Source organism: Ursus americanus, chromosome 6 (genome assembly GCF_024610735.1).
Source record: "Ursus americanus isolate L20-20 chromosome 6, mUrsAme1.1.p, whole genome shotgun sequence".
NCBI lineage: Eukaryota > Metazoa > Chordata > Mammalia > Carnivora > Ursidae > Ursus > Ursus americanus.
Genome location: NC_142132.1, coordinates 50,143,007 through 50,209,540, shown reverse-complemented (window position 1 = coordinate 50,209,540; position 66,534 = coordinate 50,143,007). Strand labels below are relative to the sequence as shown.

The window sequence follows — 66,534 nt, the reverse complement described above, 5'->3', positions numbered from 1 at the left end:
ATTGTCTAACACTATGGCCCCTATTATCTTTTTGGACCTTTTCTGCTGCTCATCTTCTCTTGTTTTCTCCAGCCATGTTGGTCTCCTAGCTGTGTGTTAAACACACAAGGCATACTTCTACCCCAGGGCCTTTGCATGTGGTGCTCCCTCTTCCTAGACATTCTTCCACCTGACTCACTCTCTCACATCTTCAGGTTCTTACACAAAGGTCAATGAGACATCCCCATTCAAAACAGCAAAACTCCCTCAATACTGCCTGTCCCCTCTCTACTTTAGCACTTGTCACTATCTGACATGTATTTCATTTATTCACTGCTTCTCTTACTCTATTGAAATATAGACTTCATGAGGACAGAGATTTTTGCCTGTTTTGTTCTCAACTATATCCCACAACAGTATTTAGCATGAAATATATGCTTGATATATTTTTGTTGAATGAGTGAATGTATGTATGCTTTACAGGCAGGTGAGACTAAACAGAGCAAATCCACTAGTGAAACCAATGATGAATTGATGCCAGCCATGGAAAAGGAGAGACAAAAGGTCCGGAGCACAGCTAGAATCTCTGAAGTTCCCTGCCAGGCCAAAGAAATGCCTAGGCTTTCCCCTGCCACCCCAGCCAGGCAGCTCCTTGAGGACCAGGGCTGTCTATTAGCTAAGTGTCCAGCCCAGTCCCTGGCATGTGGCAGGTACTTAATCGATGTTTGCTGAATGTACCAATGCCCCAGGGTGCTGGGAGCTGAGGGGAACTGGACTGCACCGCCGGGTACCTTTGGAGAAAAGGCATCTTCAAATGCTGACATATTCATTTGCCTCTTACCTCAGCCCTTGGCATTGGCCAATGTTTCCCAAAGTGTGTTCTCTAGAACCTTGGTGCTAATAGGTGTTAGAGATGCTAATAGATGGTAGGTGGAAGTAGGGTTCTATGGTCAAATAAATTTGGGAAATCCTGGATTAAATAAAGTTAAATAGGTTTCCTGACTTCCTGAAGAGTGTTTCATATGCAAATATAAATTATAAATCCAAGAGGGGGCTTTCGTTCTGAAAGCTTTTCCAACTTACCTGACCATGGAGCTCATTTTTCAAGGAGAACAAGGATTTAACAGACTGCTGTTTGGGAAACGCTGGCGTAACCTCACATGTATCAGAAATTGAAAAGATCAGGGGCGCCTGGGTGGCACAGCGGTTAAGCGTCTGCCTTCGGCTCAGGTGCTATGAGCCTGCTTCTTCCTCTCCCCCTCCCCCTGCTTGTGTTCCCTCTCTTGCTGGCTGTGTCTATGTCTGTCAAATAAATAAATAAAATCTTAAAAAAAAAAGAAATTGAAAAGATCAGAGAGGAAATCTAGAAACATTTTCTCTTCACAGAAGAAGCAAGAGAGGCGAAGAACAGAGAGGGAAAGGGGTTGACTGCGGGAAACACAGTAAGTCAGAGTTGGGGCTTGGCTAGAATCCAGCTGGCTCTGGCCTCTAGGACACTTGCTGCTTTCAGTTTTGACCTCTGGGGTTCTGAGCTCTGACTTGTCACGCCTGCTTTGCTCACTTGTATTCTCAGAGTTGCAGAAACAGAACAGGAAACCCCTCAGAGACTTGAACGTTCCACTCCTGACCTCACCTCCTGTTTCTGGCCCCAGCTGCCTGCCATGACCCAACCAGGGGCTTGTAATGTGCGCCTGGGAGCCCGATGCTCCGCATCTCCACCTCCACCCCTGCGCCCTTCACCCCTCCCTAGCATAGTGTTCCTGCCCCAAAGCCCTGGTTTTCAAAATGTGGTCCTAGGACCAGCAATATCAGTACAACACGAGAAATGGCTAGAAATGCAAATTCTCTGGCCTCACCTGAGACCTACTGAATAAGAAACTCAGGGTGAGGGGCAGCAATCTGTGTTTTAACAAGCCCCCAGGTGCTTCTGACTCATGCTAAGGTTTATGAACCATTGCCCTAAACCATACTAACTCAGACCACGCCGCTGTAGGGAAAGGACTTTCCTTGGCTTCCCTGGTGCCCAGAGAGCAGAGCACAACCTCCAAGGACCTCGGTAAGGAGCCTGGAAAACTCCAGACACAATATCTTTAGAGATTCTTATGGCTCAGCAGGTTCCGATCACTTGACCTCGGTGCCACCTAAACCCTGAAGTTCATTACACCGTATCATTTCATTAGTTGGCCTAATAGATGTTTTTATAAAACAGACCTGGGCTGGGCAGTTTTTCAGGCTCCTGTTGTATCTATCAAATACCCCACCTCTGAAATAAATCCCAGTAGGAGGAGGTCTATACGATGATGCATGGGGGAATCTGGAAAGGTCTGAGTCTTACCTCAGTCCACTTAAATCGAGGTGGGGTCTTTTCAGTGCATCAAAAGAAGTGCTTTAATTGAGTTAATAGCTTGATTCGAGTCCATGTTCTTCCAAAATGCATCTGTTGTTGGGATTTCTCATCCAGGGCGATGTGGGCCTGACTCAGCGGTGGCCTCATCGTCGCTGCCCTGAATAATTCCCGGGAATGCCATTAAGCAATGCAAGGTCGTCATGCCCCAAATAGGTGGCCCTAGGAGCCCCCCACCTTCACTCAGGAGGAGGAGGTTAACACCCTCTTTCCTGCCTGCCTCCCCCTACTGGCCCTACAGGTGGACAGGAAGCCCCTCAAATGTGCCCCTTGGAAGGCTGGCTGGGATGAGGCGGGTTGCTGTCTGCCTGCTGCTGAGAAGGGGAGCCCTGCAAATCTCCATGTTGCATCTTGTGTCACGGTCCCGGCTCCCACCACATCTGTGCTCCTCAGTGAGGGTGGAGATAATTCGGGCACCCACTCGCTCACTCACTCACCCACTCAGCCCAGGCGGCGGTGTCAGCTGCCTTGGCAGCTCTCCATCCATCCTCGTCATTCAGGGGCCTCTGAAAGTATGCCTGTCAATATAATGCACGGCCTGTTGAGGGGAAGTGACATTTTGAATAGTGGACACTTTTCCAGGAGCATTCATCCTAGGTCAGCCTCATGATAAATAAATACATTTGGCGTCTGAAGTCAGCAGGCAGGATACAATGACCGAAAGGCAAGCACAGGTGCACGTAAGGCTGACTTGACGGGGTGGAGGTAGGATGTGAGGGGAAAGGGGAGAAGGAAGGCTCTGTGAGCAGATTTGGGGGAGAATTGATTCCCCCTCTTCCTGGCACCTCTAGGGAAAACAGGAAGCAAATGATGCTGCGGTTTCCATTTGTCCCTGAACCACAAGAGGGTCCTTTCTTTCTATCACCCGTTCTGCTCCTCACCTGTCCCTCCTCCCCGCAAAAAACCCCCAGTCCCCATCTTAATTACCCCTAACAGTGCCCTAAACAAAGTATTTATAAGGCTTACTGCGTTTGTCTTCCCGTTCCTATTAATAAAGTCTGGGAATGTGGGGAAGAAATATGGGTGGGTGACAGGGTTTTTAATGGTGCCTCACCTTAAATGCATTTTAAAATATGTAAATCAATAAAAAAATTATTTGTAATAGCAGCCTAAGAGTGCTGGTTAGCCTGGCACGGAGTGAAATGCACGCTACAAGCCCTATTACCATACATCCTGGGAGCTGTAGTTAGGATTAATCTGTCAAAGGGGATGGTTTAGTGTTGATGAATATGACATGTGACCATTAACGATGTTGATTTTATCTCCCGAGATTAGCATGATTTACTTCGGATGGATAATAATGTCATTTGCTTGATGCAGGAGATCTGTTTACGAGCTGATTAAATTGTAAGGCCTTGCCTCATTTCATGCTATTTGGTTTACAGCTTCATTACCACAATCACAAAAGCTGGGGAAATGTCCCACATTCCATGTCACAATAAATCACTGCTTCACGTTGCTGGGATGGATTTTAGCAGTTCTGCCCAGCAAGGACCGTTCTTGGCTCTCCACTAATCTGTGATCCAGAATACATTAGGGGGATCTTCGGGAACACCGGAATGCGAGGGGGCAGGAATCCTCTCGGATCTTTTAATTGAGATTAAGGAAGTCCTTGAGTAATTAGCTGTAACAAATTGCCTTATTATTTAGACAGTGAAGTCACTGTTTTTGTTGCAAGGATGATTACCATAAATATGCAGAAAAGTGACACTCAGGGAACCAGGAGGGAAGCTGGGAAGCAAATTCCATTTTCACCCCATTATCCTTTGGTCTGGGAGAGGGGCGATGGGAGTGCAAGGTGTACAGGGGACATGCGTGGTAGGTCCTCAATCCCGCCGTGCTTCTTCGAAGTGGAGTGGGAGGAGGCGTGCACCATACACCCACAACATCGTGCCGGCCTCCTCAGCACCTCTGGGTGGGATGTGGCTGAAGGGGAGGAAAGAGAGGAGAACGCCTGGCACCTGGGTCAGAGGAGAAATGTGTAAACCCCAGACCTGTTCACTCCATGCCAACTCCGTGCCGGACTGAGCTGGTAGTACGATCCTCTACTCTGTGCCTAGGGGGGAGAGAGGAGGCATGTAAGATGGAAAAGACAGGGCTGTGTACCCCTCAAAAAAGCTGGGGAGGCAGAAAACACAGGCCTGAAATAATTGTCTACATTTCTAATAACACCTAAGAGATTTTGAGTTCTTAATTCCTGCCAGATCCTGGTCTCAGCACTGACACAACCCTAGGAGACTGGCAGTGTTGTTCTCACCCCATGTTACAGATGAGGAGACCACGGCTGGGGCTGGGGGTTGTTTAGCAATGTGCCCAAGGTCACAGAGCCAGCCAGGGACAGAGCTAGAACTTGAACCCAGGCAATGGGGCTCGGAATTTGGCACAGGACCTATGCACTGAGCTTGCCATTTGGCTCAAGGTGAGGCCATTTTAGCAAAGAGTCAAGGAGGGAGAATTTTCAGGCCTTCACCAATTCTTACTCCTGAATTGAAGCCTGTGACTGTGCGTAGGTGCTTCCTGCTTCCTGCAAAGAATTTAGGATGAGCAGTAACCAGGAGCACTGAGGCCAGGTCTCAGATGGGAACTTTAGTAAGATTTTGTGATGAGCACAACTAAAGAAGATATACGACTACATATACTTCCTCAGGGCAGGCCTTTGGAAATAGCAATAATTGCAAAGGGCAAAGGTAGCCTCTCTCTGTTTCTCAGCTCAACATCTCCCTAGGACACCAAAGAATAAAGGGTTGGGGGGGGGGTTGTGGCCTTCTAAAAAGCTCTGCAGAAGAGGTAACTCCAGAATTCCTAAACTCCATGCCGTTTCACTTCTGAACTGGAAATGGGGCCCTCAAGTGTCTGCATCCCTTAACCAGACTCATTATTGTGTCCTTATAGTAGAGAACCGTTGTGGCCTCCAATCTCCATTCCTCTGTTTTTCCTGTACTAGAACCCTGATTTGTAATTGATTCTAATAAAATAAAGACCACATTTCCCAGCATCGCTTGAGGCTAGGTGAGCCATACAACTAATATGGGAGCCATTTATTGAGTTCTGCTCTGAGCCAGGCCCTGTGCTAAGTGTTGGTTGGGATAAAGATACGTGAGATGCAAACCCTGTCACTAGCCAGCCAAGCTGCTGTTCTGTCCTTCAATCACTGATCTGGCAATCTGTCAGGTGGGATTGATCTATCAGTCAATCAGCATGCTAGCTATTTGGTCAATGGCCAGACACTTGCCCTGTAGGCATTGGTCCTAGTACTGAACTCTCAAGGTGCATAGATGGGGGTACTTTGGCCACAGTCCCAGACAGGTAGAATTTGATGCCAGGCCTAGGGATAAACCCCAAGAAATGTGCATACTCTTATCTTACAGCATACACAAAAATTAAAGACTTAAACATAAGGCCTGACACCATAAAACTCCTAGAAGAAAACATAAGGAAACATCTCCTTGACATTGGTATTGGCAATGATTTTTTGGGATATGACACCAAAAGCAACAAAAGGGAAGAAATGCAAAAAATAGACAAGTGGGATTACATCAAATGAGAAAGCTTTTGTACAGCAAAGGAAACAATCAGCAAAACGAAAAGGGAACTTACAGAATGGGAGAAAATATTTGCACACCATCTGTCTGATAAGAGGTTAATATGCAAAATATATAAGGAACGCATACAACTAAATAGCAAAAAAACAAATAACCTATTTAAAAATGGGCAAAACACCTGAGTGGACATTTTTCCAAAGAAGACATACAAATGACCAACAGGTACATGAAAAGTGCTCAACATCACTAATCATCAGGGAAATGCAAATCAAAACCACAACAAGATCTTACCTCCCAACTGTTAGAATGGCTATCAACAAAAAGATGAGATTACAAGTGTTGGCGAGGCTGTGGGGAAAGGAGAACCCTTGTGTACTCGAGCTGGGAATGTAAATTGGTACTGACATTAGGGAAAACAGTGTGGAGGTTCCTCAAAAAATTAAAAATAGAACCACCATATGATCCAGCAATCTTACTTCTGGGTTGAAGGAAATGTAATCGGTATCTCTAAAACAGATCTATACTTTATGTTCATTGCAGCATTATTCATAACAGCTAAGGTATGAAATCAGTCTACATGGATCCATGTGCTTATGGATGGATGAAGAGATAAGCACACACACGCCCATACACACATACACACAAAGAGGAATATCATTCAGCAATAGAGAAGAAGGAAATCCTGCCATCCTGCCATTTGCGACGATATGGTTGAACCTGGAGGACATTATGCTAAGTGAAATAAGTTAGACACAGAAAAACAAATACTATGTTATATGACACATATAATGAAATTTAAAATAGTTAAACTCACAGAGGCAAAGAATAGCATGATTATGGTGGTTGCCTGGGCTGGGGGAGTAGGGGAAATGGGGAGATGTTGGTGACAAAGGGAACAAGGTTATAAGATAAGTAAGTTCTGGGGTTCTAATGTACGGCATGGTGATTACGGTGAATAATACTGTATTGTATACTTGAAATTTGCCACAAGAATAGATCTTCAATGTTTTCACCATACGTACGCATACAAGGCAACCATGTGAGGTGAAGGACGCATTAATTAACTTGATGATGGTGAGCATTTCACGATGTATCCCAATAATGCTCTGGCATTGGAGCCATGCCCCCTCTGAGGTCTCTTGTCCACCCAGCATGTGGTACCTCTGACCGCCTCCCCATCCTTGGTCTCCTGTGTCTGCCTCTTGGTCACAGAAGCTTCCTCTGTGACCTTCATCTCTTTGCCTCTCCAGGTTTGACATTTGTTCCTTGTGCAGATATAATTAGGGGAAAAGAATATATACAAGGGAACACACACTTTTCTATCCCTTATGCTTGGAGACTCCTTCCTTTCCTCAGCTTCTCTGCCACCACACTGCCCTCTTGGCCTTCTGGGGACAGAGACAGAGAAGGTGTGCAGCCTGGGAACTTCCTTTGTGGGATGGACTATGAGGCCAAGCCAAGGGCCCAGTGTGAGGGGGTCAGAGAGGCAACCATCCTGGGGAGTCCAAAGCCTGGTCAAAGCTATGAGCTAGGGGCTAGGAATACAGATAAAGGATCATTTCTGTCTGGTTTGGGGCATTCTCTTACGATGGTAAAAGGGATTCTGGCCTGTATTAGTCACGTATGGTTATGAAAAATGGACTCTAAGATTTAGTGGCTTAAAGCAATAATGACATTTATTTTGTTCATGTATCAGCAATTTGGGCGGGGCTTTGTGGGGAGGGCTCATCTCTGCTCCACTCACTGTCAGCTGGGACACCCCAAGGCTGGAGGCTGGAATCTTCTGAGTCTTGTCACTCCATGTGGCAGTTGATGCCACTGTTGGCTGGGATTTTAGCCGGGGCTGTCACTGGAACACCTGTATGTGGCCTGTGTGACCATTTGGCTTCCGCAGAGCACGGGGATTCAAGGGTGAGCCTTCCTAGGGGAGGCAGTATTACCTGTCCTGACAGTCTTGGAAGTCACATGCGTCACTTCTGCTCTGATCACAGCCCTGCCCAGATTCAAGGGAGGGGAATGTAGACCTCACCTGTTGAGGGATGAGTGTCAACTTCATAATATAAGAGGAGCACATGGGATGGGATATTTTGGTGCCGCCATCTTTGGAAAATACATAGGCAAAATGACTGTTCCTCAGAAGCCTTCATCAAGAGTTTCAGGCTCCACCCTAATCCAGTTTTGTTCTTTGGTTTTCTCTCCCTGGGTGCATATCCCTGATACACCAAATTTCAACTCTCTTTTCTGTGCTTACAGCTCACAAATTTATATCTCCAGCCCTGATCTGCTGCAGGCATTGGAAACTCAACCCATATAAAACCCACACTCTATTTTTCTGCCAAAGTCTGCTGTTCCTCAGAATTCCTCCCAGATGCCCAGATGTGGCAGACTCCTGGTTAGCTTACCATTCCCAAATCTATTCTCCCCTTCTTCCTTGCACATGGCCGCTGGGCAGAAACTACATGCCACAGCTGTGTGTGGCCAGGTGACTATGAATAACTTCTACCTTACTTGTTCAGAAGGACATCACGTGCCCTGGACTTTGTCCCTTCCCCCTGGGACTAGTTTGATCACACTGATGAGTACAATAACCTAGGGGATGAAGGAGTACCAAGATGGAAGAAACTTGGGTCTCTAAATGACATCACATAGCAGAGCAGCCTCACCAACATTGACAGCAGAGACCTGAGAGAAACTTCGGTCTGATTTAAGTCACTGTATTTGAAGGTTTATTGTTCCAGCAGTGTAGCTTAATGACATAAGCTAAAGACCTTGGGACTATATTTGCCTTCCCTTTCTCCTTTCTAGTCCCTGCCCATCACTGAGTCCAGTCCATCATACTTTCTTGCTGTCCCTTGGAACTGTCTTTGCTTTGCCTGTCCTGCAACTTCTCCTCTGCTTCCAGCTCTCCCCTTCTCTTGTCTAAACCATCTGACCTCTGAGCCGTCCCTTTCTCCAGTAGCTTGTTATTTCATGCTGTAATGGTATTCCTCTGCTCAAAGACCTTTGATGGCTCCCCATTGCTTATCAAGACCCCATCTATTCCCACCATATTCTCACCTCCTCCCTCTGCTACAGCCACATCCCTGCCAAGCACCCTCATGGGCTGTCCCCACTCCATGCCTTTGGTCCTTCTGGTCCCTCCTCCGTATTTCCAAATTCCCCATTTTCACCCACCAAATGCATATTTATTGCCAAGCCCAGATCAAGTGTTCCCTCCTCCTCAGTGATTTCCACATCCTTTTATGGGAATTAATCCTCTGCCCCCACTGTGATAGCTCTTATCACAACCCACCTTAAGGCAACAGTTGTTTCCATGACCCACTAGACTGGACAGTGTGTTGAAGGCAGACACAATTTCCTGGTCGTCTTTCCACTGCCTTCGTGACAAAGAGAATGCTGTGTGTGCAGCAAGAGCTCGTTACACGCTTGCCAGTGAAAACACTCACTTTCCCTGTCTGGAGGATCACAACTCTGACTGGGCAGTGGTCTTGCTGTAGATGACAAGGTTGTCTTCGTTCTTGCCTGAGGGACCTCCCCAGGGAACTCTAAGGGAGGCAAGAGGGGCTGCCCTTCTCACACTTCCCTGGGGATTGGGGAAGGAGCAGCTCTGAGAGTAGTACCTGTGAACTGAAGTGCATGGAGTGTGGAGCGAAACAGCTCTGGCCTTGGATTTCAGCCCACCACTTACTAGCTGTGTGACTTCAGGCATGACACTAACCTCTCTGAATCTGTTTTTCTTTTATTAACATGAGATTAACATAGTACTTATCTCCTAGAGATATTACAGGATGAAAAAACATAAAGAAATATAAAGGTCCTGGCATAAGGAAAATGCTTAAAAAATGGTAATAATAACAATCATCAGCATCATCTAATTTCTTTCCTATGGCTGAGACTCTGCCTGGTGAGAGAGGGCCAGGGCAGCCTCCCCTCTAGGCCTGGCCCACTGGAATCCTTGTTGTCGGATGGGGTTTCCCTATGGACAAAAGTTAGAAAATGTGCGGTATCATGACTGGCTTGGCCCCAGCTGGGCAGTTTGGTGGGTACCTGTAGGACGTAGTGCCGGGTGGGGCTGGGGGGAGGGGCCCGCTGCCTGTGGCTGACCGCAGAGGGGTTAGGGTTGGATGAGATCTGACTGGCCGGCCTCAACACCCAAAGCTCCAAAGTCAGGAGCAGAGATCTGAGCAGGCTGCCGAAGCGGCTAGGCAGCCGAGGCTCGCCACATCAGGTGGGCTGCCAACATCATTCCACACGGACCTGCTTTGGTGTAAAGGGACCCAAGCCCCCAGATAACCAGGCTTTGGTTCTAGCAGATGGAACATCCTGAGGACAGTCGAAAGGTGGCCTGCTTGCAGTGGGGACAGAGAGGGAGGCTATGCTCTCCCTAAATACCCCACAGACTAACTATGGGGGCAGCAGAGCTTATCCACGTCCTCCTCACTGGCCCTGTCAGCAAGGAAGCTCCCTGCTTCCCACTGATCCAGGGCCCGAGCTGCTGGATCTGTGGGTTTCAGCTGGCTAAGCGGGACGAGAATAGGTGGGTCCTGTGGTGTGCTGGGGAGTATTTAACAAACAGCTCTCTGGTGCAGGAAGCCTTCATTTGTAGTGTTTGCCAATGGCTTTTGTGTGAATACTCCCACCATGGCTGATTTGAAGCTATCAACATCATGCCACAGAATGAGAATCTGGGAAGAGGTGTGCCTAATTTTGTGAGCCAGTATGAACTGATTCCAGCACACCACCGGGTGGGGTCTGACACCTGTGTTAGGGGAGGAAGGTAGATGTGTGTGTGTGTTCTGTATACAGACAGGTAGAGATCACTATGCAGTGGCTAAAAAGCACAAAAATAATGGCTCTGGAGTCTTAACAGGCTCTAACAGAATCCCAGCTCTGGGGCGCCTGGGTGGCACAGTCGTTAAGCGTCTGCCTTCGGCTCAGGGCGTGATCCCAGCGTTCTGGGATCGAGCCCCGCATCAGGCTCCTCGGCTGGGAGCCTGCTTCTTCCTCTCCCACTCCCCCTGCTTGTGTTCCCTCTCTTGCTGGCTGTCTCTCTCTGTCAAATAAATAAATAAAATCTTAAAAAAAAAAAAAAAAAGAATCCCAGCTCTGCCATTTGCTGGCTGTGTGACCTTGGGCAAGTCACTTTACCTCTCTGTGCCTCAGTTTCCTCATCTATAAAATGGGGCTAATTATAGTGCCCACTTCATAGAGTTCTTCTGAAGACTGCATATTGGCTTGTGGTAGATTGACATAAATGTTATTTATTACAGTTAATCACACAGAGTCGTTGAAATGTTGCCTTGGTCAGAATAGTTTAGAACTGAAAACCCAGAATCCCTCATGGCATTTCCCAAAGGCATGGTCTTTTTATATTTAATCTTGGATTTCCTTCAAGATTGAGGAGTTTAAATCCACAGGTCCATGAACTACCTGAAATTTTTCCAGTGTTGAGTATATATGCTTATTTCTATAAAGAGGGGCCATAGCTTTTATCGGCTTCTAAAAAAAAAAAAAAAAAAAAAGCCTGTGGTTTCTGCATCCTTCCCTCAACCACAAAAGGCTTAAGAACTAGTCATGTGGAGGGTGTAGAATTCCCACACCACAGGAACTGCCCCCAGAGGATGTGGGGGAGAGGAGATGTTCATAGAGCGTGTGGAAGGAAAAGGGCAGAGTCACAGAGAGATCCGCAGAGGTTGGTGAGAACTCCTTCGTTGAGACCTAAGGCTGAGAAAGCTTCCAGCAACAGGGCAACAGAAAAGCTCACGTTCACGCATCCATTCCTGATTTCTTGTTACCCCTCCAGTTCCAAGACCGTCCTCTTCCCTTCTCCAGTGTCCCCCCTGTGGCCCATGCCCTCCTCGGTCCAGCAGAGGCATGGCCAGAGAGTTACTGCTTTTCAGGAGGCGTGAGTCAAACTCCCTTGGCTGTTGCTCTGATTTGCTGATGCCATTTGTGTTCTTTTTGGTTGTGTTTTGTTTCTTTTAGGTTTCTGGAGTTCCACTATAGTTATTTAAGGTCAGGTTAGTGCAAAGTTGATTTAGCATCCGTCTACCTCTGTTTTGAGTTGGAGGCTGTATTCAGTGTTTTATTTACATGGAAGGGGTGGTGGGTCAGTTTACAATGCTTCTCCCTTTCCACCCACTTGTTTTTTGTTTTTGTTTTTGTTTTAAATTTAAAAGACCACCCCTTCCTCTTCCTGGCTTGCTGTTGTGCATGGAGTTTAGGGCCAAAGTGAAGAGGTCTCTCAGCAAAATTTTTTATAGGGGGAAAAATTACTCTTGACAGGTTTCACCCTAAATCATTGCAGCATACAACTCCAGGGGCACTTAAAAGGAACAAAACCCACCAACCTTGAAGTACAACTTCTGAGGGCTTATGAAGTACCACCCCTGCCCACTCTATCAACAAGAATCCGTGGTTTAGAGGTAGAAATCACCATCCAGTGACCCCCTGAAAGGCCACCAACAAAAGAACTCTCTTAAGACCCTGGTTCTGATTGACCCCATCTGTGGATTGCAGGGGAGTCTGCTAATGTTCTATCCCAGCTCCCACCCCTCCAACTCCCTTAAGTACAGAACCCTGAATTTATTTGAGGCAGCAGCGTGCCCAGCTAAACATTACAATTCCCAGCCTCCCCTGCAGCTAAGCATGCCATATGACTAAGTTCTACCCAATAAAGTAGAAGCTGAAGATTTGTGTGTGGATTCCAGAAAGACTCGTTAAAGCAGAGGGGACGCTTTTACCTTCCTCATTTCACTCCTCCTTCCTGTTGCTCAGGATAAGGTAATGGGAGCTGAGCTCAAGCAGCCATCTTGGACTCAGAGCTGCTGTGAGGACAAAGCTTCCAGGTTGTGGTGGCACAGCCCAAGACAGAACCATCTGGGTCCCTGATGACAGAGGGCCATTCTTAGCCTGGACTGCCCACCTCCAGATGGAGAGAACATTTATCTTCTTCAAGGCACTATTTAAGGGTCTAACGGATTCATAGAAGCTTACTCAGCCCTGAGTTTTGTGCCATGGACAAAGACATTCATGGTTCCTCTAGGGCCACTGTTACTTTTCCTCCTACTCTTTGAAAGAATCACCTCACCCAAGATGGTCCAGTTCTTTTGCATCTCTCTCCCCTTCTGCCTTTTGGGTTTTTTGTTTTGTTTTGTTTTCCTCTGTCTTCCCCTCTCTCCCTCCTGCTCTTCTTTCCTTCCCCTTCGCTCCTTCCCTCTAACATTTATTGAACATTTACTATGTTCTAGGTACCATGCTAGCTGCCAGGACTAGAAACAGGTACAGAAGACGGCCCCTCTTCCCCAGTGCCTCAGAGTCCAGGCTGTCAGGAAAATGTAAAGAGAAATGATGGCAGGATGGACAAGTACTACAGGAGCAAAGAGAAGGACAATGATTCCAATGGAAAGGACCTGTGGGCGTCCAGGAGGAGACGACGCAGGCTTGAGATTTGAAGCAGGAGTTTTGAGTTGCTGGTAATTAGGAAAATACAGAGGACCAAGATTCCAGGCATAGGGTAGCACAGTACAGTGCAGAGATTAAGTATTTGAGCTCTGGAGTGCAGTTACTTCTCTCTCGTCTTCACCTCCCCTACTTGTAAAATGAGACTAGTAATGGTAATAGGACTAGATGAGTGCCTGGACAGTAAGTGCGCCATACATGCTCCTTACTAACATTGTTTTTATTGCTAAGTGTGCTGCTTACCCAAGGTATGCACAGTCTGATAGCAGTTTTGGAGACAAGTGTCACTGAGGTTATAAGTGTCACTTGTCCATGGTCACACAATTATGAAGAGGCACCACTCAAACCCAAGTGTCCTCATCCCTAGTCCAGTGGGATGGACTTCTATCTTCTTATACTTCTATCTTCTGCCTTTGCAGTAAGTGTGGAGGGAATGCAGCTTGAGGGAAAGATCAGTGTGTGGTGGGGGGAAAACTTGGAGGGCTTCCCGGAAGAGATGAGTCTTGAGGGAAGGGGACCTTGGAAGGCATTTCAGGGAATGAGTGTATGATGAGCACAACAGACCAAGGTGTTGGAGACTAGCTGGCTGGCAGAGGGTCTGAATTGTGAGGACTGTTGAGACACGGATTGGGACAGGCAAAGAGGGGCCAGATTAGAAGATGAGCCATGATGACAGGCACTCTGATGGCCAGGTAATGGAGAGAGAATTTGAGCTGGTGGGCCACAGGGAGCCCCGATTAGTTCTTGAGCAAGAAGGCTGGTCATAATAAAACAAAACGTTGGGAAGAAGGAAAGAAATCTGTCTTTACGGAGAGTCAGTATGGGCCAGGAAGTAGGTTAGGCATTTTCACGTTATTTTATTTGAGCCTCACAACAACCCCATTGGGTTAGTATTAATGTCCCCATTTAACAGATGAGAAAACCGAGGCCCAGAGAAACCGAGTCACAGAGTTGAGCCAGTGGTGGAGCTGAAAGTTCAATTTAGATCAGCCTGACCCCACATCTGGGCTCTTTCCACTGCACCATGTGGCTTTCAGTTGTTCTCACTCTCAGAAAGCCCCTTGTGCTGTGGGTTTTCCCATGAGGTGTGCAGGGGTTTGAGTCTTTTTTTGCAGGCCAGACACCCCCAGGGCAAAACCTGGAGTCACATAGGGCTGAAAGGGCTCCGTGTCCCTGGGACTTTGGGGAATCCCCAGCATAGGGTAGGGTAAAGTACTTGGGCTCTGGGCTACAGAGAAATGGGTTTAGATCCTCGCTTTGCTTGAACTGGAGCACTATCCCTAAGTCCCACTGAGCCTCAGCTGAAGCAGGGCAACAGGGTGAGCCCTGGATTAGGAGCCAGGCTGGGCATAGGTCCAAACCCCAGCCGGAAGTGACAAATACCTGAAGAGGTGAAATGATAAGATACATGTGTTCACTTCAGAATAATGGGGTTGTGGGGGAAGGTGAGTTGGAGGGGGCAGAGGGGAAACAAGATCGGCCATAAGTTCATAACTGAGGCTGGGTGATGGGTTTAGGGGGTCTATTTTTTTTTTTTTTAAAGATTTTATTTATTTATTTGACAGAGATAGAGACAGCCAGCGAGAGAGGGAACACAAGCAGGGGGAGTGGGAGAGGAAGAAGCAGGCTCATAGCTGAAGAGCCTGATGTGGGGCTCGATCCCATAACGCCGAGATCACGCCCTGAGCCGAAGGCAGGCGCTTAACCGCTGTGCCACCCAGGCGCCCTAGGGGGTCTATTATACCGTTCTTTCTACCTCTGTGTATGTATGCGAACCCATAATAAAAAGTAAAATAATAATAACAACACTGAGAACTTTAAAAAAAAGAAACGACAACCCACAAACAACAAACATGTCCACCACACTGTCCCCCAGCTGAATCAGACTCTCTGGTTCCCGCCATGGTCATGCTCTGTAACATCCTGAGTGAGAGCAGGCCAGCCTGAGCTTTGTAGTCATTCTGAACACAGCCAGGCCTCTAGCCTTAGTGGATGAGGAACCCTAAGCTGATATGTGCAGAAGAGGACATCGGATGGTCTCCCAGGGACAAGTCTCACCTTCTTGGCACCTCGCACAGGTTTTCCAAAGCACAGGGAGTTCATCAACTAGAGGGGCTTTTTTCATCTGCCTGTCTGTACTGCTTACAGACGACTGGGCACGAAGACACCAGGATCACTGTGTCAGGAGTTGAGTGGAGGGAGTCTTGTGCTTTCTCTGCAGATCTCGCCACTGACTGCCAGGACTTAGCCTCAGTTTCTCTATCTCTGTCAGGAGCGAGTAAAGAGATGGACGGCCCTTGACAAGAGGTAGGCCCTGGGGGCCACTTTAGGATGACAGACAGGGTGACCTGTCACAGCCTTGAGGGTGGCGGTGGGAGCCTGTAGTTGGGGAGGAGCCCACGACATCTGGGCCAACTCCTCTGGGACAGGGAAACAGAGCAAGAGGAACACAACAGCGGAAGCTAGAGCAGGTGGAGAGCCGCAGAGGACATGATTCACAGCAGGAGCGGAGCGAGAAAGTACAAAGAGAGGACTCCCAGACACCGCTCCGCCAGCGAAAGTGGAGGCGCGGGGTGGCGGGATGACCACCCCCCCGTGGCCTGCTCCAGGGCCTGGGTTCTCTTTCTCCTTCGCGGTCTGCTGGGCTCCGCAGCGCCGCCTGGCGGACACGCCGCTGTTTGCTCCGGCTTCGGCAGCAGCCGGCCGAGGCTCCGGGATCCCGCCGCAGATCCGGAGAAAGCTGGAGAGAGCCGCCGAGGGCGCCGTAGGGGTGGGCGTTTGTTCCGCGAGGCGGACTCGCACCCGGGCCTGGATGCGTAGCACAGACAGGCATCCTCTCTTCACTAACTCCGCGCCCGGCTGACTCGGTTCCATCCAACACGTCGGGGAACCCTTTCTCCCTCTAATCCCCAGGCCCCTAGCTCCGGCATTTTGCTGCCTCTGAGCACCTTCTCTGGGAAGGAGGTCTCATTAAAATTTCAAGGCGTTTGGTTTTGATTTTTGTTAATAAAATACCAAGAGTGGGCGTGAAGGCACGAACTTGTCCAATTTGTCTCCCTGCGGGTCTCAGACCTGAAATTCCAGGGCGGGGTAACTTCTAGGTCCTTTCGCGCCCAAGCGGGTCCTGGCGGGCGAGACGTGGTGGCGCAAGGACCCCTGTCCGAAGCCACGAGGCTAAATGGGAGAAGCGTGTGGCTCAGAGTGGCCAGGGGCGTGTGGCTGGTGCCGGTGAGAGGGTGAGCAGGGGCCTGGCTCTCATGTCGCAAGCCGTGGGCCCTGGAGCGGTGGGGACTCGGACCTCACCACCTCCTGGAACGTCCGCCCCTCCCACTTGCAGGGGTGCCCTGTGGCGGGGGTCTGTCCCGGGGATGATAATCCCCGATCGGCCGGGGTTCTTGAGCAGCCAGGCCCAGCCAGGCCCAGCCCAGCTTCTCTTAGCCGCAACAGAGGGGGATAGGTGCTGCGGCGTCCCAGGACACAGCCCGCTGGGGTCCTCCTCCGGCGCCAACTCCTGTTCCCGGAGTCGGGGAGCGCGGGCCTAAGGGTCGGAGGCGACCGAGGCTGAGTCTCCATTAAGTTGTCTCCGGGCGGAGGCCTGAGAGCTCCCGCAGCGTCCCGTTGGTCGCCGGGGCTGCTTTGCGTGCAACCCGGGAAAAGGCCCCGCAGACGCGAGGCTGACGCAGGGAGGAGAGTGGAAAATCTCAAAGTCGCCAGCCCCCGAGCTAATGGCGGCGGGAACGGCGCGGTTGACCGACCGAGGCCAGAGGCTGAGGGCGGCCTCTGCGCGGCGGTGAGCCTCCCGAGGCAGCAGGGGGAGCTTGACGCCGAGGGAGGCCGGCGGTTTGGAGAACTCAGAACCGCCTGACCCCAGGGAGAGGGGAATTAGGGGTGCGCACACAGCGCCGCGACTCCGTGGTCCCAGGATCCCAGGAAAGTGGCGCACTGGGCCCAGAGCTCCCGTGGACCCGGGAGGGCGAGCGCCCAGGGCTGGAGCACGAGTGTGTGTGTGTGTGTGTGTGTGTGTGTGTGTGTGTGTGTGGTGGGGGTGGACGAGGGGGCTTCGGCGCCCTCCTCCCCCCGAAAAAGATTAGGGCTCTTCTTTGCGTGGTTCCATCGGAGCTTTTCGCAGCTCAGTCCCGCCGCTCAAGTTGGCGAGAAGGGAGCTGTGCGCGCCGCAGGGATGCGCGTCCGGACGGAGGGTCCCGCCGCGCCTTTACCGATCCGAGCTTGCAGCCCAGAACAAGCGCTCAGCGCCCACCTGGTTGCCTCGGCAAGACCGAGAATGGGCTCCGGGACCCTCTCGGGGCCGAATCTGAAGGGGCTTGCAGGTCTCGGCCCCGGCGCGCTCTCCCGCGGCGCAGACCCGGGTACAGCCCGGGCTGCAGAGAAATCTGGACGCGGAAAAGCGGCCGCGGCGCGGGCCAGCCGCGAGCCGGGACTCCGGAGAGAGGAAGGAGCCCCGGTGTGGGGTGTTGAGGGGTGGGTCCCAGCAGCCAGAGGGAGAAAAGGAGAGCTAACTTACTTTCCCCCGAGGGGCAAGAAGGATCTGGTGCACTCAGCCCAGGCCTGGGAAACAGGTTCCCAAGCGCTCACCGTCCCCCGGTCTATCCCGGCTGCCCGCCCGGGACTGGGGATGCTTGGAAAGCAAAGACAGGGACAGCGGGCAGTGGCACCTCCCGGGGGCTAAGGCCTCGGGGAGAGTCTGGGACCGCGCTGCTCTCTGTACAAAACAAAAGCCAAATTCTCAAAAATCTCAAGAGGGAAATAATGATTTTTAAAAATCACTTTTTTCTTTCACTTTTAACAAACCGTGTGCTGGGAGAAAAATTAAAAACTAAATGAGTGATTGCTCAGGACACTGTCTACAAATTGTGAAATCCCCTGTTTTAAAAATATTTTCCCCAAGGCCAACCCCACGACTGGCCAGCCCTTTGCTTCTTCCTGAAAATCACAACAAAAACAATAGGAAATGCAGCCACGGTCCTGGAAAGTAGGAGCAGCCGTGAGGCCCAGGGAACCCACTGCGGCCGAAACTGCCATGCTCTTCCTTTCTCTTTAACCAAAAAATAAAAAAGATAAGAAGAAGAAGTAAAACCTTTTAATACATCAAATATACGGAATTTTAATCTTTAAAGCGATACATTGTCTATTATTTTAGTACATGACGTAAACCTTACTTGTCCCCTTCTCAGCGGGTGGACTTAAAAATTAAAAATAGTTGTGTTCCTTTTAAAGAACAAAATAAGGCAAATGAGGTTTTGGAATAGAATTGTTTTTCCTTTTTTTTTTTTGTTTTCTTCCAGAATACATACAAAAAAATACCCATTCTCTTTCGATGGTATACACCTTAAAAATAATTGCAATTTGAAATCAGAGCTGACAAATTGTGACTTGTTTTGTTTTGCTTTTTCATTTTTTGTAACAAACATGCATGTAAATTTGTGTTTCAATCAGACATTAAATAAGAACGTACAATACAATAATAGCAATTTTAAAGTAACATTAAAGAGAAGACCTCTAGTTCTGTGGCGGTTTTGTATTTATTTATAATCTACAAGGGACGGGAGGGTTTGTTTTCCACATTTTTACCCTCAAGATTTAATTTTTTTTTTTTTACCCCTCCTCCTTTTTACCTACGGAGCTCAAACTAAATAATGCACTTTTGAACCACGGGTCCGCTTGGAGCTAACATAAATAAATACTAGTGTCCACCGATGCAGTTCTCAGATGAACACTTTCTCAATTAATTTTTCCTTCTTTTTCTATAAAAAGTCAAATGATATTTTTTCAACTTTTATAAAGTTTGGGTGGGTGGGGAGGTAAGAGGTGGGGGAAAGGGGAGTTTCCCACCGGGTCTCCGTCGCTGTTTTGGGTAGATAGATACGGTATATATATTTTTCCTTTCCTGGCCCGGGTCATCCCCACGCGCGGGTGACAGTAGCCTCTGCCCTGTTCCCACCCCTCCCTCGGCTCCTCCCTCCCCCCTGCTCCTTTCTCTACCTCGCTAACCCTCCCCACCGCCCTCACTGATACCCCAGTGCCGAGGCCGTGGTCAGTCTCTGTCCGTAGAGGGCGTAGGGGGAGTAGTAGGGTCCGGTGGCGGCGGGCACGGGCACAGGAGCGCCGGGTGTGGGGAGCGGGCTCTTGGAGTAGGGGTGGTAGCGGCTGCTGAGTCCCAGCGCGTGGTGGGGGCTGCGCAGCGCCAGCGTCCCGGGACTGCCCGGAGCGCCCGACGTGGGGATGTGCATGTGGCAAGCCATGGCGGCCGCTGCGGCGCTGGCCAGAGACGATGAGCTAGGGTAGCCCGACAGCAGTTTGTCTGTCCCGGGGAAGGCCGTATGGGTCCGCAAGTGGCTCAGCAGCTCTTCGGACGTGGCGAAGCGCTTGTCGCAGGGCCCGTTGGCCGACACCCAGTTGCAGATGTGGGGGAGCGGGTCGTTAGGGAGCATGAAGCCGTAGGGGTAGAGGGGGTGGCCGGCCAGGGAGGGCGGTGTGGCGCCGGCAGCGGCGGCAGCTGTTAGCGATGAGTGCACGCCGTGCAGCGGGTGCGTGGGGTACACCAGCGGGTATCCTGACTTGAGCGCCGCGGCCGCCGCGGCCGGATCGTGAGCGCAGGAAGCGCTGGCTGCCGCTGCCCCTGCCAGGTGGCTGGCGCAGTGGTAGCTGAGGCAGTACGGGTCCCGGCACAAACTGGCTGTCATCACGGATGGCGGCGACGCCCCGGCCAAGGGGCTGGAACCAGCCGGCTTACTGCAGCCCAGAGAGCCGGCCGCGGCCGCCGCCAGTTGCGCCCCCACCAGGCTGCCCGGCTTGGTGGGGTCAAGTGCCACGCCGTGTGGCAGGAATTGAGGCGGGTAGCCAGCGTAGGCCCCAGCCAGGCTGCCTGGATAGGTCATGCCCGCGGGAGGCAGAGGGAACACTGTCTGGCCCGGCTTGTAGGGCGATACCGGAGCCACCAGCCCAGAGCCCAGTACTGAGGAGGAGGTGGGCGCGCTGGGGCCTGAACCGGAGCTGGAGCCCGATGAGCCGCCGCAGTCTGAGCCTAGAGCCTTGCCCCCGGGGCCCCCATCTGGGTGCTGGTTTACGTCCACATTAATCCCTCCGCCGCAGCTAATCCGGCCGTGCGCCAACCCCGCGGGTCCCCCTTCGGCCGAGGTACCCCCGGAACCCTTGCTGTTGCCACCGCCGCCGCCCACGTCGGGGTCCTTCTTGTCGTCCTTGCCCTCTGGGCCGCCCCCGGCCGAAGGCAGCATGCCTCCTGGCGAGCAGGCCGAGGCGCTGGAGCTTGGGCTGCCTGTCCTGGGCGTGAATGGCTGGCAGGTGGCGCTCGGTACCCGGAATCCGGACTTCTCTGCTGAAACCCCCCCGCCGCCGCCCCCGCCACCACCGCCTCCGCCGCCGCCGCCTCCCGGCTCCTTCTTATCCGAGCCGGGTTTGGAGTACGGCTTGAAACTCGACTTGTCCTCCACGCCGATGTCGCTCAGCTTGAGGGGGCCCGACTTTGCGTCCTTGTCGCCCCCGGTGCCGCTCCCGGCACCGCCCGCACCGCCCCCATTGGAGGCGACAGAAGAGAGTTTGGAAGAGGGCGAGGGGTCGGGCTTCCCGATCTGTGAGCATGTTTGCGCCAACAGCGCCAGCGGGCTCTTCTTGGCATCAAGCTGCGGGGTCAGACGTGGGGTTGGGGGTAGCACAAAGAGAAAGAAGGGGAAACCCTTTAGAATCCTGGCTTCTAGGGTTCAAACGCCCTTCCGCAACCGTCATTGAAGATCCTCCCAGTTCTAGGCGCAATTCTAGGCAGCACCACTTCACCTCCCCCCAAACGGACAGACAGACAGACAGACACTCGCCCTTGAGAAAGGCGGCAGCCTCCCCCCCCCCCCCCGCCTGCCAAATCAGGATATTTCCTGCCCTGTCTAAGCGCTAACTGTATATTTTAAAATACCCACTAAATGTTTTGGTTTCTGACTTCTAAACCCAGAGCTATACCTTACCCCCCCATACACACACACACACACACACACACACACACACACACACACACACACACACATTCTTCAGAGTAAGGGCTTCGGCAGTTGGCGCCTTAGAGGCTGTGTACAAATACCAGCTTCTGGGGAACCTTAAGACTGAGACTTTGGAACCGCATTTCGGACTTCCGCCCGTCTCCCGGGCCGAAAGTGAGGGGGCCTGGGTCGGGGTTGGGGCTTTAATACCAAAGAGAGAAATAAGTTTTGGCTGCTTTGTCCCCTAGCATTCATACTCCATCCTACCTCCTCCCCCCTTTCCGCCCTAGTTTTACGGTTCGGGAGCACTATGCTCTCCCCCATCCCGGAGCTGAATCACTCTGACCCCCCCCCACTCCCACCCCCAGATCCCGAGAGAAAGAAATCTGGTGGAGCGGCAGCCAGGGTGGTGGTCCCAGCGCGAACCGGGGAGAGGGTCCTTACCTCGATGGGGCTGACGGGAGTGGAAGGCAGGGGCTGCAGGTACTCGGGGTGCAAAATGTGGCCAGTCCGTGCCGTCAGCATCTTCAGCACCTTGATGGGCAGGCGGTTTGCCTGGCGGAGAGGATCAGAGGGGGGCACAGCGTGCACAAAAGGCTTGGTGCTGCCGGCCGGGGACGAGCCTTGGCCGGGGACGGAGCTATTTCCAGAGAGAGCGCTGGTCCAGGCAGGGTCCGCACTGCTGCCGCCGCCGCCGCCGCTGTGCTTACTGCTTCTTAGGGCAGAAAGCGAGGGCGCTGTGCTCATGACCCACCCGCACGCATGGGAGCAGCGGGGGGAGGGCTCCGGGAGGCGCGGGGCGGGCTCCGGGCTGCGCGCTCGCCCGGGGAGCAGAAGCAGTAGGAGGAGGAGGAGCTGGCGCGGCGGCCACGGGCACCCAGCGCGCCTTCTCGGCGCCTGGAGCCAGAAGCGAATAATCCTGGGTGGCCCGCAGCGGTGCCGTGGCCGAGCGGGAGGAGCCGGCCGGACTGTGGGAGTGCCGGGTGGCTCGCCGTGTCCGCCTCGGGCTGTGCCCCTGCGCTGCGCACTCGCGACCCGGCGCTGGCGCTGCGCTTGGCGATGTGAGCCGCTGCCTGTCCAGCCGGGGCTCTGGCGAGGAAACTCACTTCAAAAGCAGCTGCACAGAGGGGGAGATTAAAGCCTTTGCCGCCTTCCAATCAAATGGGAGCCCGAGGTGATTGGAGGGTCAAGGGGATGTGACGCGTCCCGCGCCGCCGCCGCCGCCGCCGCCGCCGCCGCCGCCGCCAGGACTCTCAGCGCTGGTTTTAATGGGCAGCTCCTTCTTCACCGCCCCCCTCCCGCGTGTCCCCTCCCTCGATTTCGCTCCGAGGACGAGCTGGACATTTATTCTGCGTTTCCTATCTGCCGCCTCCCTCTTTTTTCTTCCTCGTCGTCCTTCCTTTCCCTGGCTCGAAAATAAACTGAAGCCTTCTTTTTGCAGGAGGGTGCGTATGAGAAACAGATTGAGGGGGTGACCAGAAGGAGCAACGGCGGGAGTCTGGACAACGGCCGGACTATCAACTCCAGGGGCGCACAGGGGACCCACACACCAAATATTCTGTCTCGCTCAGTAATTGAAATCTCTCGCGGCGCGGCCGCCAGGGTAAGGAAAGGTGCGGAGCGGGTGACGGAGGAAGTCCGCCCGCCCGCTTAGATTTCCCGGAGATTTGGTAGCGGAGAAACCAGAAGCTAGGTGGGCAGCGGAGGCGGCGGCAGCTCTTCTCCCGGCTTTGCGCGGGGCTCCCAGCCCTTCCCAGCCACGTGACTCTCGGGGACGCGCAGATTGGGGCTGGAGCGGGGGTCACATGTTTCCTCTGTTTCACACTCAGTCTTCTGCCCCCCCCCTTTCTTACTCTCCCCTGCTACCCTCTCTTCTCCTCTCTCCCCCTCTCCTCAGTTCTTTGGGCATCTCCACCCCTCCATCAATTGTCAATGTTCCTCGACCGCAATCAATCAGTTATTTGTCAGCTCTTGTCAATCCGCCCGTGATTTATGTCAGCTTTTGTTGCTGATTACAAGGCGGGTGCGACTTGAAGGGAAAAAGAGAGAGAGAGAGATGGAGAGTAAGGAAGAGACCAAGGGGGAGCCAGCGGAGGGGGAAAGAGGAGCAGCCTCTTGAGATGGGGTGGGGGTGGCTCTAAGAAAAAGAATGAAAGAGAGGAAAAGAGGCTCTCTGTGTTAGGAAAATGAATAGTGAGAGTAAAGTGCGCAGGTGTGCCCAGGGCGCTGAGAGGGTTGCACAGGCCAGAGGTGTGCGCCTCGCCTCTCTCGATGTGGAAGAAAGATACACCTTTCTACCTCTGGGACTTCAGTCTGTTGGGGCCGCGGAGGGAGGAGCTGCCCCGGGTACCCGAGACGGGCGACGGCGACGTCTAAGATGGGAGATATTTTTGTCCGCAGGGTAGTCCCTCGGGAGCATGAGGATGTCAGGCTGCTAGCCTGCCGCGGACCCCACCCTTCGTAGTGCCCCGGCCCCAAACTCACTTCTTTCTAAGAGCCACACCACAACGTAATTTTGAGTCCTGGAGGTCAGTGGTGGGGTACCTCCTCCCCGACTTAATTCTTTGATCTCCCTTCGGATCGTGCCTAGGGCTGAGAGGCTGCGAAGAGGCCTGGCCATGGGTGTACGGTGGAGACGTCTCAAGCTGACTCAGGTCCCCTCTCCAGTCCTCTCCCACCCTGCGGTATCCCCGCAGGTTTGGCAGCCGGGGTTGCTCTGGGCTGCTCACTCGAATTTATAGGAACGCCAAGCCGGGACTGACCTGCGTTGGGAAAGCAAAGGGAAGGAGCGAGAGAGGGAGGGGGCAGCTGCCTGTAGGAACTTGGGTCTTTCAGGGAAGCGGAGCGGGACTGCCGTGTTCCCCTTGACTTGCACCGTCACTCGGGCGGTTTGGAAGGAAGAGGGGAGGCGCTGTGCGTGCCTCTGTGTACCTGGAGCTGGGTGCACAAGTGTCTATGTACGTCTGTGCCGCTGTGTGTGTTGTCAGTGCTTGGTAGCGTTCGGAGCGAGTTCGGAGGTTGCCTCCAGAAACTCGCAGAAACTGGAAGGGGGCAATAGGAGGACACAACCCCTTCCTCGGAAGGACTTGGAAGACTTTGAATCTCCCCTCCCCCACTTTTCCGCCCCGGCTCTTCTTTTGTTGTCAAGTCCTTTGATAAATGGTAGGGCAGGGAGTGCGGGGAGCCAGGAGCCAGTCTGTACCCGCGAGGGGGGCAGGGGCCGGGTCTAGCGACCCGATTTCCTTCGGCGCTGAGCCCCGTACCGCGGGGGTCGAGTCTGGGACCTGCCCTCCGCAGGCTCGCCTTCTCCTCTCTCACCCCCCCCTTTGTCTCTCTTCCACTCCACACAGGTACCGAGAACTTTCTGGGGTGAGTTTTAGAATTTTCTCATAGGCATTCTTTTCCTGTGTTTTAATCTTATCCCTTGACTCTTTAGGTTGGTAAACTTGATGAGACTGTAACTTGACTAAAGATAATTTGGAGAAGAGGGAAGTGTGTATTTTGGGCTGCTGTTTGTCGGTGTGCGTGTGTATAGGTGTAAGAACACACCTTCGTTCAAGGGGATTTGGTGTCTGTGCGGAGGTGAGGCAGGTGAGTCCGTGAGACGGTGGTGAGGCCACACGCGACGTTGTGAAGATTGAATAATCTTTGGGGAGCGAGTCCCAGATGCCTGTTTCTGAGGGCAGGACAGTCCTGAGCTGTCTCTGCAGGGCAGCGTGTGGTGGAGGCCGCTTGTGTCCTGCGGGTGTGTTAGTGTCTGTGTCATTGAGTGCGCGGCTGTCGAGGTGCCGGCAGGGATCAACTGTGGAGTTCCCAGCTTCGCGAGCCCAGCCGTGAGTCGCGCGTCCCCGCAGCCTCCTCGCGAGGCCCGGACACTGCATGCTGGGGGCGGCATCCGAAGCTAGAGGTGCCAGCGGGCGTCTCCTCTCGCCCCCCACCCCGACAGACCCCCAGTCTCCAGACTCAGTTCTTTCCCTCTCCTGGAATTCCAGCAGCTTTTTCTTTACACCGGGCGGCTCAGGGGCGGCAACTCCAGCACCTAAAGCCTGGGGGAACCAGAGAGTGAGCCCCGCGTGCCCCAGAATGGGCGTGCCTCGGTGTGCGGCACACGCTCGCAGGCCTGCGCCGTGCGGTGCGCGCGCGGGTCGCGGTCCGCATGCGTTCACTCTTCGCAAACCCCAACTCGGAAGGTCCGAGCGCACGGGGGCGCCTGGGGGCCTGCGCGTCCCGGCTTTCCGCAGGCGTCAGCATCCGAGCCTGCGCACCTCTCCCGGGAGGCCAAATCCCTGAAGGCCTTGCAGGCCTTGAGGGTGGGGGAGTTATTAATTACTCCACACTAGGCCTAAAGCCTCCAACCCCAGCGGCGGTTGGCGTGGATGTCCTGCGGATTTTATTTGCACACAGTGTAAATGATTTGTTTTCTCTAAAAAAGGAGTGGGCATGGCAGATATTTGAGGAGGGGGTGGGAGGAGAAGGAAGGCGAGAGAGCTGAGGAAAAAAGTTTGAAAATGCCTTGAACTATTCACTGTCGAGATGGCTAATCAGTATTGAGGCCGGAGGGCAGGCGGGCCGCCTTTCACCGCCGCTTCCCTTTCATCTCGGGCTCGGCGGAGGCGCTCAATTAAAAGCCTATCAGTTTGTAAGTAAATCAACGCCTATCAGAGTTGTCACATCAAACAAAACGATTATTATTGCAGCCCGCCTCCCCTATTAATCTCCCTCGAAGATAATCCGCCTGACAGGTCAGGCCCGGCGAGCTGGAAAGCCTGGCCCAGAGCGCCCAAACAGTCCGGGACTGGCGCGCGCCCCTGGGGGCCTCCCCACCACGGTCCCGCCCCGCCTTGTGGTCTCCCGGGAGGGGGGAGTAAGAACTGGCCGAGGCCGCTGGACCTAGGCCCGCCTCTCCGGACTGGGAGCGGGGCCCAGATTCGCAGGGCTGGTGGGGGACGGTCTCGGGCGGCCCTCAGCTCTTCTCCGGCCTGCGGTGGCACCGGGCCTGCTGGAGCCACGGTCTGGCCTGGTCCCAGGGCCTCGCCGTGGCCTGTACTCTTTTCGGCTCGCCTCTCCTGGCTTTTTCTCACCCCCGCTTCTCTTTTTTGTTTCCTCACCCGCTTCTTTCTAGACTCCCTAACCATTTTATTCTTTTTTCCTCCTCTTCATTTCCCCCTTTTCCTGTTTGACAGGGAGTATTTCCTATTCCCTCTCCCTCCACTCGGTATACCGTATATATCACTTCGGCGCAGTCACACTCTCTGAAGCAGGGCATTCTCAGGGTCCGGGTTATTTTTCTGCGGCAGGGCTGCCTCAGGAGTGTGTGCAATTCCCAGGAACTCCTGACAAAGTCCTGCCTAATTTCTCCCCAAGCAGGGGCTCTCAGAAGCTCTGCGACTGTGACAGGGTTGGGTGCGTTTGGAGGGGTGAGAAGAAAGGACCAGGGCAGTGTGATGGTTGGACGTTTGCAAGCACCCTATTCTAGAATAAGTATTTGGCCTTGGAATTTCACAGCTGCAACTTCGCTGACCTCTCTCTCTCTCTCTCTCTCTCTCTCTCTCCCTCTCTCTCTCTCGGTGTTGCCTGAGCTTTGCAAATATGTGGTGGGGACCCTCGGGGCATCTGGGCTTCAACACTGAGGATGTGAGGGGGTGCCTAACAATAAGTAAATGCAGTCAGATAATCACTTCTACGGCTTCAAACTGGCGCTCCCCGGGTCGGGTGGGGCCCAGATTCCGCACAGCCGCGAAATCGTGGCCTTCTCCGGTGTCCTCCAGCTTTGCGCTTTGAGACACCTTGGAACCAAGCGCGACCCGATCTTTTCCGAGCTCTTGCTCCAGATTGATAGGCCCAAATGGCCGCTGCCCGAGCCCAGTGGAGCTAGGACTGTGGGATCGTCGAAGTAGCTAAGGGGGAAGGTTTGCCGGCATGACCCCAGGTCCTATTACCCCAAATGCCAGGTTCAGCGCCTGGTGAAGTCGCCCCCTCCGAGCGTGTATCCGGGAGAACCCTGAGGGAAGGCAGTGTTGGCCGTCCGGGCCGAGCCTCTCCCAGCTGTCACGGCGTGGTCCGAGGTCGAGGGTATCGAATAGAGCCTATTCTATCCCAGAGCTGCAGGACCCGTGGCTCCCACCCCGGGTTCTTAAAAGCCCTCCTATTTGTGCACACCTTCCACAGCCGACCTGGTAGTAATATTTATTTCCATACCCGGAAATATTGTAGCAATGCAGTTCAATTATCTGTGTGACTGCTCTTCTTAAATGTATTTATTTCACCTCTGCGACAGCGCAGATATTTAAAGTGGTACACATAGTGCACCCTTCAACGTAGCAAAACTCACTGGTTATAGGAAATATTCGCTGGGTGGTTATTTGGACATAAGGCTATCTCGAGCCCGAATTGCACTCAAGCAGGAGCTGTAAAACAAAACAAAACAAAACAAAACAAAAAAACAAAACACTTGCTCTAGAATTTTTCCAACTTAGCTGTATGTGCACACACCAAGAATTTAATGTTTTATATCCCTTTATAGATCTAAATATTCAAATGTTACGTTACATGCCCTTGAAACCGGAAGCGATCTTCCGTTCACACTGGACGTGGAGCTGTTTGTATAATGTTCATCTCCCTGCACTTACACATGAATCTTGATCTAATAAATTCAACCTTGTCATTTTTAGAATCGACGGGATTTCTCTGCGGTTTGCGCTGCCTGTTTCCGAATAAATTCAGCTCTCAGGCATCCGGCAGGAAACGGCTCCCGGTTCGAGTGTACGAAGACGCATCGGCCCAGCACGGGATGGGAGGTGGCTGCTGGTGCTCGTGAGGCTTGTAGGTCCGGCCTCCGAAGGAGGCTGGACTATCAGCGCCCTCAGGCCGGGAGCGGCTCCTTGCTGCCCCACAGTGCCCGGCAGCCCCCACCTCTGGTGGTGCTTCGGAAGCCAGCCGGGCCGAGTCCGCCCGCGGCGAAAACTGAAAGCAAATTCCGCGGCAAATGAAGCCCAAACTTTCTTCGACGCAACTTTGCCACAACGATTCGGTGGCGACTTAGGACGGAGCGCTAGTGTGTGCGCGCGCAAGGTGGGGCGGTGGGCGAAGAAGGCTTGGGCGGCTGATCCTGGCCCTAGGCGAAAGGCTAGGGAAGGCGCCTCCCCTTCCTTATTTCTTGCCAACTCCTCGGCCCCAGTCCGTAAAAATAGTTTCCAATGTGTAGCGGACTCCCAGGATGTGTTTGTGGGGATCGCACCAGGGAGAAGGAAGCGTTGTAAAAGTTGCAGAAAAAGCTTTGCCCAGAAGCGTCCGCCCGGCAGGGTTCAAGAAAGCTGGGAACCAGCTCGGCATTCCCGGGGCGGAATGCCTAGAAATCGGCTTGGGGAGTCCCCAGCCCAGTCCTCTCCCCTCACCTCGAACCCGCGCGTAAATAACCTCCCGCAGTCTGCGCTGGAAACCCACAAGCGCAGCGCAGCGGTTGGCTGGCGAGGCCCGGACGCTGAGCCGGCCCGCAAGGCCGCTCCTTGGCGCGCTCAGCCCCAGTCCTAAGAGAGGCTTGAACCGAGGTGAGAGGAAGAGTTTGGTTTCAGCTCCTGCTTGGCTGCCTAGACCATCACCGCCGACCTCCCAACTCCTTGGAGCGGGCGCTTCCCCCCTGGGAGCGGCAGTCTTGGGGGGCTGGCCAGGGCGCAAAGTGCGCGCGCGGGCCAGCGCGGGGGTGGGGGGGCGGCTGCCGGTCTCTCCGCGGGGCCTGTCGCCGGGCCGGCCGCGGCGGGTGAGTGATGAGGGCAGAGAAGGGCGCCCATAAATCGCGGGTGTCAGGGCGAAAAACTCTCTTTATTGTCTGCGTGATGGATGGGCCCGGGGACGAGACACCAAATACTTCGTATCGCCTTTAAATGGGAACACATTTTCCGCGGCCATAATTCATGTTTTTTAAATAGAAAGTTTGAAATGTTGCCTATATTTCACCGGCCCTGACATATTTATGAATCGCTCCCTGCATGCAAATATCATTATTTAAAGCGCCGGGGAGAGCTCGGGGGGGAGGGGAGGAGGCACGGCCCCCGTGGCGTGGAGGTGGTGAACCGGGGAAATGCGGATGGAGGGGGTGGTGCATCTCCTTAAAGTGAGGACAATAAGGCTAGGGGGAAAGCCTTATCCGGAAGCCCAGCGCTCCAGGGGCTCCACTCCCGCCGCTGGACCGAGCACTGTCGCTCCGGGAAGTTTGAGCGGCTTGGGGCCGAGGACAGGCCCCCCCACCCCGTCCCCTGCGGGGAGATCCGGGGGCTTTTGCGTCCCTCTCCGAGGCCCTGATCCGAGCCAAAGCTACCTTTTCCAAGAAGAAAATGTTTTTTTTTTTAATAAAAGAATTTAACAAACGCAAATAATTACAACCCAACATGTTTCGTGTTCTTTGCATTTGCATTGATTTTATTGATTTTCATTCTGCAAACCTCAGATTGTGCGCGCCCGGGAAGAGCGACTGTCAGACCCCAGTCACCGCGGGGAGTGGGTGGGAGATAACCCTCCAGAGCTGCAGCCCGGACCCAACCAGTTCACCACCTCCCAAGCACAACAGAGCCTGCGCAAAACGCGGGGACACAAATGATCCGGCTCTCAGGCTCTGGGGGCTTCAGTCCCGCCCCCTCTGCTTCCCCAATGCAATGCAGCGCTCCTGGGGTCCGCGTCCGCCCACCCCGAGCCCCACTGTGAATACAATCGCTTTGGAAAAAAGCTGGGCACGTGCCATCAGCCTCTCCCTTGCCCGTCCAGCCAGGCAGGCACCCACACCTGCGTCCTCAGTAGCCGAGTCTTTACCTGAGCGGTTCCCCGCGGCGCCTGCGGCCGCGCTGCTAACAGAGGAATGAAAAGGAGGACTGGGGAGTGGGAGGGACAGAGCACTGCCCGACACAGCCAGATACGCAGACCCGGGTCCTCCTCTTCGGACCAGGCGTTGGGGCCCTGACCGAACTCCCTCTAGGAGCCGAATTGCGCCGAGGAGAACCGGCCTGGGAACCGGCCAGGGGAACCGGCATCGCAAGGGAGGGGCGGGCCCGGAGGCACTTCCGCTGGGGGCGGGGCCGCGAGCTACGGGGCCGCGAGCTACGGCGCCGGCCCCGCCCCTCCGCGGCGCCGGCCCGCCCCCAGCTCGTCAGGCTCCGCCTCCGCTGGCAGGGCAGCTAGATCTAAGGTCCGCATCTTCGCGGGAGTCCAGTGGCTGCTCCTTTTTCCCCGCTTCGGCGTTCTGTTTTACGACTTTTAAATCACAGGAACTAAGTACATGCACACTAACAACCTCGGCCCAAACTCGCACGTAAAGACTTTGTCAAACTTTGGTCTCTTGATAGTCCCGAGACTTGCCTGGCCCAGGGGCTCTCAAACATTTTCTGGAATCCGACCGGTCGTCCTCCTCAGACAGTAGGGAATACGTATCCGTGATCATGGGGTCCCACCCATCTTTCAGGAAGAACAAGAACAAAAGTTAACACTTTTTGAGTGTTTGGTTTATGCCAGAAACTATCTAAGAACTGTGTATGAATTATGTCCTCACAGCAAGCAAGTCTCTGAAGTAAGTACCATGAATGCCCTGTTTCATAGACAAAGAGATTGAGGTATGTACGGAGCCAAGAGATTGGCCTTGTCTCACTCCCATTTCATCCATATCCTTATCCCTTCTTTTCTTTAGATCCTCAGCGTCTCCAATCCATCACTCTGGGGGAATCTGGCTGGGATTTTACTGACCTATGGGGGAAGTTCCCATGGGGGAAGTTCCCAATTAGATTTTAAGATCCTTGCACCTTTCCTTATCTTGGCGGCTGCCGGGAGAGATTTCAATTACTGAGCAGCTGAGGTCTTGCTGAGCTGGACATGCACAGAGGTGGCAAAAAGTATACACGTGATGGGTTCAGCTCAGCCCCCAGCAGCTCCCAGACTGATGGGGAAACCAGACTAGTGAGCAACCCCTCTTGCTTCCCTGTAGTCCCTGCCCAAACCAGAACGATCTTTTAAAAAACATATCACTCTATGTTTCTCTTCTGCTCAAAAGCCAAGGTTCTCATTGTTCTTAGGATCAAGTTGAGCCCATGGCTGGCAGGTCTCTGAGGCTTGATTTGCCTCAGCTTGCCTTTCTGCCTCTGTGTCTCCTACTTCCCCTCACCCTGAGCTCCTGGAATCAATGTCTGCCTTCTGGTTACTCAAATGTGCCATTTTACTCCCTCCCTCAGGACTTCGCTAATGCCTTTCTTACTATCTGGAATGGCCTACTTTTTTTTTTTAATCTCAGCTTACACACCACTTCCCTGCACCCTCCCACTTGGTACTGAGTTAGTAACCCTGTAACCTTCTCTCAGAGCACTTACCACACTGTCATGTTGAGAGACTGTCCCCTTCACTGGAAGGTAACTCCAAGGGGGCACAGACAGGCCATTTCTTCAAGGAATGAATGAAGAAACGAATATTTGTATGTACCATCAACTGTGCTAAATGGATGAATAATAACTTTTGGGGTTCATTGCACTTTGGGGGGCCACCAGTAAGTATTCTCTATGGTCTCATATCCTAAGATGTTTTCAGTTTAATAAGGGGGATTAAAAAAAAAGCTCATGAAAGTATTATTTTGAAACTATATGTTGTAAATATCAAATAAGTGAATGCTCGAGGAGGTTGGAGAAGAGAAATATCTATGGTTTTCCAGCCATTTATTCAGGTTTTCAAAGTACAAGATGTGCTAGTTGACACGGGTGAATGGAAAACACCGCCCCTCCCATGACCACCCCTCCCACCATTCAGGCATGTATATCCTAAGGCTGCAGCTAGCGCTCCCTTTCATCTTCCTCACTTCACATATTATAGCTATTATAGTTAGTACCTTATTAGCTCTTGACTGAGCTGCTGCTACAAGAACCTTCTAATTGTTCATTCTCAGCCTCTCTTGCCTCCAATCCATTATACATACTCCTGCTAGGTTAATTTTCTTGATCACATCATTCTGTTGCCTCCATCTTCATGAAATCTTCAGTGGCTCCGCATTGTCCACATGAAACGCTTGCTTCTTCATAATCTGGTTCTAAGCTACTTCTAAAAAATTTTAAGTTGCATCACAAAATTATGAAAGAAACATGTTCACTTCAAACAGTAAAGCACTCAAAGATATATAAAGACAAACTTTATGATCTCACCCATCATCTCCCTATTTCCCACCCAGTTTCCTGAGATATCCAGAACGTACAGCTGGGATGTAACTTCTATCCCTTTCTCCGCACTCACCATGCTCATATAAACTATGCTCACATATGTTATTGCTTGTTTGTACAAACAATGAATATATTGGAGTCATCTGTTCCTCATTCTTTCTCGATAACAAATGGGTCTATAGATATAGAGATTATTTATTTATTTATTTATTTATTTATTTTTAGCTGCATAGTATTCCTTAGAATGAAGATACCCACTTATTCAACCATTCCTCTATTGATCGTCATAAAGGTTGTTATCAGGTTTTTTTTTCACTAACCAAATTTCTTGAGTTTATATCCTTGTGATCAGTGATTTTATTTCCATAGGATAGATTACAAAAGTGCAGCTGCCTATACCCAGCCTAGTCTAATTTCTTTGTTCTCACGACTTGCCCTGTGTTGTCCCGTTCCTTGTGTCATCTCTTCCTGGAAGTCCCTTGTCCCCGTGCTTGTGTATCCACCTTCCAATCCTGCAATGCCCAAGTCTGAGCCCAGAATTGAGATTTGTGGCTCAATATCCACTTTCCTCCTTTTTCCTAAGCTTTCCATTGTAGCAATGTGCCGGGCCCAGTGTCTACACCAATCATGACAATCCTATTTTCATTTCTCCTAATCCTTGTAGCTAGGGATGGTCAAATGACCCAGTTTTGCAAAGGAGACACAAGTAGAAGTATGGAGGTGGCAAAGCTGGAGGGGAAGCCTTGGGAAACACTCTGGTTTTCCTGATCAAAGGAGATGATGCAGATGTTTCGATACGTCCCCGTCCCCTCTTTCTCTTTTATTCCTTCTATGAACTTGGATATAATATCTACAACTGTAGCAGCCACCTGTGATCATGAGGAAAAGTCCAGGAGAATGGCAGAGAGACACTTAATCGTGACATCACTGGGACACTGAGCCATCTCCAGTAATCAGCCACCTCCAAATTTTTGTTATAGTAGAAAAATTAAATACCTATTTGTTCAGGTCAGTGACATTGGGGATTTTTATATTTGCAGCCAAGCATATCTTTTACCCACCCCCTTTGGCAACCACAGGGGTCCAAAAAAGTTAGAGAAAGCTATTAGAGACTTGCCTTCAAACATTTTTGGAGGATAGTACTGTAGAATAGCCAAGTAGCCAAGAGTCTCTTGGAGGTAGGTCTGGTCATAACTTTAACCCTCAGTGTGGCTGTAAACTATTGTACAGTGGACACATGCTTTTGTTTGTTTGTTTTTACCTTTTTTGTCTGCCTATTATCTGAATCTCCTTCCTGTTTGTTGTAATGTAGGGCCTGCTTCCAAACACAAAAGCTGAAGGGGCCACATCCTCCCTCTTCTACCATCAGCTCAGGGCTCAGCTTCCTCTCCCTTATTGCCATTTGAGTAGATCATAGTGCCTTCAGCGCATGGTGGGCTCTGGGGTCCAACTGCTTGGTTCCAAAGAGCAATACTGGCACATTTCCTAGATGTGTGACTTGGGGCAAGGTTCTTAACCCCTCTGAAGTCTCACTTTCCTCCTGTGCAAAATGGATGTAATAATGGTACTTATCTCTTGGGTCAATGGGTAAGTTAAATGAGACAATACATGTGTCTGGCATATAGAAAGTGCTCAAAGTGATGACGATAATGATCCCCCTGTGTTCTTTCTTACCTCTGAACCCCTGGGGTGTTGTCGGTGCCACTCATCTGACACTTAATTATTTACTAATTGATATCTTTCATTAGCTATTTAAATTCATATTGCTTTACTTTGTGTGTGTGTGTGTGTGTGTGTGCGTGTGTGTGTGTGTGTGTAAGTTCCCAATTAGATTTTAAGAGCCTCCAGGCCTAACCAGATGCTTTCTTTATATTCCTAACTCAGACTAGCAGAGGGCTAAGTTAAAGTAAGCATGAGTGAACACTTATTAAAATGAGTAATAAAATATCCAATGCCTCCAAGGACTGTATAGTCCTTTCCATGATTTCTTTTAATCCTCACAACAGTCCTAGAAGGCATGGGCTATTATTCCCATTTTACAGATGAGGAAACAGGTTTGTGGAGAGGAAGTCATTTGCCCAAGTCCCAAAGGTCAGTGCTCTTGTCTGCCTCACAATGGCCTCCTTCAGGTTTCCGAAATTCTGGCAATGCCTTCCTCTCATGCTCTCATGTCCAAGCTCACCTTTCTGTCAGCCCAGTTCAGCATCCCTGCCAGCCCTAACATTCTTTCCATGTGTCCATGGGGAGAGGTATTGGAGATGTATCATTAAATGAATAAAACTGGTTATGAAAGAGTAAGGACATGCACACACCCCCAGTTAATGCATGTCACCTAGAATGCAGGCTGCAAGGGTGTCTGTGTAACCAACCACTGGTCACCTGAGGAATGAGATGGTGGGTGATTTTAACTTTCTTCTTGTTCACCTGTAGGTTCTACTGCAAGCATTTGTTGCCTTTATAAATGGGGAAAAGACGATACTTTTGTTTGTTTGCTTGCTTAATGGAGACAATACTGCAGTGCCTCCAGAACTCTCCTTGCTTCCTTGCTCCTCCCAGTTCTCTTTTACTGAAAAATGCTCCCAATCAAAGCAACTTCTTTTTTCTCCTTCCTTCTCTGAGCCAGGTGGGCAGAGGCCCATCCCTGGCACTTATTAGTCACAGGTTTGAAATGCAGGGGAGGGTTGGGGAGGGAGAAATGATTGGTGTGGGGTGGGAATTTGGGGATTCTTTTATCCCCTTCATCTCAAAGGCTGACAGGCTCTTGAGGGGTGGAAATGACTGGTAATTAGTGAACCTTCTCTGCTGCACACGCTAAAGACACACTTCACAGTCTCTGTGACCTCTGCAGCCCGGTGAGGCTTTGTTATGTAGATGCTCTTAATTGGGTGAGTCACTTACTGCAAACAGCTTCAGGAGAGAGCACCGTAGGCTGTTCAGGGAGGCTTCTTACCAGGGGTTCTAACTCAGGAACTGGGGGGCTTGAAAGCAATGGCCTCTAAGTAACTCCACTCCAACCTATAGGAGTGAGAAGTGATCCCATGGCGTGGAGTCAAACATGGTGAGCTTTTAGGGGGAGTGTGAAGCTGTGGCCTTCATCTTCCTCCTTCCTCTCTTCCCCTGTTCTTCAGTTTATAGATCACCTATTCTGGGCAAAGCTGAGACTATTTTAAGATATAAACTGGGTTCTCTACTACAAGGAGTTGTCCCCCTAGTTAGGACAGATATAAACGTACATAACAACACCCTATAGCAAGAATCAATGCCCGGCATGTGTGAGAGTCTTTGCAATGATGTTTCAGACCCTGGAGCAGTCGCTGAGGGCTGGAGCACTGGAGAAAGCTTGTCAACGAGGGCAAGCAGGAGTTGGAATGGGTTATGGGGAGAGGGATTCCCAGGGTGAGACTTTATGAACAGAGGCACCACCAGGCCACTGTCACACCCAAAGTCAAGGCTCCCAGCACATTGAACTTGGCTCAGATGTCAGATACACTGAGTGCGGTGAGAGAATGACTCAGCAGGTCCTCAAATGTGCTGCATTTACATTGTCACATGCTGCTGTTGGTCCTAGAGCATCCTATCGGCTGCTGCTTCTATAGGAGGGCACAGTGCATATGGACTTTTTAATTGTATCAGGTCTCCCACCCCGCAATGTGGTATTTTGGTGAGTGGTACCATCTTGGCTTCTCCATCCTTGTCTCGCAAACAGACATCAAGTCCTGACAGTTGGGCTGCAATCTCTTTGTAGTCTCTCTCTTCAGGCTGTGAAGGGGGTCAGGTGTACTTTCAGAGTCTATGAGGACATTTTTCTGACCCTACTCTCCTCTTCTTTTTTTTTTTTTAATATTTTATTTATTTATTAGACAGAGATAGAGACAGCCAGCGAGAGAGGGAACACAAGCAGGGGGAGTGGGAGAGGAAGAAGCAGGCTCATAGCAGAGGAGCCTGATGTGGGGCTCGATCCCATAATGCCGGGATCACGCCCTGAGCCGAAGGCAGACGCTTAACCGCTGTGCCACCCAGGCGCCCCCCTATTCTCCTCTTCTGATCGATCTTCCTACAATTGTCAGGTCTGTTGCCCTAAAACACGAATGTAACCACTTTACTCCCATTGTGCTCAAAGTGCGGCCTATGTAGGTCTTTATGGTCTGGCCCCGGCCTGCCTCTTTTGCTCTCTTCCTGTCTTCAATGTCACCAATGACTTCCCTGCTATTAAATCCAGTGGTTAATTCTTTGTCCTCAATTTACTTGACCTTGAATAGCACTGGACAAATTGGTCACTCTTTTTTCCTCTTATTCCTTAGTATTTTATTTATAGAATTTTTCAAACTTATAAAAAAAATTAAAGAACAAGATAATGAATGCCCTTTCCCTTCACTTAGACTTTTCAGCTGTTAACGTGTTACCGTGTTGGCATGCTCACTCTCTCTCTTCCATACACACATTATTTTTTTCTGAACCATTTGAAAGCTGTAGGCAACTTGATGTTTACCCCTAATTTCTTCATCTTGCATCTCCTAAGGAAAAGAACATTCCCTTATTAAACCACAATACAATTAGTGCACCTACGAAAAGTAATATTAATTTAATATCATCAGTAACATCACCAGATGGTTCAAATGTAAATAATTTCTGATTGTCCCTAAAATGTCTTTTTAGCTGTTTTTCTTTTCCCTAGTTTCAGTATCCAATAAAAACTCATGCACTGCTCTTGGTTGTCATGTTTCTTCAGTCCATTTTTATCTAACACATTCCTTCCTGGTTTTTTTTTCCCCCATGACATTGACATTTTGGACAGTGTAGCTCAGTTGTCTTGAAGAATGTTTCACTTTCTAGATTTGTCTTTTTCCTCAGGAGTAGATTCTGGTTAAACTTTTTGGCAAGAATAGCATGTAAGTAGTGTGCACTTCCCATTGCATCACATCAAAGGCCCATATTATCAGATTTTCTTACCCTTGGAGATGCTAAGTTTGGGTTCTTGGGTAGGGTTGTGACCACCAGATCGCTCCACTCTAAAGGTACATTTTCCCCTTTGTAATTTATAGATAATCTGTGAATTTCCATGCGACTTTCCTGTTCACCCCATTCTTTCAGCATCCCCTGGTGGTCCTTGGCTGAATTGGTCATTATGTTAGAACCCCATTTTTTTTTTTTTAATCACTTTTTTCTTGGCTTCCAGAGTCTGACTTGCTTTTGGTTCTTCCTTACCACTGCAGCTGCTCATTCTCAGCCTCTGTGGTTCCTCCCCTTCTCCTGGACCTCTCACTGTCAGTGCTTAGGACCCAATCGTCAGATCTTTTTCATCCTGTCTTGTGGCTTTAAATGCCATCTAAGAACTGAGGACTCCTAAATTTTCAACTCTTGTTCTTATCTGCTTCCTTAGGTCTACATTCATATGTGGACTGCCTCCTTGACCTTTCTGCTTGTACATCTTAAAGTCATTCCAAACTTCTTAGGTCCAAAAGCGATTCCCTGATCCCTCAGTCCCCTAACTTGCTCATCCATTTCCGTGTGACAACTTCATTCTTCCAGTTGCTCAGGTCAGAGCCTTGGAGTTACTCTTGTCTCCTGTGTTTCTCATACTCTCCATGTCCAATCCAACAGGAAATTCTGTTGATATCATCTCCAAAATATAGGTAGGCACTCTTCACTGTCTCCAGGAGTCCTATAATAGTCTGCTGTTTACTTTCCCTGTTTCTGCTCTTCCTTCTCCATGGTCCATTCTCAATACAGTAGCCACAGCGGTCTTTACAAAATATGGGTCTTTTGCTTAAGACTCCTCATCTCACCTGGGAGTACAAGCCAACTCCTAGTCTTAGTCTATCGGGCCTTAGATGACCTGCTTCTCCTCCTCACACCATACCCTGCCTCCTGATTTCACTTGCATTATTCTCCTTCTCATTCACTCCACTCCAGCCACTGTGACATCCTTCCTGTTTCCCAAACCTGCCAGGCACTCTCCTGTCTCAGGGCCTTTGCACTTGATGTTCTGGCCACCCCGAACGTTTTCCCCCTAGATGTGCATCTGGCTCTCCCTTGCTTCCTGCAGGACTTGGCTTAAATATCACTTTCTTAGTGGGGCCTTCCCTGATCACTCCATCTACCCCCTGGGACTTCTTATCCCTTTTCTGTGCTCTATTGTTCTCCACAGCACTTATCACCACCTAACATATTTGGTGTTTACTTGCTTATTATCTCTCCCCACACTGAAAGTAAGCTCCACAAGGATAGAAACTTTGTTTTCTCTACTGCTATGTCCCCAGAATTTAGATTAGTGTCAAGTATACAGCAGACACTCAATAAATATTTTTTGAATAAATGAATTGAATTAATGAATTTCCAGTACCTCAGCACAAGCTATAAACCCTCCGGGTTCTAAGTACTGACAGTGTAAAATTTCTGCATTCTTTACTGGCCGCTGGTAGCTAGTGCAGTAGATGGGAAACCAGAGTGTGTTCCAGATTGGGGTTCAGAGTTCAGACTGTAGCAATGAGATGGAATCCATGAGTCCAAAATTGTCCTGTGTTTTGTGTGTCTATACACTTACGCATGTTTATGTGCTTTTGTGAGTCTGTGAGTCTGTGCCAGTGAGGTCATGTATAAAGGTCAGTGATCCTTTCCTGTTTTCTTCTCCAAGAAAACCACAGATGCTTTACTGGGCTGAAGAACCTGTGTGTGCCCATGAATGCGTCTGCTTGCAGCTGCAGCATCTCAAGGCTTCAGCCCACCTCTGCTTTGGAGCTCAGTAGCAATCCAAAGCCTGGCATGGCTATACCAGCGATACTCATCTTTCTGGCTGGAGTAACACTATGCCCTGGGAAGCACTGGAGCTCAAGTTCACCATTCAAGTATGAGCAAAGTGGCAACACAACAACAGGAAACTCAGAGAACACTCATTGCTTTTGGCTTTGCTGTTCCGTCTACTTGGAATATCCTTCTCCCAAGTCTCATGGTTGGCACCATGTTATTATTCAGATTTCAGCCCAAATGTTGCTCCTCTTAGAGAAGCCTTCCCAGAATACTCTGTAGCTGTCCAAGGCCCGTGGTTTGTGTATCTGTGAGAAGGGCTAAAGTCCGGCTCATGCTCTGCTAATCAGGGATTTCACAGGTGAAATGCTCTGAACAGCTGGCAGAGAACTTGGGCATTGTATACAAATTAGCCCCCCCCCCACCTCACAGTGTCTGCTTTTATCTTCATAGCATGTGTCAGTGCTACCTGAAATTGTGCATTTCACATGCTTGAAATTATTTATTTACTTGTTACCTGTGTCCTCCCACCAGAATATAAGCCCCAGGGGAATAAGGATTGTATCTGTCTTGTTCCTTATTGTCTGTGCCTGACACCTAGTAGGTATCCAGAAGTCTTTATTAATGAGCACATTCTCTCTCCTTATTTGGGGGGAGATGAACATACTTACTTGTGTTTTTATCTTAAATTGCTCCTTAGATCAGTTAGTTTTCATGTAAGGAAACCGAGGACCTCAGGAGTGAAAGGATTCAGCCATGCGCACCTGGCAAATAATAGCAAAACTAGGTCTTGAACCCAGGACTTGCAGGCCAGGGCACTGACCACGACAGGACTTGCCCAGCACTTCACCTGACCCTCAGCCTTTTTGTACTGGGGGTACAGGTGCAGCTGAGACTTACTTTGCCCCTGACTCAGAGCTGCAGAGAGAGCTGGGGCTCCTTTCGGAGAGGTGGGAAGAGACTCTGAATTAATACTGGTAAATCATGCCAGAACCCTCTTGTGTGCATTATTATTATTGCCCCCCATATATTCTAAAATAATCCCTGTAAATAATTATAAAAATAAATCTCAGTGACAAATTTTGTATTTTATTTTATTTTATTTTATTTCCAGGAACACATTTATTCATCATAATCTCTTCAGGGGTAGGACAAATTGGAGCACTGGGTAGTGAATACAATTTGCAAATAGGCAATATAAGTAGAGAGAAAATTAATATGTATTCCTCAGCACTCTAAAAGCAGAGGAAGAACATTAATAGCCATTTCCTTGAAGATATAACTTTGAAAATGTTATTTCTGATCCATCAGTGTGGGGCTCCGTATGAGGAAAATGGTTACAACGTGACAAGAAGTGATTAGATGTGAAAAGGCATCTTTCTGGCATTCTTCCCCAGTCTCTTCACCCTCTTCTTACTGGGATGTAGGATGAGTCCCGATTTATTTTCTTCAGAAGATCAGAGTTCTGGCCTGGGGCCACTGCTCATTTGCTGGGTGGCCTTGGGCAAGTCCTTCCATGCCTTAGGCCTCAGTTTCCTCAATCAGTAGTTGGAGTAAATGATTTCTAAAGCAGCAAGCCTGGATGGTCACAGTCCAAACTACCTGAGGGTACTTGAGAAAATATTCATGCTAGGGCTGCATCTGTGGAATCAGAATCTCATTTGCTGAGTCCTGTACATTTTAATGGGGGAGGGGGGTGTTTCTTCAACCTCTAAATGGCAGAACGTCTCCAAGCCAAGTTGGGATTCTGGAAAAGTACCTGGGGCTTAGACACTGCTTCCTTCTCTCCCAGTGGACAGTATAAAGTTGAAGAGTTTCTTTTGGTTGATGTTCCCTTTCCGTCTCAAAAGTACACTATGAGCCCTTGTCCTCAAGTCAGAGATAACCTCCCTTCTGGGCCCAGCTAAGGACTTGGGGCACCCAGCTAGTTCCAGGTAAATGGGGGAATAAGACTTGTTTTTCAGGGGCGCCTGGGTGGCTCAGTCGTTGGGTGTCTGCCTTCGGCTCAGGGCGTGATCCCTGAGTTCTGGGATCGAGCCCCACGTCAGGCTCTTCCGCTGGGAGCCTGCTTCTTCCTCTCCCACTCCCCCTGCGTGTGTTCCCTCTCTCGCTGTCTGTCTCTCTCTCTGTCAAATGAATAAATAAAATCTTAAAAAAAAAAAAGATTTGTTTTTCATTGCTGTTTTCAGGATTTGTAAAAATAATGCTAAGAGATTAGCAGGTAACAGTTCCAGTTATAAATTCTCTATTCCTGATCCTTCCATCCAATCTCCTCCATTAGTTTCTAATTACAAAGGCAGGGTATGCATGTTGCAAAAATCACGGAAGATACCCAGTGAAAAGCAGAAGCTCCTCTCCCACTCACCTTTCACAAACCTACACCCTTCCCCACTCCCTGCTAATGTTTGCATTTTAATAGAGACAACAACCACAGTATCTTTAAAGATCCTAAGAGAAGGGAACTCAGAGGCACTGAGAATTAATGGTAATGATAATTATAATAGTATACAGTAATAATAAAATAACATTTATGCAATGAATAATCATGCCAAACATTATAATTGCATTTAATATATATATTTTAAAATGTAATTTGTTCTGGTTGGGAGATCAGGAAGGTGTTTTGGAGCCTAGATCATCCTTAATCCCTCACATACGTGCAAATATTGCAGAGAGGGCCCTGGAAACCTTTCCTCTTTCCTAAACTCCCTCCTTTAGAATGAAAGGAGGCTGCTTCAGCAACAAAGAGCATTTTGTATGCAGACATCCAGATTTTTTTTTTTTAATTGAAATCTGAATGTGGTGAGTCTGAACTAGGGGCTGGGGCATGATTAATTACAGCAATCATCTTAACCTGCCCAGGGGTTGGGCCTGAAAGAAATGAGGCCAAGCTGAATAGAAATTCGACTAAGGATAGGTAGGAAGGCTAATAAAACTTTGTTAGCTGGCGCTGTCCTCTCAGCGGATGATACACAGAGCTGGCGGGTTTTAAGGAATCACTTCCTGTTTCACTGGTTCTGGTCGACCCCAGAATCAACTCTGTTGATTGCAAATAAACAGGATTTTCCTTTTTGTCCGCAGGAATGTGATGGAGGAAGAACTCTAGGGGAAAGGGCCTTTTCTGCCAAAGAATAATAATAACAAAGATGACAGTAGGAATAAAATATTGCCCTCTTCATCAAGGGTGATAAGGAAACATCTAGCAGTAAGTGTCTAACCTTCTCACTCCCCATTTGCAAGTGTTAGAGCTCCAGAATTCCTAGGCTCAGGATTAGCTGCCCAGGCCTGATTTAAACTTTCTGTTCTGTAGTCCTCGTGAGTATGCTATACAAATGGGGCTATCCGTCTCAATTTTGGGTACAGGAAATAGAATCACAATCACAGGGCTTCTTGTTGACATAGTACTGCAAGTGTCTGAGAGCAAATCTTTCCTGAAGTGTATGTCTTAGATATGTGTACGTGGAGTGCCTAGCATAGTGCCTGGTCCTTGGAAGCTGGGGCAGAGGAGCTGTGGGATAAAATGGGGTAAGGCAGGGGTCCCCTGCAGCTCACTCTCAGTTGCCCACTGGAATGGAAGGAGGGAACTGAAGAAGAATCTGGATAACTGCATGAGCCTTCTCTTCCCCTCTGTGCTTCTGGAGCTGAGGCAGAAAGAGCTGTATTCAAGATGAAGCCCCAACAAGATTTGTCCCCTCTGTTCACTCTTGTCAACTCCCTGTGTTCCAAAGGAATCATTTGTTCACCTCTTGGGCCAGCCTCATCTCAGCGTTCCTTTGCTCTCTCCCTTCTGAAGGGAGGGCTATATGACCTGAAGAACTTAACCTCTGATATTTAGATTTAATTTTCCTTTTTGCTCAAGAAAGTGATGTCCTTCACCTGCCTCTTCTGATTTTCTCTTGTCCAGAGATACAGATCCTTCTTCTCCTTCTCCTTTCCCCTCCTTTCCTTCTCCTCTACCTCCTTCTTGTTCTCTCTTCTGAAGATAACTTCCAAAGGGAGTAAGGAGAGGTGAATCCAGTCTGGTTTTAGAGGAGTCCTCCCCCACTAAATTCAACAAATTTCTACTCTGCTCAAGAACTTTCAGTAGCTCCGTATTGTCATCAGCTTCCATGTCAAACACTAAAACCCACGTCAATCTGAGCTATCCTTATTTTTTATGATTTCCCCAATTATCTGTCCCTTGCAGTCAGCTAGCCTCCTGGATGTGTTCCCCTAGTGGAGACAAGAGTGAGTGGGGAGGAAAGCAGCTAAAAGCCAGGCAGAGGAGGGGAGGAGTGGGAGAGGAGGCAGGAGAGGTAGGGGATGATGGGATTTTAAGAGCTCTTGGGGGATATATTGGAGATTTTGGACTGTGTTATTAGTTGATTGGGAGCATTGAAAGATTTCAGGTAGGGTCCAATCAGGCTTTTAGAATGATCAGCCTAGAGCTGCGTGGAGGAAGGCAAAATAGTGAGGGAGTCCTGGGAAGGTAGAAAGGATCCCTGCTTACTTTGGCATCATTGGCAGATAGTGTCTGCAGAGCAGTCTATGCTCAGAAGACACAGCTGTGTATGGATGCACGGGCGTGGATGGGAGGACCTCAACCCTCCTGCTGGGGTGAGAGTGTGTGCATTCCAGTTTCATCTGTGAGTAGGTTTAAGCCTGTGTTCACATGTCCTCTTCTGTCAGTCAGAGCCCTTCTAGGAAGGCCAAGGTGAAAGGGGGAGAGGGCAGTGTATCATGACTGTCAGGGCCTGGGCGCACTTCCTCCTTTTTGGGCAGGAAAGGCAGACAAAAGTGGACAATGGACCAGAGAGGCTGCATCCAGTAGAGAAGGAGGGAAGAGCAGGAGGAGCTGGTCTGTGGGGCAGTAGGCCTTGGAAGATTCCCTTTGATCCCCCTTATCTCTGGAGGGCAAGCCTTCTTTTTTTGGCCTGTGGGACCTTTTTGTTGCAGCATTTCCTGAAACCCCCCAAAGTAAACACAGCCAAGTCTCTGTTCTTACAGCTCCACTCTGCTATGTCTGCTCCTCCCAGCAGAAAGAGGGGCGGGTGGGTCAGTCCTCAGAGGTCAACACCACCACTCATCAGGATGCTGACAAGGAGGGCCCGCATTACAATGTGCTGGCACCAGGCCTGAGAGACAATGATGATAGCCACAATATGCTTAACCATGATCATAATTATCATCAGCTGCACAAACAGGAGTTTCTAAGGGCTGTTTAGACACACGGAATAATGAAAACAAAAGCCCTGGGAACACCCCGTCAACAGAGGTGGGAGCTACCATTATCAGTAGGTCTACTGAGTTGCGGTAACTGCAGTGCAATGCGTCAGACCTGGAGTCTGGCACTCAGGATCCCTTCTCTGTTTGAATGGTAGCTTTACTCACTGGTACAGAGGGAGCAGGGGAGAGAGGCCAGTTAAGTCCAGGCTGGCTCTTAGTTGCAAGAGAGGACTGGTGATAATGTGACAATGAAGTGGTATGTGGTAATAGTTTCCTGCATCCTGGGGATGGAGGCATGAAGGCAAAAAGTCACGGGGAGAAAATTTGGTTCCTTTCAACTGAGACAGGCATGAGCTGCCCACCCAGCCTGATGAAGGAGGCAGTAAAGGCTACCTTTCATTTCCAGCTGGGGGGAAGGGATGTGTGTGTGTGTGGGGGGGAGGGGGTGCTGGGGGTGGAATTTGACCGCATGGATGACTTTGTGCTTCACGAATAAGAGGGAGAGAATAAGAGAAACCTGAAATTTGGGGACATCATTGATTCTTCTTCTCTAGGGTTTATTACTGTCAGCTGGGGTGTTTTAGCTGAGCCGGCAGTTTATTTATAGGGAAATTCAATTCTCTCTTCCTCCCACTACAAATGGAAACTTCGCCCCACCAGGTGTCCTTTCAGCCTCTCCCTTTTCCCCCTTCCCTCAAAGTTGGGGAGGGGAGTTCAGGCCATGGCCCCTCCTCCTCCCTGCAGTCGAGGACAGTTATGTAATCTGGATTGTGAAATATAGGAAAGGCCCGCTCTCCACGTCCCCCTCTAACTAACGACTCAGATGGGCCCCTCCCCCTCATGCGAAGCCCTCCTCCCCTTAGCCCGCCCCCGACTAACGCAGTAGAGTTCTGGGCTTGGAGTTTTGGGGGCGAAGCTATTCCTGGTTCCCTGGCCCCTCAGGGGGCGGGGAGGTCCTGGGGCGCTCAGGGGCCATGGGGGAATCAAGGTCAGGCCATTCGGCGTGAGCGCGGGGCGCGGGGGGCCACCTGTGGCGGCGCGTGGAGGGGGCGTGGCTAGGCTCACAGGCGCGAGGGCCGGCCGAGCAGAAGCGGCCGGCGCGCAGCTGAGCCCAGGTCCCAGCACCCGGCCCGCGCCTCGGGCTTCCGCCGGGTCAGCTGACTATTTAGTGCGGAACTGCGCGCCGGGCGCTGCTGCCCGTCGCCGCCGCGCTCTGCGCTCGGTGCTCCGCTCTCGGTGCTCCGCGCCGCGCGTCCGCCCCGTCGTCATGGCCGGGCTCGTGGTCAGTGGAACTCAAGTAAGTCCGCCAGGACGAACCCCGCCTTCGCTTGGGGCAGTCGGTGTGGGGAGGGAATGCTGAGGCAAGGGGCCACCCGGAGGTTCGAAAGAGCTCCTTGCCCCCGCTCAGGGGGGCTGCGTCTGCAGCTGGCGACTCTTTCATCCCGCCCTGGTTTGGTGAGGGGACTTTGGGGCCTGGCATCCCCCCCCCCCCCGCCTTGGGAGAAGAGGGAAAGGCCCCCTAGGTCGACAAGGTCCCCTCCACCTCCTCTGTCCCTACTGCTCGCTGCTAAGGCCAGCCACGCCGATTTCTCGTCAGGCTGAGTGGACCATGCCCACAGCTGAGGCTACTTTTAGGGGCTCATACAAAGTGTGTAATTTCATAATCAGAAGAAAATAACTTTGGTCAAAGAAAATCTCTTAATATATTCATCTTCATACTAATGAAGTTGTAAAATATAAACATTAGGGGTGTGTGTGTGTGGTTTATTTTTTAAGGACCCCCGGATGGCAGAAGTGCCTAGGTCCCACTAAAGACCATGAAAATCATAATGCATTCCAGCAGGCTGTAGGTTTGTGGCCACACTGCAGACTGCCTCTGGATCCTAGACCTAGGGCCCTTATTCAAGGCAGGTAGAAGGCTAAACTCCCCCATTTTTATTTGGGCATCTGATTTCTTAGTGTATTACATGGTTGACCTAGAATGTTATTTCGTTCAGGTGTGCAACATAGTGATTCGACAATTCTATACATTATACTTTGCTCACCACAAGGGTGGTTAGCATCTGTCACCATACATACACCTACAACATTTTTACAATATTACTGACTATATTCCCAGTGCTGTACTTCTCATCCCCGGGACTAACTTCATACCTCGCAGTTTGTACCTCTTAACCCCCTTCACCTATTTTGCCTATCTTCCCACCCGCCTCCCCTCTGGCAACCACCAATTTGTTCTCTCGTATTCGAGTCTGTTTTTGTTTTTTGTTCATTTTTTAGATTCCACATGTAAGTGAAATCATATGGTACTTGTCTGTCTCCGACTTCTTGCACCTAGCATAGTACCCTCTAGGTCCCTCCATGTTGCACAAATGGCAAGAGCTCACTCGGCACCTGACTTCTTGAACTGGAGTCTGTGAGGAATGGCAACATTCCAGTTTCAACTCTGGGTGACAGGCACCTAGACTCACTTGCTTTCAGCCCTGCAGTGGAGCCTCAGGTGTTCTCAGTCATTGCTGGAAGGATGCTGGCCCAGGTGCCTTTTACCTTCTGGAAAAGCCAGGTCTCTCTTTTTAACCTCTGATTAAGCCAGCCCTCCTCCCGCCTTTCTTTGCATGCCCTAGAGAAACAGTTCTGAGGTTTTGAAGCTCTCCCCTTGGATTGCCTAAGGCAGGTAGTGTCAGGCACAGTTAGATTTTTGAGATTTCTTTGGGCAAGTGTTTCCACCTTCTCAGAGTTCAGAAGTGAGCAGGCCAGGGAGGTAGCAGGCAGTGGGAAAGGTTAAAAATGATGTGTCTTATTTAGATGGCAGGGAAAACAGCTTTTGGGAGTTAACATGCCTGCCTAGAGGGAGGAGCTGGAGGAGAGGGGATCTGCCCAAGAATACCCCATTCCCCCCAGACCCTAGGTCTCTGCATTTCAGACTCAGCATTCTTTGGGTGTAGCTTCTTCCAACTTCATGGAGCACTTGATAGTAGGGCTAAGAACATTCCTGTGCGGCCTCCTCTCTTCCTACATTTCCCTAATTTGATCATTTTCCTGCATCCTCTGCTTTGAGCCCACTCCAAAGGGCTCAAAGGCAATCACTAACCTGTTGAGCCCTTAGGGGACTTTTTTAAGCCCATGGAGCTGCTGGGGGAGGAGCTGAAAAAGACAGGCTGAGAAAATGCTTCTGGGGTGTTAGTCCCCCAGGTCCTGAATCTCCTAGACCAGTGGATCTGAGTGGCAGCCCTGGGTTTAGGGGAGGGGTGGTGTTTTTTTTGTTTGTTTTTTGCATTCTGCCTCTTTTAGTTTCTAATGACAGCCATAACAAGAAGTATTTCCTGGAATGTGTGTCACATGGTACTTCTCAAAGTTTGGTAGAGCCATCGTCAAAACAAAACAAAACAAAAAAACCTTCCCCGGAGCCCATGGTATTGATACTGTTCTTATTGCAATGTTGCTTAAATACACAACCAGATACAACTTTTTCTAAGTTCATAGAGACCTATCCCCCAAATAGAGATGGTTTCAGTGCATAGAAAAAAAAACAAAAACAAAAAACCCATAACACCACTAAAACAACTAAATGAGATGGATTATGTTTTGTTGAAATTAGGTCATTGCTTTGAAGCCGCTGTGGGCTGACTGCTATTGCCCTGGGTTTTAGAAGTTTCTCGGGCCTCAGTCAGCCCTCCTTCTACTCTTCCCTGTAAACTCTCTTTATTCAACATGAATCTGACTTCATTTGGCCTTCTCTTGGCTTGACTGCGTCATTCATACCACACTAAATCCTCAATCTTCTTTTTCCGATAGTTTATGACCAAGTAGTGACATCAATATAATTGTAGATGCAAATGCAAACTTGGAATTTGGGCACTGAAATCCTGTGCCCAAGAGGGAATAACAAATCCCTTTCTTAGGAGTAGTGGTCTGATTCAAGTATTTACTGAGTGGCTACTAGGTGCTGAGGACAATGCTGTGTACTCTAATAGGTTATCTTCTCATTGTAAGTTGATGATCTAGGACTCACTGGGATTGACTAGGTAACAGCCAGGTGGTAGGCATTTAATAAATGTTAGTTCCCTTATTCGCCATACCTTTTGGATGTAGTTGGTGTTAGACTAGTTTATAGAAGAGGAGACAAACTCTGAGGCTGTGACCCATCCAGGATAACACAGCTAGTAAGTAGTAGCACAGGGACTGTTTCTACTCTGACAGACCTTTCAGTACTGTGAGGTTAAAATCAAGGATCTTCCACCACTGGCTGGGGTCAGGCATCAAAAAATAATCGTCTCTGTACGCAGTCTACTAACAAACCTAGCGTCCTCAGAAATGTCCAGAGGGCCAGACTGTCCCAACTGCAAAGAGAAATCTGTAGTCTTCTGCAGTTTGGTAATTCCCCGTGGCTTCTGCTTAGAGGGGCTGGGTATGTGAATGAAGGGATTCTGCACAGATACTCTTGTCCTCTCTGGTATCCCTCTGTGGGGGGATCCTCATATGTTTTACATGCCCCTGATAACGGTGTCCCTTTCTGTTACCATTCCACACAGGGTCGAAGTTTTGGGATACTGGTGATAATAAAGTAGGCAAATGAAAAGTACACAACTTGGTTCTTCAGTCTAAAAGTAATCGACTAAATGCAATGACTCTTGGTCTGGTTGTGCTCTTGCTTCTGTGGCATTCAGGGTCTATTAATCTCAATTTCCCTTATTTGCTCAAGTAGCAAATTATTTTTGGTCTGGCTCTTTTGGCTTGTTACATTAGGTGGTCCTATGCGCCAAAAAGCTTTCTGACATCCTGAGAGGTAATGTCTTCCACTCAGAAGCACTTCCTAAACATGCCTTTCTTATTATGAGTGTTGGTTGCAGTGCCTGGCAGTGGCTGCTTGCAGCTTTTAAGCCTTGTCCCGCCGATTTGGACCCTTACATGTGGTCAGCTGAACTCCTATCTCTAAATGCTCCTAGTTTAGCACGGGGGTTGGTGGGGGTGGGGTGTCCAAGCATGCAGATGGCTTATCAAAGTTGATTTTCATGCTAAATTTTAGAGACTTGGTCTTCACTGGGGAACAAGTTGTGCTTTAGTTTTCCTGGGATGTTGTGTTAAGCTGCTGTAATAAAACAAGCTGATAAAAGTCCTGTTAGGCATGTAAATGGTCTGCACGTTTCATGGTGATAGGTTCCCTGGTGCTCCTTTTGCCTCTGAGAGGGGATCGAACAGAAGAAAGAGGGGAGCAAATCTCCCTCTTTCCCTAGGTTCTGCGCTCTTCTGGGGCTTTCAGCATCCTGTCATGAGGTAGTTCACAACCTTTCAACTAGGAACACACGTTTTTGAAGCCAAAGCATGATGATAAATGTACCACTGGTGTTTCTTGATCAAGAAAATGCACATCCACGTGTGGATTTGTAAGAACTCCATGGCGCCCAAGTTGGAAGGTACTATTCCTGGGGCAGGACTTAAAAGCCACATTACCCTGGGCATGCCACTAAAGTCTTAGTTTCTTTGTAAAAACATGAGGGGTTTTGAGAAATCGGGTCCCTACAAGATTGAGTCCTTGGTGAGTCTCTAAGGACAGAGCTCAGTTTCTACATCTAAACCTCAGCCTCTATGCTGTATATACCACAGAGATCTTGAATACTGATGTGTATAAGATGGGGGTGCATGATGGGGTGAAAGGGATGGGTTTTCTGGGGATTGCCATGGGCCTGCAGGGTCAATGTAATATTCTAGGATAGAAACTGCTGCTGATCAAGTGGGTATCCTGAGGGAAATTGAAGTCCCTAGACTGACTGGGGCCTTACATCCCCAGTCTCTTCTTGCTGTGTGATTTCCATCTCTGCTTGGAAGCCTACGTTTATTACACGAGGAGTTCTGAGGAAAGATGGCTTCCATGTAGAAAAGGGAGGTTGCTAGATTGAACTTGGAGACCTTTATTTTTTAGCCTGTGTCTTCCTGAGTCCAAATTATTTTATTGGAATCAGCTATTTTTCTGTCCTTTCTCCCCCACTTTCTCTCCTCCAGAAATGAAGTTACTAAGGGAGTGAGTACAGGATACTGTACTGTCAGCAGTTTGTCCCCATTGGATTGGACAGGCGTGGGAACGGACTTGAAAATTGAACTTATTAGCGTAGAGTGTGATTTTTTTTTTCTTTTTAAAAATTAGCCTGAGTCCTATGAAAGTGCTATTTCTGTAGTTCTAAGATTGAATATTAGTAAGTCATAATGTTCAACTTGATATCTAGAGTTCTGTAAGACCACCACATTCTTGTTCCCCATTAAGGAGCATAACCCCTGGGGGAATCTTATTTATTCCAAGACGTTCTTACCTATATGTGTAGGAGGATATGTATTTGGAGAAAGGATCAAGATTGTTAGCCATGTGATAGGACTGAATTTCTACCTGGCGGTTGGGGGGAGGGAGTTCTTTAGGGACGTAGCCTATGTTTTGATTCCCTGGCCAACTCTCACCTATGGGTTTGTTTTATGGATTTTGGAATTAGTGCCTTGTGGTTGAATTGGCAACTATCTGTTAAAAAAATGGTTTTCAAAGATTGAGTGGTTGGAGCTGTGAGAAAGCCCTCTGACCGTCCTACAATCAGAAATTCTGGCATCAAATTTCAATTCAGCTTCTTAATATTTGGACACATACTAGGTTGTTAATAATGATAAGTAAAAGAAGGCCTAAGGGAACAGCTCTGCAACCCGAGTGGGGTTGGTCGCAAAAGGCTCCCTGGAGAACAGAGGCTTGGAAGCTGTGGCCACCCTTCATTTCCCTGTCGCCTTCAAATCAGTTTGTACAGAGTGTGGGGGACATTTTATACACAGTGATAATAGGATGAGATTGGCGGTCTGGGGAGGTTTTCTTGTCCAACCCTATTTCTTCCAGCACCCTGCAGGTTGAATGCTGGTAAGTGCATCTGCTGTGTCTTTTATGAGGTAATGTGCATAACAGGGTATTTGGGGGAGGGGGGGACAGGGGGGGAGAGGGAGGAGGGGAGCCAGAGGGGCAGCTGTTGGAAAGGCCCCTGAGCGGGAGGCTGATTGCTGTGATTATATCAGCGCGCTCTGACATGGGGGCTTTTCTGGACACCTGAATCTGGCCAATTTTAGTCCAATTTCCATTGTGCTGGCATTAGTCTCCATCATGCTAAGTGTACCAGGAAAGGGGAACTGTTGGCAGAGTCCCTGAAGCCCCCAAAGCTGATTTGATCAGGAAAACAGTCACAAATGTGACCTTTTTTGTGTGTGAGGAGCGCGTGCGTTTAAAGTTGCGGAAGCAATCTTTGGATCAATGACTCAGGGTTGGGAGCAGCTGGGCGATTTCCGTTTGCCACATTGTTTCTGTTCCATTTAATTTCCAGGTGTCCTACATAGGCCAGGACTGCAGAGAAATTCCAGAGCACCTTGGCAGGGACTGTGGACATTTCGCAAAGAGGCTCGATCTGAGCTTTAACCTTCTGAGGTATGTACCCTTCACAAGATGCAGACCAGGCCAGGGAGGCCCAGTCCTCCTGGTCATGGCCTGCAGGTGAAAGTCACCATCCAGTTCTGCATAGGGTGTGGGGCTCGAAGACATGTGGCATCACACCCCAAAAGTGGGGCTTTGCTTCAGATGAATCTTTGGCTAGCCTCTTTGCGCCACTGAAAAAGCTGTGAGTGTGGACATCTTCCATCTCCCCTGAGGTCCTACAAGATGGCCAGCATAGTGTTGCTTCGTTCTTTTCCTTTCTCACTGATACCTATGCAGACAAATTAGAATACTCTTGGGGAAGGAATGAGATGGAACCAACAAGGGCATTTTGGGGCATTTAGGAGTGCTTTTCTGGATAACCCCATCTCCCAAAGTTTTGCGAAATCACAGGTAAGGTGTATATATGTGTGTTTTCTTTCTTTGACTTGTGTTTTTTTTTTTTTTTAATGAATTGGAACCTTAAATATTTTGCGATGATTTCTCCCAGATGGTATTTCAAAGCAATTAAGACACTGTTGGCATGGGGCAGGTGGGAGGGGAACTCTAACAACTGTTCCAGTCTTGGCAAAAGTTAATGTGACCTTCTGTATTATCCCATTGGAGAATACAGTGTTTTTTTTCATAGAAGGTTTCCAGTTGTGACTGGTTTGGGGGCTTGGAAGAGGGAAATAGGAGATACTTAGAAAGCAAGTATCAGTGGGATAAATGAGCAGGGGTCAGGGTGGTGGCTTTTCCTAAGAAGCTGGTCCCCTGTAGGGCTTTTCTTCTAAGTGCTCCCTTGAGAACTCTGCTGTCCTCTGAAAGGAACAAACTGTCTTGGGGTGGAAGGAGAGACGAGGAGCTCGAATCCCACCCCAGGGCTCAGGCATTTTTGTGTTTCCATGCCTTGGAGTCTTGTCTCTCCCAGCCTCTGAGTCAGGACACTTGGGAATTAAGAATTTGAGAGAAGATGGACAAAACTCAGGGCATTAAGGCACCAGTGGGTAGAGGGGACTTTAAGCCAACAGGGCTTTTTGTGCTGATCCTTACTGAGATGCACCTTTAGGGAAGGGTGTGCAGAGGGTTATGTTGAAAGAGAGGGCTCTGAGTGCATGCGTACAAGGGTTTGTATGATTCTGGGGAGATAGGGAAACTGAAAAGTCACAAACTAATATGTGGTGATGAGAGGATGCCAAACAAAGAAATGCTGACTCTAAAGAAATTAAGGATGATTTTTGGTCCTGATACCCAAGGACAGGACAAAAGTATGCAGCCTGCACTGGGTGGTGCCTGAGACATGTGTGCCCCTTAAAAAGCTCCCCAGTGCAGACTCGGGGAAAGGGTTTCTTCACTTGGACATTGGAAGGGGCTCTTTCTGTGTGACTGGTTTCCAGAAGCTTGGGGCATTGTGGCTCAGGCTGGGGCTGCCTTGCTGTTGGGAGCCCGGATGTGGGTTGGAGGAGGCTGGGCCCCATGAGGGAGTGTGTCAGCGGGGACAGGTCATGGGACTGAGCTGTCAGGTCTGAGGAAACAGAGCTGTCTTTGTCAAACTCAGAGGCCCTCCCTCCCTTTGGCAGAGAAGGGGCTGGACCCTGGGAGGTGCGTGCGTGCGTGCGTGTGTGTGCGTGTGTGTGTGTGTGTGTGGTGGTGAGCAGAGTCCGTGGTGAGAAGGGGCTCTGGGCTCCGAGGGGCTGGATATATAAGGAAAGGACAGGTTCTAGAGGCAATTCAGTGAGAGGAAGGTTAGTAAAACAGAATTTGAGGGAGGGGAGTTGTGAATTTGATTCTCCTTTGTTGGGAGGAGAATATTTCTGTAGTGTTGAGTTTGACGTGCTGTCCCATCTGGTCAGGAGCCTGTTCTTTTTGGTGTGTGGTTACCACACTGGGTTGTAGCTGGATTGGGGCAGGGATGAGCCATGGGGTGGGGGGTGAGGTCTAAGGTTCAGGAAGAGTTTACATGAGGACTTGGTTAGGCTAGAGGGGCTTACAGACCAGAATGGAGAAAAGCAGTCCCAACTTAATGTGGGTATGTTGGGGTTGGATCCTCTTTGACTGTCTTATATATCTAACTGGGGGGTGAGGGGAGGTGACGCTCTTTCTCTTGGGTGTCAGAGGAAGACGTGAGCTTACTTAGGCACTGGTCTCCATCTCCGCCTTCAGCTGGACCAAAATAAAAGATATTTTTAGATGCATAGCTAATTCTTAATAAAAAAAGAAAAAAGAAAGAAAAAAAATAAGTGGCCAAGGGGAGAGAATAAATGAAATAACGTGAATCCCCAGCCAGCATTCTGTAGAAAGTTCCTCCCTAGCTCAGCCTCGCTGTCTCCATGGGATTGGGGGAGCATATCACCTGGTCAGTTTGCCCTGCCCCCAGGATTCACCATAGTTCCCAGCTCTAACCACCTCTCTGCTCTGTTGTCTGCTGTTCTACCTGTTGGCAGCCTGTCTGACCCCGTTTACGATATTCCCTTCATTTCTCCAAAGCCCAACACAATATAACTATTTATTACAGACTTCTGCCAGTTCAAGGTATCCTGGTGGGGGATGTGGGTAGTATCATAGCACACAGTAGGAGACACGCTTGGGATAACACTGTTTCTGGAAATCTTTTGGGTGCTCCCTTGCCATAGAGAATTTCTCCCTGGTGTGGCTCCCATTAGGGTCAGGGTTCCTGCATGTGACCCCGTGCCTCTGTCTCCCAGCCCATTTCTCACCTTTCCAGGTCACTTACCCTCTTCCCAGAGCTGCCCTCAGAAACCCAGAATTCTTACTTTGTTATATACAGAAAAATCATTCTCCTCTTTTCTTAAAGAGCATCTCTGCAGACCCACGCCCTACCCCCCACCCAATCCAGAGAGTCCTATCAGAGTATTGGCTTAAACAGAGCAATAACCCCTAATTCAAATTTTGCTACACCTGTAGGTCACAATATCAACTGTAGTCTGTTTGTATTTTAGGCTACGGTTTGTTTTTAGGCAAGGAGTTCTATTCATTTTTTTGAATGGCTCATACTTGCACATGGCTTTAGAAGGAACAAACATGCAAAACACAGGAAAAAATTCGTTACGTGAAGATCCTTTAGCCTCTCAGTTCTTTTCTGCCCTGCTGTTAATAGCTCCAGAGCTATTTTGTGCAGATACTCCAGTATGAATGAATGTCTTAAATGGCCATATTGTATTCCTTCTTGCCAAGATAGTAGTTAAAATGGAGGCACCGGGCTTCAGTTAACCGCTCCCATTAGGAACATCGTTCTCTGTTGTCTGACCACTAATTCATAACCATACACCGTCAACATTGTTAATATCATGCATAGAAGTGATGGTTCTGCTGATTCTTCCTATGGTCACCTGTTTATGCTTTAGGGAAGGATGCTTATGGATTTATAAGCTCTAAACTTCAGTTTTAAGTCACTATGTATATAAACTTTTATCCTGTTACACCTCTGTGTCCTCTCCTGTGTTAACTGTTGTGAATCCTCTGCTCCTTTTGGATCCTCCAATGGTAAACTGGTTACCTGTCCACGCACAAGGTTGTGGAAGTTCAGGCTGTGCTGTTTCTAGAACTCTTTCCTTAGGGAATGAAAGTTGCTGGAGCTAAGGTGCGTCCTGTCAGGTTGGAAGTTGGAAAGCGAGGCAGGACAACAGGTCCGAGTGAAACTTCTGGCTACCTCAGAAGACTCAAACATTCTCTCCTCTGCCCTTTCAGCCTGCATCTCCTTCTTTTTTGGACATGATTTCCAGGGACGGGATATTGCCATCCACCCTCGAATGGGGGATAGAGGGTTTAGGGAGCTCATCAGGTAATGCCTGAGAGGAGGAGTGTTGCTCCTTGAATTCGAATGCATTAATGATCACAAGTCCAGTGTCTGCATCTGCGTGAAATCGTACTTTAGGTTTTACTTTTTGAAGATCATTTTTTGGAGTAGAAACATGATCAATATAGAAATGTTAAACTTAAAGTTACAAGGAAACGCTCTTTCTTTCAAATCACTGATAATCTCACCACTGGAAATCACCGCTGCTGACATTTTATTGTCTTCCAATCTTTTATAATGCCAAATATTTAAAAACAATGCTGTTGCCCACATTGTGTTGGAAGCATTTTCCCATCAGTAAATACTGCAGTACAGTTTTTAATGGCTTCTTATTTCTTAGTGTTGGACATTCAGATTGTTTCCAGACTTTTACTGTTAAAATATGTTATAAATATTCTTGTAATACTCATGAATTGGTCTCTGTTGAATTTCTTGGGACAAATTCCTAGAGACAGAATTGTCAGAGGGCTCCGATAAAGATATCAGATTCCCCTCAAGAGAGGTTCTACCAATTCCTGCTACTAAGTATATTTGAGTACCCATTGCCCCAAACTCTTCCTTGAACTTGTTTTTGACGTTTTCATATTTTATTTTTACCATGATCAGTAAAAAGAACCTGTGCTTTAGCCAGCTCTAGTTCCTTGATCTACTCAAGGCAAAGAGTGCTGCTTAATGAGCTATTCCAGCTTCAGTCCCCCTGCCCCACCCAACCCCCCAGATTGGGAGAGGACAGAGTTCTCCGTGGTGTTCATCCCCCTCCCCCAAGGGCCCTGAGTCCTGAGTGGTGTGAGTGGGTCGCTTGCTAAGCTCGTCGAACACAGCGGGCAGAGCAGGGCTCCCATGGCAAACAGTGATAAATACGCCTGTGTCAATCTGGCAATAAAATCAGGAGGGTTTAATTGATCTATGGCAACAGGAAGCTTACGTTTTAAAAATTAAATTATTTGCACTTGCATCTTATTTAGCATCCCTCGGATAAATGTCCTCGATGGGGGAATTGCTTAGGAGAAAATTTCTTAGGTGGGAGTTTGCTTGTTGCTTCCCTAGCTTTGGCCAGGGTGAAGAAAGTGAAAGACTGGAGACTTTGGGAAGCTCCAGTAAAGACATGGTGGCTCTGTGCCCCCCGCCCACACACAGGCAGTGAGGTGGACACTTGGGGGTGCACTGTAAGGGCTTCGAGGACAGGCGCACCACCATTTGTGTCTGTTTTGAACTGCTAGATGAAACTGGGCCTGGTAACTTGGTGCAAAACTGGGAAAATGGGCAAGGAATGAAAAGGAACCTAGGCTTTGTGGTTAGACACCCTGGCTTGAAATCCTTCTGTCACTCACCAGTTGTTTAACTGTCCTCAGGCTGACTGCAGAAATTCTGAGTGTGTGACTGTGTAAAGTGCCTACAAATTACCTGGCACGTAACAGGACTTCAAGAAGCATAGCTGTAGTTAGAGCTAAACATGTTGCTGGGGAGGCTGAAAGCCCAGGCTTGACCCTCCACAGGGGCCATTTCAATCTATGGTAGTCATTGGGGTTCCTTATGGACATTTGGGATTTTCTCTCCTTCCATGCGTGGTATGTTTGTACATCGCTGTATCTTTTGGTGTGACCAGCCAGCAGATACTTGAAAAGCCAGTGCACAGTTTGCCAATTACGCTTCTACCTGCTGTAATCATTGGGTTCTGACTGTAAATGAGCAAAACCCTTTGCTGATCCGTGTCGGACATCAGTTTTAAGAGAACTAAATCTGTTTATAAGAGTTTAGGGTATTTGTTAATGCAGCATAACCTAGCCTGTGCTAACCAATGTGCTTCAGTTCTCCAACTGTCTTTGACATTCCATAGGCTCAACCCAGTCGTCCTCTACATATTTTTCATCTTTGTCAGTTAGGAGCATACCTTTGTTCATAATACAGTGGGAATGCGTAAGAGAAAATTCTCCACCCAGACTTGGAACAGTTCAAAGGGCATGTTCTATGCAAGTTGGTACAGCCACTGTACCTCCACAGTGTGGAGGTCCCTTAAAAAGTTAAAAATTGAGCTACCCTATGATCCAGCAATTGCACTACTGGGTATTTACCCCAAAGATACAGACGTAGTGAAGGGCCATATGCACCCCAATGTTTATAGCAGCATTGTCCACAATAGCTAAATTGGGGAAGGAGCCGAGATGCCCTTCAACAGATGACTGGATTAAGAAGTTGTGGTCCATATATACAATGGAATATTACCCAGCCAGCAAAAAACGATTTCACAACATTTGCAGCAACATGGACAGGACTGGAGGAGATAATGCTAAGTAAAATAAGTCAAGCAGAGAAAGACAATTATCATATGGTTTCACTCATTTATGGAACATAAGAAATAGGAAGATCGGTAGGAGAAGAAAGGGAAGAATGAAGGGGAGGTAAACAAGGGGGAATGAAGCATGAGAGACTATGGACTCTGGGAAACAAACTGAGGACTTCAGAGGGGAGGAGGGTGGGGGATTGGGATAGGCCGGTGATGGGTATTAAGGAGGGCACATATTGCATGGAGCACTGGGTGTTATACGCAAGTAATGAATCATGGAACATTACATCAAAAACTAGGGATATACTGTATGGTGACTAACATAACATAATAAAAAATTATTATAAAAAAACCAAAACTTACCATATGATCCAGTAATTACGGTCCTAAATTTTTACCAAATAAAGTGAAAATTCACACACACACACACACACACACACACACACACACACACACAAACAAAAAAAACCCCCAAAAAACAAAGGGCATGTTCTGTTGACATGGGTCTTCATCAAATCATTTCTTTGCAGTCAGGGACCTTGTTCATATGTGTTTTTAAAACCCAAATGTAGTGGTCTTACTTGGACAGCATGTTGATGGTGGAGTGGGGGGTGGTAACAGAGCTCATGTCCCTAAACCTTCAGGGGTAGAGATGATGGTAGAAAAGATAGACTTTAGAAAGATAAACTGTTAGTGAATTTTCAAAACCGTTCTAGAGCATTGATAAATTCTAAGGGTCTTTGTATGTTGGAACGAGTGGTCTCTCTAACCTGGGCATTGTTGTGAAAAGCATCTTTTTTTGTCCTAAGAATATCACTGTCGATTCTCATGTCTCCAGCTCCCAACAGAACATACAACCGAAAGGTGAAGTGGAAACATGACTTGGCAGGTAATGTTTAAGGTCTCAGTAGCAAGACTTTGATTTCCTGTATTTAAAGTTGCTCAAGTAACCTCCATCACTGTAGCACCACCAAAAACTGCTTGAACGGGAGGGAGGGTGGGGAGGTCACTAAGGGAGCAGGTATCAGGGTATAAATGGCAGCACCCTCTTCCTCCAAGAACGTCCCTAACCCTCTGGTCAGGGAAAATAGGTTTTGAGCCATTGTGGGTAAGACTGGGCTGGGGGAAGTGGTGGGAGACTGGAGAGAGTTGTCTAAGGGACCGTAATGAGGTTCAGCTTTCTCATAGATGATGATGGTCCCTGTAACTTGCGGTGTGATTTAGAAAGTGCTTCCGTAAACAGTGTCTCCAGATTTCCTACTGTGTTTCTCTAGATTAAGAAATGTTTAGACTTTCTCATAATGCCTTTTATTTCCCTTGGCATCCATTTCACTCCCTCAGAATCTTGGGTTTAATTTCCCTTTTTTTATAAAGTTCTTCTTCCTGAGCTTTTTGAACTTGGGCCTCATGACTCCGCCTTCTCCCTCTGCCCTGCTGTCTATCCTGAGGACCTCACTGTGCCTGCGGATAGAGCCGCCTTCCACGTGTCAGGGTAGCAGCTGGAAGCAGGGGTGTTTTGGGGGAGGAGGTGAAGATTTGGCAAGCTTAACCCTTTCAGACTTTGTACCCTCCGGCCCTTTAAGTTCTCAGCCACAAAGTTGTGTCCTAATGATGGAGGCAGGGGCTTTATTAGCAGTTAGTGAATGAGGCCAGAGATGCGTTGCAGGGCATGGCATGGGACAGCCGCGGACAAAAAGAATCCTTCCCCATGCCAACTGTGCTTTGTTGAGGAAGACTTCTGAGTCCTGTCCCAGACAGGCTGTAGAATGACTTTTGAGCTTCACAATAAGGCAGCCTTGCAAATAAGCACTGAGAGGTGACTGGCTTCACTCTCCAAAGGAGTCTAGGGACAAGGTATCAAACAGGTGATATCAGTCATGTTTATTGTCTTAACCAGTATTATGGAGCTCCTACTACTTGCCAGAGCTGAGCAGAACACTTCAACTGTTATTCAGTCTTCCCAACCGCATTTACAGTGGGACTGTTACTACATACAGTTTACAGATGAAGAAACTGAGACCCAGATGGGAGAAGAAGTTTGCTCTAGACTACCCGGATGGTTCAATGAGAGAGAGCGGAGTAAATGGCCTTGGGGATTTGACTTCATCTTTATAGTTACTCCAAACTGCTTCTTAAGATATAACTTGTTGCTTTTGGTGTGTGAGAAGATGGGCAGCCTGTTCCAAGTCTATATTTCCTTGCGCAGGGAAAAGGTTTCTTTTTTCTTCGAAAATCCTGAGCAGCCTGCCGAAGCCACCATTGTGGGGTCACAGTGGATTCTGCAGCTCCGAATTGGAGACCCTGTTGGCTTCAGAGTTCTATCTGTTGCATTTCTCTTCTGTGTTGCCAAAACCCTGATTGGGAAATGTTGGGTTTGCAGGACCTCATTGTGAGACCTAGTCTGGCTTGGAGGTGGGAGGTTCCCAGGGAACTTACTCCCTTCTTTTCTTGACCCCTGAGCTGTGAGGTGTGGCTCAGATGAAGGCCACTGCCCTGGGAAGTGGCTTCACAATTGCTCTGGCTTAAACTGTCCTCTGTCCCAGTCTTGGGATGGGGACCCTGAGACCCATTACTGCACACATGAGTTTTGAGTCTGGAGAGAAGAGGGGTGTGTGCGTGTGTGTGTCCATCCGTCCATCCATCCGTCCCTACTTGTACATGTATTCACTTGCACATGTATTCTCTTGCATGCACACACCACCATCTGAAAAACCTCTTTCCTCTTGTCTTCTCAGGGACTGCAGTGTTGGTGATTTCAGCTGTTCCCTGCTCCTTTATGATGAAAGGGGAACGATTATGCTTTTTGCTGGGTGTCTGTGTTTAATTGCAGGGATATAATAACTACAAATTCTCCCTGGCCAACACTTTTCTAATAAAAGGTCTCTTCTCTCCCAGCTGCTTTCCCTTCCCCTTCACACCCCCACCCCCATCACTGCCACAGCACAAGGTCACTTAGGGTTTTAAATGAGGGAGAGAGACACATATGTTCAGGTTTCTAGAGTGTCTCTCTGTGTGTATCTCTCTCTCTCTCTCTCTGTCTCTCTCTCTCTCTAAAGACCCCTCCTCCTCCTCCTCCAGACCCATTATTACAGAGATCAGTTATGTGCCCCCCACCTTTGCACCACCTCCCCTAAGCTCCTCTCTGAGTTTATACAGAACCCGATTTTCAGTCTCCTGGGTGTCTGCTTTTTCTCTGGTTTTGAAGAAATAAGAGACGGGTAGAGCAAAGAAGACCAACAAAAGAGGTTTAAAAAAAAACCCCAAACCATTCTTGAGATAAAGCAAGACTTATTAAAAACAATTGGAGGGGAAAGCTGGAGAGGGGGTGTTAACCCCCACATGCCCCGTTTTCTGCAGCTGGAGAAGTGTTTTAAGAAAATGCACCATTGTTAAAACTTTTTTTTTTCGTTGATGGATTTATTTATAAGGTAGAGAAATATTTTCCCCATAATTGGGTAACTCTTAATAGTAGCAATTGCATATTTATCAGTGTGAGGGGCTGTTATTAATGTAACTGTCAGGCCCAAACACATTTCTGCATTAAATCCATTTAGTATGTGCATTATTCGGGCTCGAATGTCACCGGGACATCAAAGCCCCGTAGGCATGGAGAGCTCAGTGCCCTGCTGTGGCTGCCGAACAGGCCCTTGATCAATAAATGTAACATGTTAATGCAGAGCAAATAGAATAAAAGATTTCTTTGACAAGACATGAAAAATCACCTTGTGGCAGCTGGCATGTGATGCCGTTTCTGGGGAGACACTAGCAAAGTTGATCTGACAAGTAAAGAGGAGAGATGATGGTTGTAAGGTGCTTTTGTTTCAAACTTCTTTCTTGACCTGTCAGGTTTTGAAGGCGCCTCAATGGCTCTTTTTTGTCATGTGAAAATTGTAGTCTTAGGTAGTTATGAAGCAGTTATCTCTTCTCAAATTGTGAATGCTGCTGTTTAATTGATTCACTTAGCATTTGAAACTGTCACGCATTAATAATTGCGAAATCCTGTAGATACTGCTCTAGTGTGTCATGCTTAAATGTGTAGTTATCAGAAAATTAATATCCTTAATGAACCGGTGCTTTCAAACTAACATTGCATGAAATCTCTTTTGCCCTTTGATTTGCTGAAGCCACATCCGCCAGTTTGCAGAGAATCACCTCTCGACAGTTTGCTTTCTTGATGCCCGACAAATGCCAGCTTTGCTGTGGGTACATCGCATGCTCAATGACAATAAATATAGTAATTATACTGGAGTTAGTAATTAACATAATTGTAGTCAATTACGACAAATACAGTGCAGAGCTAAATAAATGAGAGGGGAGAAATTAGCAAGTTAATTGATTTATCTTTACTTGGCTTTCTATTACAACTGGCAGGGCTGTTTTTCTTGGGGTGGTGGGGGGGGGAGAGCAGGGGAAAAAGTCCCCTCAAGGATTGTTTACAAATAACTGATTTTGTTTTGAAGTTGCTTTGTCTTTTGACTTATTATGCGTCACCCCCCACTCTGCTTACAAGGAGGAAAAAGGAAAGAAAAAAATTTAAATGCCAAGGGAACATTTTTGTTAATTTAGCTATATCAAACCGAATGCAGCAGCTAAAGCGAGACAGGATTTAGCTTTCACTAAGGCTTGAGTTACAATTTTTTCTTCCCAGCTATTGCTCTGGGTAAAAAGTTCGTGTGTGCGCGCGTGCACGGGTGCGTTCTAAGTCTCCATCAGCGAGGTGGTGCTTTGCGGAATAGTGCATAAGGGGGTTATAGATGCATGTTAATTTGCTCAATTTTGTGCTGCTGGCTTGGCACAAGAATTGGGCATATTTTACTTGGTTCAGCCTCCACTTGGTCTTGTCACACCTCCTCCCCTTGGTACCCAAGGAAGAGCTGGTGGAAAGGAGTGGCCAGTGTTGGAGATGGCAGGGGAGGGGCTTCAGTGAGGAGCCCCTGCTTACTTTTCCTTCTTTGCCACACTCCAGCATTCCCTAGGGTCCTGGGCTGTCACACTCCTGAGGCTGCCTGGAAAGTTTTTGTTGGGGCCTCAGTGCCTATTTGTTTTCAGTTTATTCTGTGCTGCCTGGAGCCCTGGTTAATGGTGTTTATGGTGCGTCCCTGTTCTTTGTTCACCCCTTTCCATGTGACTGCCGTTCACGCCACTCGGGGAGTACGTGTGCATGTCTGGCGGCTTGGGGTTGCATCCCAGCCTGTGTTTCCTTACAACGTTCAGGAACAGGAGTTTTTTCTTTGCCTCCTGACACAGGAGGGGCCTAGTGACCAGAGCTCTTTCAGGGTTGGAGTGCTTAAGATCTTACTCGGGTATTACCCAAGGTTAAAATTCAGTGCTTTCCGGACATGACAATTCAAGTAGCCAGCATCATTTCTCAGGCTTCTCCATCCTCCCAGGTTATTCCCCTGAAAATTAAGCAGTTTAGCAACAAAAATTTGTTTCAAAGACTTTAATTTAGCCCTTCCTCCTGAAGACTCCACCGGCTCCGTTTCTAGCACCATGTGAAGGGAGGTAGAGGCAGCCGTTTTACTTCTACGTAGGTGGTGCATAGACTCTTGCAGGACCTCATGTGGAATTCAGTTTTTTGGAGGCCTTAAAATGCTGCCCGTGTCTGGGAACAACAGGATGTACTTGGACACTGCTTAGTGTGGTCATTCTTCATGTGTACTTTATTTGGAAATCAATTTCTGATATGAAATATTTATATACAAGGAATCACTTAAATTATTTAAAGTTTGCAGGCATAATGGCCTTTCTGATGAAGTCTCAAATTATTGTAGTAAAAATGTGTGGGTCTAAGGGGAAAAGACTTTCATTGTTGGCGGGGGCAAGACGGTCTCTGGAACTCTGGCCTGAATTTGATACGGGTCAGTGAGAAATCGGATGATTCCTACGTAGAGCTTTGTTTACCGAAGAAAAGGTGCGTTCTCTATATTGTCTGCCTCCAGTGAGGGCACTGTGCTGTGAGCTCCTGGGAGAGGCCGTGGGGGGAGAGACAGACGACGTGTGGAGAAAGGCACTTTTGCTGTTGACCACTGTCAGAATGTGACCTCTGTGGTAGTTTTGTCACTTTATACTCCACTCGGCTGCTGGTTTTTATGCTGTTTCGTCTCCTGAATGGCGCTCAGATGTGGAGCAGATGTGAGTGGGGAAGAACCTAGGATGATGGCAAAGGAAGACTCTCTTCATTTTTAATACTGTAAAATTAAAGTTGCCCCCGTCAGAGCTAGTTCCGTTTTGTTTCCATACTGCTTAAGAAATAACAGGACGGGGATCATTGAGATGTATTCTTCTCAAATAAAATGCTGTTTGCAGAGGGAGCACTTCTCCAAGACTCTTTTCTGTTTCACTGAGACCTACACCCATCTAGATATTTCAATATGTGTGTTCTGAGGTGCTTTATTTCTTAGAAATCCTAGTTTTTCTTTAACTTGGCAGCAGCCCTGTTGATTGAACCTATGAAAATGCACTGTGGGCTGGAGCAGAAAGTGAGAGGGGACGGAGTTAGTTAAGAGCTTTTGCTGTCCACTTTCCGAGGAACTGGATGAGTGGGCATTTGCTCACTTGCATGTCCGCGTGTGACGGGATACCTTGGAGTTGCCCGGTGGGGTGTTCTTTTCAAGGACTTATTTTTCAGAATGTATTCCCCGCCTCCTCTGAGTGCATCACTGTGGTAGCCCGATTCCTCAGGATCGACGCCTCCTAAGAACAGTGGGTGATTAGGACCCTGAGGATGAACCTAGGAGGGTGGGTGGAATGTCTTCAGTTGTGCTGACAGGTGAATTGTGGGTCTGTCTTGGTTGGTTCTTGTGAATTGCTCCCAGGTACCTAAGCCAGACTAACCTCACAGAATGCTAACCATCCTTCCAGTTGTAATTAGAACAAACCAATATCTTGAATTCTGTTCTTGGAGGCTGGGCTCTGCTGAGAAAACTCAGCCTGACCTGTGGTATAGAAAAATGGAGCCTGGCAATGACTCCCAAAGGTCTTTTGTCAAGTGTCTGCCTCTGGGAAGTACTGCATTTATACCAGACTGTGACATGAAGCCCCGGAAGAATGACTGTAGGGAATAAATTTAACCATAGAGTTGAAGGGTTTTCTCTTCTTTCTTTTTAGCTGGTGAGGGGAAGGCAGGTCTGGGGGTGACCTAAGTCTTGGAGGATGCCAGCAGGGTTACAAGGTCTTTTTCTTTCTAGCTGCCATGTTTAACTGGGTCCCTCCAGGTATGCACCTCTCCGTCAAGTGGTCTTCATGGTCTTTCAATGGCTCATACAGCCATGACCATAGATTACCATTCAGCTCAGTGGAGGTGGGGAGTGCTCAGAATAGCATGGTTCCCCCAAAGCTGTCAGGAGTTGTCCTTAAGGGCTAGAGACCTTGGATCATTGTTCTTCATAGGTCACTTCTGTTTGTTGTAGATATGCAAATACTGCGTGCATGCTGAGTTGCCCAGCACCTGGAACTTACAGATGTAATGTGTCCCCTTAAAAGCTCACATGCTCAATGTGAAGATAAAGTGAATCTGGGTTAAATTACTAGAACTATACAGGGCCGCTGTCAAATCTAACCAGAGGACTTTGAGAACTTACTAGTTCTCTCCTATTGGGGAGGATAGTTACTGTTTACTGTCTGGGAAGCTTCTTCTCTTTGAATCAGTGAGCAGCTGTGGGAACCACATATAGAGAGGAAAGGTGCAACAGGGACTTGATCCAGGTGAGCCGGGGCTGGCTCCCAGGAGGGTCTCCCTAGATTGCCACAGGGCAACACACCTCAATTTAGTGCCAGGGGGGTACTATTGATTCTCATGCTCAGAAAGGTTGCCCGAGGGAGGAGTTGGTCAAAGGAAATTTGAGGAAAAGATTGGGACTTGGGCCAAACCTTGAAGAGAGAGCAGAGTTTGCCACGCTGGGTCGATTTCTGGGAAGGGTAAATAAGCTTGCACAATGCCAGAGCTTTGGAACTTGGTTTGTCCTGAGTGGAGACGGTGAGACCCTGGTCTCTGTACCCTCAGGAGTTTGTGGGAGTCTAAGAGGAGAGGCATTGGAGAGGATGGCAAGCTCCCTCCCATTCATGCAGACATGAATCCCCTGTGCCAACCCCAGGGGTGGTTCTGCGACATGGAAGCTCAATGGGGAGGGAAAGGAGCCAGGCCAGAGTCTATGGTGGTGGCCAATCAAGTACGGACTTGGGTGGGGGGAGGTATGGATTCTCCCCCTCAACCTTCACCCTGGAGTGACAGGCATGTGGCGAAGACAAGCCAGTTCCAGCTGGTGGAGGGCAGCCCTTTCCCAGGCTAGGCAGGGCCTGAGTGTCGGCCCTGACACACATACGTGGCAATTATGCTGTTTGAAGGGTCACAGTTAATGCAGTTCTTCCATGACTCCTGCTATAAGCATGCTGTGCCACTTAGCACCCAGCAAGGCCCTGTGGGCTGGCCCCGGGCTCATTCAGAAGGGGAGGAACCAAAACTTGAAATCTCATCTTTGAGAAATTGCACT

General features: G+C 49.1%; 2 protein-coding genes and 1 pseudogene across 7 annotated transcripts in view; 2 read left to right on the top strand and 1 right to left on the bottom strand.

Annotated features, from left to right (window-relative positions):
- Positions 1–18,655: 18,655 nt before the first annotated feature.
- ZNF503 (zinc finger protein 503) lies at positions 18,656–22,580 on the bottom strand. The gene is made up of 2 exons (XM_045783393.2): positions 21,834–22,580; positions 18,656–21,044 (listed from the first exon to the last, which is right to left on the bottom strand). Exons 1-2 carry the CDS (start codon positions 22,134–22,136, stop codon positions 19,410–19,412), a joined length of 1,938 nt encoding a protein of 645 aa, XP_045639349.1. The 5' UTR covers positions 22,137–22,580; the 3' UTR covers positions 18,656–19,409.
- A 279-nt stretch (positions 22,581–22,859) lies between these two features.
- LOC148109804 (uncharacterized) lies at positions 22,860–30,636 on the top strand (annotated as a pseudogene). The gene is made up of 2 exons (XR_015724889.1): positions 22,860–22,992; positions 28,061–30,636. The product of XR_015724889.1 is annotated as an uncharacterized LOC148109804 (transcript).
- Positions 30,637–45,441: 14,805 nt separating this feature from the next.
- The window catches only part of LRMDA (leucine rich melanocyte differentiation associated), a 1,014,087-nt gene continuing 992,994 nt past the window's right edge, over positions 45,442–66,534 (top strand). For 2 of the 5 annotated variants that reach the window (XM_087863003.1, XM_087863002.1), the window contains exons 1-2: positions 45,442–45,812; positions 51,856–51,956. In XM_087863003.1, coding sequence (XP_087719129.1) covers positions 45,783–45,812; positions 51,856–51,956 — 131 coding nt within the window. In that variant the 5' untranslated portion in view covers positions 45,442–45,782. The remainder of the gene's footprint in view (positions 45,813–51,855; positions 51,957–66,534) is intronic. The other 3 variants (XR_015724813.1, XM_087863004.1, XM_087863000.1) reach the window with 3 other exon arrangements.

What these genes read in the sequence shown, in the direction of transcription:
- ZNF503 (XM_045783393.2), bottom strand. Translation starts at nt 22,136, where the DNA reads ATGAGCACAGCGCCCTCGCTTTCTGCCCTAAGAAGCAGTAAGCACAGC. An exon ending in CTCCCGTCAGCCCCATCGAG is followed by an intron (nt 21,045 to 21,833) that starts GTAAGGACCCTC and finishes CTGACCCCGCAG; the next exon opens with CTTGATGCCAAGAAGAGCCC.